At 42.1% G+C, this 72,089-nt stretch overlaps 2 protein-coding genes across 2 annotated transcripts; one reads left to right on the forward strand and one right to left on the reverse strand.

Annotated features, from left to right (window-relative positions):
* Nucleotides 1-8,378: 8,378 nt before the first annotated feature.
* LOC121865943 (uncharacterized protein DDB_G0290685-like) lies at nucleotides 8,379-14,828 on the forward strand. The gene is made up of 3 exons (XM_042365511.1): nucleotides 8,379-8,404; nucleotides 14,179-14,479; nucleotides 14,526-14,828. The coding sequence occupies exons 1-3, from the start codon at nucleotides 8,379-8,381 to the stop codon at nucleotides 14,826-14,828; spliced, it is 630 nt and encodes a 209-aa protein (XP_042221445.1).
* A 26,614-nt stretch (nucleotides 14,829-41,442) lies between these two features.
* On the reverse strand, nucleotides 41,443-45,199 carry LOC121865945 (keratin-associated protein 16-1-like). Its single transcript, XM_042365512.1, has 5 exons — nucleotides 45,135-45,199; nucleotides 42,985-43,037; nucleotides 42,374-42,466; nucleotides 41,948-42,291; nucleotides 41,443-41,658 (listed from the first exon to the last, which is right to left on the reverse strand). The coding sequence occupies exons 1-5, from the start codon at nucleotides 45,197-45,199 to the stop codon at nucleotides 41,443-41,445; spliced, it is 771 nt and encodes a 256-aa protein (XP_042221446.1).
* Nucleotides 45,200-72,089: the final 26,890 nt, after the last annotated feature.

Raw genomic sequence — 72,089 nt, forward strand, 5'->3', positions numbered from 1 at the left:
GAGAAAGAGAGCCATCTGAAGGTGGCATATGAGCCTATGATCATGTGGGAAACTTAAGCCACCAGCAAATATCAAGATAACATTTAATAGCTGCCGTAGAGATTATCACCTTATGTTACAGCAGTAGGCTTCTCTTCCATCCTAAGACGTGTCATGTAGGTCTTATATCACTATCTTGTCGCCGGTGGTATAAAGTCTCGTATTAGGTAATCCCGAAGCCAATCTTTGGCAAAGAGAAAAAAATCCTTTTGATCGCAACGAATTCGGAGGAATGATTAAGGCAGTGAACGACAACAAGTCTTAAGATTACGGCGACAACACGACTCACAGCCTCTTGGATATTTAACGCCAGCCCTAGGATTCTCATATGTTTGTAAAATGAGTTTAGCTCGTAAATGGAGATGTGTAGAATGCTAAAAGTATTCCTTATAATAACAGCCTCTGAGTATGGCTTCAGCACTACACCAAGATTAACAACGGTCACACGGCACTAGTTCAGTGACTAAACCTACGTACAGAGAGTTGATCCCAAGACCCAGATCAGAAGCTTCAGAGGTTTCCAAGTTAAATTCTCTTAATTTTTCAAAGATAAGAACCACTTTAACTGGCTCACTACGGCTCTACCGCATAAAACAGCGTACAAACTGGCGTCAGCATTACACTGAGAGTCTTCCATAACTTAGCATCACTTAGGGGAGAAATACGTACAGGGTCATTATAAGACGTTTCTCATAAGTTTATAAACATTAGTATACGGTTTTGATGATACCAGGAGTCAGGTATTAGGTGTCAGGTGTTGATGGTGGCAGGTGTTGGGTGTTGATGGTGTCAGATGTCGATGGTGTCTGGTATTGATGGTGTCAGATGTCGATGGTGTTTGGTGTTGATGGTGTCAGGTGTCGGTGTTATCAGGTGTTGATGGTGTCAGATGTCGATGGTGTCAGGTGTTGATGGTGTCAGGTGTCGTTGAGAACTTCCAACTTTTGTAACTTTTGGTTGTTGAAACTCTGGGCAAGATATAATGTCACCGTAATTGCCTCTCTCCTTCACGTTCGTCGTCACCACACCGTCACCACAACTACACCATCACTCTAAGCTTTCCTTCAACACACAAGTTTCTCCATCGCTACCACACTATTTTCGTTGTCACTACACACACACACACACACACAAACGAAGCTCATTACGAGGCTGAATACTATCTAATAAGGGATCCAATCAAGACCTGATGTTGAGGTGTGAAAGAGCCTCAGCCTCCAGCATAACTTATTACTGTACCTCCACCTCACCAAGATCACCATGACCACCAACACACTCTTACAGGTACAAGGTCACCAGGTAGACTCCCTCACCATGACCACCAACACACTCTTACAGATACAAGGTCACCAGGTAGACTCCCTCACCATGACCAACAACACACTCTTACAGATTCAAGATCACCAAACACTATGCCTTCCTCTCACCCCTCACCAGAATGCATATCCCCTCCCCCCCCAAAAAAAAAATCGTCCACGAACCGGTCATTGTAAATCGAATTAAAAAAAATCAAACATCCCTCATTTACTAAGAAAAAAAATCAATCTATTCAGATCAGTAAAGGACATACGTTAGGCTGAGTAACAGGAGCCAAAAACGTCTAATTAAATGCACTTCTTTGAGCTAAAAGATTAAATCCCTTTACAGTTCGTCCATAAGCTTTCTAAATTACACTTAGATCAAAGGAGACTGAAGTACCTTGATGACAGTAAAAGCTTAAATGAATCTTGACTGAAAATCTTATACAGAACGGAAAAAAAATGCAGTCATACGAACGAGATTGTTACAGGTACAGCTTCCGTTTCGTTTCAGTTTCAGAGAGGTAACAGTTAGAGGCATAAGTTTCTCTTAGTTTCAGAGAGGCAGTAACTAAGGAAGAACTAGTTTCAGACAGGCAGTAACTAAGGTAGCACCAGTTTCAGAGAGGCAGCAGTGGGAGGAAGCACCAATCTACCTTAGGCAGCTTCAGGTCAGGTGAGTATTATCCTGATTAATCGTCGCCAGAGGGAGGGAGTGTGTGGTGTACCATGCTGTATTCTGACCCATGAACGGGTTGCTGAGTGGGGAATATTAATGGTATCTCACTGATGCATTACCACCACCTCTGATTAATGGCGCTCACTGTTGTAACCCTGTGTTTGGGTCTGATAATAATAATAATAATAATAATAATAATAATAATAATAATAATAATAATAATAATAATAATAATAATAATAATGATGATGATGATGATGATGATGATGATGAAGATGATGATGATGACAGGACGTGATGGCTCGAGGTAGCAATAAACACGATAGGCACCGGTAGCAACAGGACGTAGTGGGTGGCGGTAGCAACAGGAACTAGAAGTCGCCGGTAGCAACAGGAACTAGAAGTCGCCGGTAGCAACAGGAACTAGAAGTCGCCGGTAGCAACAGGAACTAGTAGTCGCCGGTAGCAACAGGAACAAGTTGTCGCCGGTAGCAACAATCCCAGATAATTCGTGTTTGCATGAGAACAACAACATAATATCTCCAAGTCAGGACTCATCCTGCCACAGCGGGGGCTCGAGGACAACTGACCAACTCTTACATCAGCACTGCACCTTTATGGAACACTGGCGGAAGTTTCAATGGCCATAAATGTTTTCTGCCTCGCTGGTCGTGTGGCTCAGTTAACAAGTTAAATGTCTTCCATCGCATTTGGTCTGTAGTTCGGCCTCCACCACTGTTACTTTTGTTTTGTTTTTAATCCACCTGGTACAGTTTGACAACACGAATATTGTCTTATGTATTTAAAGCAGCTTTGACGTGTGTGTAATAATAATAATAATAATAATAATAATAATAATAATAATAATAATAATAAAAATAATAATAATAATAATAATAACAATAATAATAATAATGAATAAATAATAATTAACGGTTTATTGAAAAAGTCGGCAGCCCGAAGGCTGAAAATATACATTAGACAAAAATGACTTATTACATACAAAGACATGGGGTGGGTGGGTCGTTTAACAAAAGCTTTCATTACTGAAAGAAGAAGGAACAATGAGTGAACATACAAATTATTATAGTTTACAGTTGATGGCCCGGGCCTGGGCTGGTCATGGAGACACCAGGTGGTGAGGTGTTCACGTGGTGTACTGTTGTGTGTGTGTGTGTGTGTGTGTGTGCTTCGTTGCTTATGTATAAGTTATTGTTAGTAATCATGTTGTAGTAAATTTTGAGATGATTGAGCTCTTTCTCTCATACTCTTGGTTATTCACCGTACCTCACTGTTCTTAGTGAGACAAGAAGGTGAGGTAGGTGAGAGACGCTGCCATATCAGCCGTGTTCTGGGCCGTTCATTACTCACCCGGAACCTGGATCGTGTTCCGGGTAATGGTTCGCCAGTGCAGTTGGCGAGTTGTCCGGTCTTCTCGGACTATTCCTTGACACTGGGTCATGCAGCTGGTTAACTTTAGGTGTGGTTGTTGTGTTGGCGACAGCTTTACACCTTAAACAAATTCACGCCAAGGTGGCCCTAGGGCCGGCCATCCTCGTTACACGAGGGCAAACCATTATTATATATTGTATATTATATAGGTGGGTGGCGGTGGTGGTATAGGTGGCAGGCGGTGGCGATGGTGATATGCGGGTGGTGGTGGGTGGATGGTGGTGGTAGGTGGGTGGTGGTGGTAGGTGGATGGTGGTGGTGGTGGGTGGTGGACGGTGGTGGTGGTGGGTGGATGGTGGTGGTGGGTGGTGGGTGGATGGTGGTGGTGGGTGGATGGTGGTTGTAGGTGGATGGTGGTGGGTGGTGGGTGGTGGATGGTGGATGGTGGTGGTGGTAGGTGGATGGTGGTGGTGGTGGGTGGATGGTGGTGGTGGTGGATGGTGGTGGTGGTGGATGGTGGTGGTGGTGGGTGGATGGTGGTGGTAGGTGGGTGGTGGTGGTAGGTGGATGGTGGTGGTGGTGGGTGGTGGATGGTGGTGGTGGTGGGTGGATGGTGGTGGTGGGTGGTGGGTGGATGGTGGTGGTGGGTGGATGGTGGTGGTGGGTGGATGGTGGTGGTAGGTAGGCAGAAACACGTATCTTTTATTCATGATAAGCATTACCTCTTGATGGTTGTTCTGTGGCACTCCCCTTCTCTCCCAGTCACCCTTGTACCCTGAGTGTTATGGCACCCTGATTATTATGGCACCTGGTTTTGGCACCCTGAGTTTTATGGCACTCTGAGTGTTAAGGCACCCTGAGTATTATGGCACCCTGAGTGTTATGGCACCCTGAGTATTATGGCACCCTGAGTGTTAAGGCACCCTGAGTGCTATGGCACCCTGAGTATTATGGCACCCTGAGTGTTATGGCACCCTGAGTGTTATGGCACCCTGAGTGTTATGGTACCCTGATTTTTATGGCACCCTGAGTATTATGGCACCCTGAGTATTATGGTGCCACAGCGATTAAATCTACCATAAAAATCTCTTAAAACAGATTTTCCTTAACGCAGTATAACATAACCTTTTGCCATCAACTAGAAGAATAATATATAGAGTGAAGTACAGTAATCTGAAGGCCAATATAAGATTATGACGTCTGTCCTTCGTAAATATATTCTGTGTGGAAACTGTGAGAGACACATGAAGCGTTGCTGTGGATATTTTTCTTCCTCTTCAGTTTTGATATTTAAGCAGGTGGTGACATTGAGCCCGAGGACACACACACACACACACACACACACACACACACACACACACACACACACACACACACACACACACAGACACACGAACAAAATGTTTTCCACTACACAGATTGTTCCCTTGATAGAGCCAGGAAGATATATTACTCTCTCTCTCTCTCTCTCTCTCTCTCTCTCTCTCTCGAAAAAATAGCTTTCATCCTCAGTTCCTTTGATCCGTGTCGAGAGGCGCAGTGAGCATTAATTAAAGTTTGATTTTTCTCAGCCTTCCTGACATTGAATCCTAGAAGCGAATGAAGGGCAGATAATCACCGGGTGCCACAATCAGGTGGGTGCCATGATAACTGTGCCATATTCTGATTGTTATCACAGTCTGGTGGGTGCCATGATAACTGTGCCACACTCTGGATGTTATAAGACGATAGCGCCAAAAGAAAAAATGTGTTTTGTAAGCAATACGAGTGTGACATTATCTACATTCTTAACACGGCAGCCAATCAAAACAAAGGATAAAATAACGTAAAAACCCAAATAACACAATGAAGATGATAATAATAAACATAATAATAATAATAATAATAATAATAATAATAATAATAATAATAATAATAATAATAATAATAATAATAATAATAATAATCTTTGGTATAAATCTCACGTCTATTCTTTACCTCTCATGTTTATATACCGGGCCACTAAGGTAGGCTCACCCTAATGGCGTAATTAAGTTATATTCTAACGAGGATGTTCTTGTCATATTTTAATTAAGAGAGGTAATTAGGCTGTAGCTGGAGATCTTACGGGAGTTAATTTTGCTGGAAGTACACCTGGCAATACTAACATAAACTAGGCGTACAAGTTGACACATTTAGCGAGGCCCAAAAAAAAAATCAGGGGCACTATTTTTGGAAAGGTTCGAGAGGATAAATTTTAATGAACTGTTAAAGACTGGAGACTGGTTATAGTGAAGTGTTAAGGGCTGAAGACTGGTTATAGTGAACTGTTACGGACTGGAGACTGGTTATAATGAAGTGTTAAGGACTGAAGACTGGTTATAGTGAAGTGTTAAGGGCTGAAGACTGGTTATAGTGAACTGTTACGGACTGGAGACTGGTTATAGTGAAGTGTTAAGGGTTGAAGACTGGTTATAGTGAACTGCTGAAAATAGAATACACAGCACTTCAACACTATATTATGCAACACTATACATTATACAACACTATACACTATACCATATACAACGATATACATTATACAATACCTTACACTTTACACCATCCGTTATGTAACATTACACTATTTAACACTATATATATTATACAATACTCTCCACTATACAACACTATACACAAACCCCTGACACTATGCACACACATAATCACATAATGGATTGAAGGAAGCTGGACATAAGTACCTCTCATTATCCCCGTAAGATTATGCATATTTCAAGGTGTTTACAGTGTGGGTTTATAACCGCTCAAAGAAGACGAAAAAAAAAACCCCGCCTTCATTACGTTGCTGAGACTTGACTCAATTGGCACACATAATTACGTCCTTTATGTAGAGTTCAACAAGCGTCTCTTTGTCTGTCTTTGATCCGGGGAGCAACACGGGTTCACACGGTTCCTTGACGGTGATACGGGGAGAGTGTAAATAAGTCTACGTCATCGAGAGTCTTGAGACAGGTATAGTTACGAGCTAAAGGTGGGATAAGGATACAGGTAATATAATTATGCTGTGTTTCAGGTGAGTTTATTGTATTTACTCGCTATTTTCGTGAACGGTGGACCACTGGAGCAACACGAGGAAGAACTTTAAGAAATGGAAGGGAATGAAGGAAGGGAGACAGGGTTAAGACAACAATTACACAGGTACACTTAACTCACATTCTCACCTTAGCTAAGCAATATACAGTGGGATTCATCAACATATTTATTGATTCATAATGTTCCATACCAGTTCACTCTGTATTGTGTATATTAACTTGAGTCATTAGGTTTTATTACCGTCGCCACGTATGAGACACCTCCGCCGCCCCGTATGACAGATCTACATCACGTATGACACACTTCCGCCCCGAATGACACACCTCCGCCGCCCAGTATGACAGATCTTCATCACGTATGACACACTTCCGCCCCGAATGACACACCTCCTCCCCGTATGACACACCTCCGCCTCGTATGACACACCTCCGCCTCGTATGACACACCGCCCCGTATGACACACCTCCGCTTCGTATAACACTTCCACCTCGTATGACATTTCCGCCCAGTATGACATACCTCTATGATACAATGTAAAACTGAGAATCGACAAGACACAAGCAACTCTCTCTACATCAGTTACTCCAAACCCCAAAGAGCATTCCCAGCGCCTTACCAAGCCAGGAAACTCTTCCCTAAAGCCACTCTATAGTCTTTAAGCCACCACCTAATGCTTACTTCATCATATCATATCATATCACGAACAAATCTATCGTGACACTAAATTAAGAAGGATACAGTCAATCCTTTTTAGCTGAACTTGTTTTGTTAATTTAGGGTGTATTTAGAAATGAGTTAACGTTAAATGCATCTCTCAGCGACAGACACGAAACACCTGTTAGGGGTCACACTTACCTGACACAGTACTAACTGGTCGTCTTGTTTACCCCGTCGTCCGACGTACTGGCTGGATGTGTTCAAATACACAAGTTACAACAGTGTATTTGTGTTGCACATCTGACAACAGTGTACTCTTGAAATACACATGACAGCGGTGTTGTCTGATGCAAGTGACAAAGGTGGACTTTGAAAACACACACACACACACACACACACACACACGTCCTCAAATACACCCAGATAGAGGGAATACAAGCATACAAACACACGTCACTGAAAACATAGAATGACTTCAACACTTCTCTCTGTTATAGTTGTGAACAGATAGCATGAGTGGCACACTCATGCTATCTGGTAGACCCGTGACAACAAGTTACTAATTACAAAGACAAACACAAGGAACTTCTACGACTAACAAGACTCTCCCAGCAGCCCCTGGAGACTGTCCTGGTATTGACTGGAAATTGTCCGAGTAACCCTCAGAGACTACCCCGGCAACTCCTAGAGACTTTCCTAGCAGCCCCTGGGAACTGCCCCGGCCGCCCCGCGGGGCGTGCCTCTGTTAACAGGTACCGGGATGAAGACAGATTGGTTGAGACAGCAGCGGACTGTGGAGCTCCGCCACTCATGAAGATGAACCACGAAATATCACGAATTTTGGCTTGAGGGATTGTGTGGTGTGGGCGGGGAGGATGATGATGGTGGTGGGCGGGGCGGGAGAAGGTGGAAGGCGGGGATGGGGCGGGGAAGGGCGGGGAGAGTGGTGGTGGTGGTGGTGAGCAGTGTGGGTGTTTGCTGTTTTAGGTAATAGTGGTGCACCTCACAACCTCGTCCTAACCTACACCCCCTTTACTCGTTACTCGTTATTCATCAAGAAGAATAATTAAGGCACCCGAGATATTGTGAAGCTGTGGGAAGGATAAAAAAGAAGCATCTAGTAGAGTCTCCCCTCCACGCAGTTCTTTTTTTCTATTGTTACTTATTCTTCACTCCCCAGGATTAAAGTAAGTAAAGTATCGTCATTTTCCATTTATCTTTTCGCAGTTCCTAGTAAAATAATGCCTTTTGACACTGGCCTCGTCAGGTAAGAACATCGACAATATCAGGTCCGTCTTTTACAATCTAGGTATTTAGGACTTTTAAATACAGTAATTACTTGCCCTCGACTCAACTCTTCACCACTAAGCTACCTCTCTGCTGCTCCTTCATGAGTACCTCGTTAGGACTGGATTATGATGGTCGAGTCACCATAATCAGTCACATTCCACTTATAAACTACAATTGTTTGATCGTCTGGAGGTAATTAGCGGGTAGGTCACAAACCAAGAAATATCACCATGAATTAACCTCCCCTTTAGTACAGTGACTTAGTATCCTTGAATGTAATATCTCATCGTACTCAAGAGAACTGATTGTTGAAATTAACGTAGCCTCATCTTCTCACTGTAGCCTCTGTGTGGACAAGCATAAATCACCCGGGAAACTCTGCCGCTTAACCGTAAACAAAAAAACAACGAGACTTTTTGGAGTTGTGAATAATTTATGGATACGTAAGATGCTGTTGAGTTATCAGGGTAAGTTGAACCATTACCGCACACCACGTATTGTTCTCCTCGTGTAAGTGTAAATGTATGTATTTCTGCTAACCTAAATCTCTACACGTTCCTTGTTTCTTTCCTCGCTATGTTTACCTTCCACCTCCTGCTTATCGAGGTAGGCAACACACAAACACTGCCTTTGTAAAATTAGGATTCCACCACGAGCGAAGGGCTGGTCGAGGGAGAGTAAAAGAAGGGTGATGGAGAGGAAGGGCGAGAAGAAGGGAGACATGAAGAAATTTATAGAGGGAGAAGTATAAAGGAGAGAGGAAGGGAGTGAGGTAGTGAGAAAGGGAGGGAGAAATGGAAGGGAGAGGAGGAAGAAAAGTAGATAGAAGAAAAACAAGGAAGAAGGGGAGGGAGAAAGGGAGAGGGAATCGGAGAGAGGGATGGATAAAGGGAGAGAAGGAGTGAGAGAGGGAGGTTTAAACGGAGAGAAGGAGGGAGATAAGGAAAAGACTAGGGAGAAATGGAGGGAGAGGAAAGGGCGGAGGGAGGAAGGGAGAGATGATGGTGTGTCAGGAATAAACAAGGAAAGGTTATAATCGATAAATGTGGAACAGAAGGGAGAGGGGTAAAGGAAGGAGAGTGGGGAGAGAGATACAGGGGTGAGAGGGGTGGTATGAGCCCTACTTACAATATAGAAGGGAGGGAACAAACAGAGAGAGAGAGAGAGAGAGAGAGAGAGAGAGAGAGAGAGGAATAAATGAAGGTGTAGAGGGAAAGTGAGGAGCAGGAAGGGATAATAGGAGACGAATGAATCATCATCATCATCATCATTATCATCATCATCATCATCATCATCATCATCATCATCATCATCATCATTATCATCATCATCATCATCATCATCATCATCATCATCAGCATCATTATTACTATTATCATTACAAATACTATTATCATTAATCCCAAAACTATCTTACAATGTCATCGTATCAACAAACTATAAATGACAAAATAACATGAAACACGAATGACCAAGAACCGCCTCAGTCAGATCAGAAACGGCAGGCAGTAAATTAGTACATTTTTCAATTATTTTCTTCTAAAAAAACAACGATAAAGCGACAAACAAGAGGATAATTTCTGGCACACAGTCGAATCCCAGTTGAGTCTCGACGTGAGGGAAATTTGCATGATTTTCAAGTTGTATTCGAAAAAATGCAAATTGCTTCAATTCGGTTCCTCACATAATGGCCATTTAATCTCGTTTCTTCTCTTTTCCCTCCACCAATCCTTATCTAACCTTTTTCTCTATTTCTCTTCGTCGTTCTTCTTGCCGTCATTCTCGCTCATATTCTCATACAATCGCCCCTTGAATTCTTCCCTGTTTATTGTGTTGTTGCAAGTGTGTATTAGAGGGCTAGACCAGTTTAAAACCAAACCATAATAATAATAATAATAATAATAATAATAATAATAATAATAATAATAATAATAATAACAATAACAATAATAATAATAATAATAATAATAATAATAATAATAATAATAATAATAATAATAATAATAATAATAATAATAATAAAGTTAAGAATCTGCCAGCTTATTAATAATACTGTATCTTTAAAGTCCATTTTGGAAGAGGTGGCTTGAGGCCGAGCGATATTAAGCAAGTGTTACCAAGAGCTGGTCTGGCCTGGGGGGGGGGCAATCAGGAGTCGGGGTTGCAATCAGGAGTTTAGTGTGTGAGTGGGCCTGGCCGGGGAGTGCAGGCCTGGCCGGGGAGTGCAGGCCTGGCCGGAGGGAGTGCAGGCCTGGCCAGGGAGTGCAGGCCTGGCCAGGCCTGGGGGAGTGCAGGCCTGGCCGAGGCCTGGCCGGGGAGTGCAGGCCTGGCCGGGCGAGTGCAGGCCTGGCCGGGAGTGCAGGCCTGGCCGGAGGTGAGGAGGGCCTGCTGCCCTGGCCGGGGAGTGCAGGCCTGGCCAGGAGTGCAGGCCTGGCAGAGGTGAGCGGGCCTGGCAGGAGGTGAGCGGGCCTGGCCAGGGGAGTGCAGGCCTGGCCGGAGGTGAGTGGGCCTGGCAGGAGGTAAGCGGGCCTGGCCGGGGGAGTGCAGGCCTGGCCGGGGGAGTGCAGGCCTGGCCGGGGGAGTGCAGGCCTGGCCGGAGGTGAGCGGGCCTGGCCGGGGGAGTGCAAGCCTGGCCGGGGGAGTGCAGGCCTGGCCGGGGGAGTGCAGGCCTGGCCGGGGGAGTGCAGGCCTGGCCGGAGGTGAGTGGGCCTGGCAGGAGGTAAGCGGGCCTGGCCGGGGGAGTGCAGGCCTGGCCGGGGGAGTGCAGGCCTGGCCGGGGGTTGAGCCGGCCTGGCCGGAGGTGAGCGGGCTGGGATTGAGGTAGAAAACAAAAAATTCAGTACGCGAGTGAATCATTTACACCGGAGAGCCGTTCGTGAGGCTTTACAATGATAAATAGTAATTCTTTCTCTCCCCTGTTTCGAAATGTTTGAATGATATACAGTATATTTTTAACTCTGTGGGTTATTTATTTTGCTATGGTCATATTCCATCTACAATTGAAAAAAATATATATAATTGATGAGAGAAACAAGACCTTCCTGCTAATATTAATTAGTTAATTAAAATTTGTAATGGAAATATTTTCCTATAGTTCATGGCTCATATTTATATATATGTATACAGTATGTATGAAAGCTTGCATGAATATATGTAAGCATGCAAATGTATCTAGAACGTATGGATGTACGGAGCGCACACACACACACACACACACACACACACACACACACACACACACACACATATACATATACCGGTTTCATGCATGTACTCCCCAGAAACAATGTACTGTACAGTAGGTTAGTATCTTTATGTGTAGATAGATGTGTAAGACGTGTTGTTATAACCATGTGTGTTCTCAGGAGTGAGGTGAGGATCTACAGTGTGACGCCGCCTCACCCTTCCTGATGATGACCTAATGACCACCTGTTTAGAACACCTCCTTCCCTCTTCCTCTCTAATTACCTCTCTACTCCTCCTCCTCCTCTTCTGCCTTCCCCACTTCTCTTTCTCACAAACTTCCTCACTCAAATTCTTCTTCTTCCTTTCCTTCTCATTTCTTCCTTGTTCCTGTTGCCCTCTTTCGTCATTACCCATCTCTCTCCTCCCACTCACTGTTTATTTCTTTATCTCTCTCTTCCCTCCTCTTTCTTCCCACTCATCCAACACCTCCAGCTTGACCGTCATCATCAAGAGTGTGAGGGGAGACTAGAGGATTTTATTTATCCTCCTTATCCATTACTTCCTGAATCAATAACTACTTCCTGCATTATCCACTACTCCCTGCATCATCCACTACTCCTTGCATCATCCACTACTCCCTGCATCATCCACTACTCCCTGCATCGTCTAGAGCACCCTGTCATCCACTCAAGGACTTCGCCCCCTGGACTCAGAGCTGCCACCGCCAGGAGGTGAAATATACAACTGAGGCACAGGAAAAAACGTCACCCCTTTAAAATGTTTATGTTCACTGAAAGCAAGACATGCCAGCTCAATATAAACATGTTGCTGCCTCCTGGATGTTTAAATTTTTCCCCTGCTAACATTTCATATTCCCAGCAGATACAGCTAGATGCTCTCTTGTCGAATTTATAAATATTTTGTGAGTACATTAGTTATGAACTGTTGGCGTAGTGTACCACCTACTGGAGGCTACTGTTTACATTTAATCTCAAGGAGGCTCTCAAGGCCTTAACAAGACTCCAGTAGATTCTTACGGTCTTGAAAAACTGGTGGAAAGTAGCAGCATATGTAAACAGAGTCGTTTTATCTTGAGTGTAAAGAAGGGGGGCAGAATGTAAGAGGATATCTATATGTAATGATGTTAGTGGCGGTAAATATTGTACAGCAACGAGAGACCATATACTGTGTACAAGGAGCATCACGTATATTATTATTATTATTATTATTATTATTATTATTATTATTATTATTATTATTATCATCAATCTCGTTTCTCTTAATACACGGCTGAAGTATACCTCTGTAGCTATCACCTGTTAGTTCTGTCATCCTGTCATGCACACCTCCCCTAGACCAACACAAAACTCCAAAATACTAAGAGAATTATAGATTGCATTTCACATATTCATTTACATTTCAAAAGCTAAATAAACTGGTCCTACATAAAAGTTTATTCTGCCGTTACCTGCTGTTACATATTAATAAAATAAATATGTATCACATGTTACATATTTATATATCAGAAAAGATGATATTTGTGTATGAATTTCTTATGTATTTCTGCCACACGATATCGTTAAATATTCTCAAATCTACATAATACAAAATTACATACCTAAATATTTGCCATGTTACATATTACTGCACTAACACATAACATATCGAACTTAAAGCAAACACAAACTACATATCACAGACCTCTCTAGCATCACATATTAAAAATGTATGCACTACTTACAAGAAAAGACTAGATTACACGGTTACAGCACTACTGTACTGTATTACTGTACTAACTTTATATATATCAAACGTTAAGTAAACAGCTACTACACACAATAGACCTCGCTACAGTCACGATATAAAGTCAAAGAAAATTTTAATTAAACTCCCAGAGTACAAATATCAATGAATACTTTACTTACTACACCCAAGGGATGTGTTTCAGGAATTATAGCGTAACTTATTAATTAAAGGCGAACCTCAGTGTAGAATTTTAATGAGTCCACCCCCCCACACACACACACACGCACACACACACACACACACACACACACACACACACACACACACACACACACACACACACACACACGCGCACACACACACACACACACACACACCCAATTTACATTTTCGATATAGCATTACGTAACCAAGCGGGAGACCAAGGGGTGTGTGTGTGTGTGTGGAGGATTGAGAGAGAGAGAGAGAGAGAGAGAGAGAGAGAAGGTAATGTTTGTCAGCCTGTGTTTGTGTGCTGTTCATTTTCCCCTTGCATGTGTGCGTGTGTATGTGTGTCCGTGTATGTATGAGATAGCTAGTGTATGTGTTTTTTTGTCTTCCGTGTTTGACTTTGTATGTAATTAGTATGCGCTTTTGTATATGTGTACTGTATGTATGCATGCGTATGTGCATATATGCAATAATGTGTGTGTGTGTGTGTGTGTGTGTGTGTGTGTGTGTGTGTGTGTGTGTGTGTGTGTGTGTGTGTGTGGACTTAGGCAAAATCGAGGAGTTAGGCAGCAGTGAGGACTCAGTCAACAGTGAGGACTCAGTCAACAGCGAGGACTCAGTCAACAGTGAGGACTCAGGCAACAATGAGGACTCAGTCAACAGTGAGGACTCAGTCAACAGTGAGGACTCAGGCAACAGTGAGGACTCAGTCAACAGTGAGGACTCAGGCAACAGTGAGGACTTAGTCAACAGTGAGGACTCAGTCAACAGTGAGGACTCAGGCAACAGTGAGGACTTAGTCAACAGTGAGGACTCAGTCAACAGTGAGGACTCAGGCAACAGTGAGGACTCAGGCAACAGTGAGGACTCAGGCAACAGTGAGGACTCAGGCAACAGTGAGGACTCAACAGTGAGACTCAGGCAACAGTGAGAATCAGTCAACAGTGAGGACTCAGGCAGTCAACAGTGAGGACTCAGGCAACAGTGAGGAATCAGTCAACAGTGAAGAATCAGTCAACAGTGAGGACTCAGTCAACAGTGAGGACTCAGGCAACAGTGAGGACTCAGTCAACAGTGAGGACTCAGGCAACAGTGAGGACTCAGTCAACAGTGAGGAATCAGTCAACAGTAAGGAATCAGTCAACAGTGAGGACTCAGTCAACAGTGAGGACTCGGTCAACAGTGAGGACTCAGGCAACAGTGAGGACTCGTGCAGCAGCGTCCAAGAAGCACAACTTTTACACCTTACTGGTTATTGATCAACACGTGTACATAAACAATGAGACCAAAATTTCTCTGTAATTTGAATAACACCAGATATAGGAAATCGATATGTGTGTGTGTGTGTGTGTGTGTGTGTGTGTGTGTGTGTGTGTGTGTGTGTGTGTGTGTGTGTGTGTGTGTGTGTGTGTGTGTGTGTGTGTGTGTGTGACTTTCTCCACCTTATTTAATTTGTCTTTTTTTCCTCTATCTCTTGTTCTGATTCCTTTTTTTTTCCATTGCTCTTATTATCTTTGTCTGTCTGTTTCTCTCATTTTTCCAGCTCTTGTTCCATCTCGTTTTTCCTCCTCGCTAATCCCCGCCTTGTTATCTACAGTGTCTCCTTTCTCTCTCTCTCTCTCTCTCTCTCACGCGTCTCTAAGTTTGATTTACGCAGTGGTTGTATTTGATTAGGGATCGTTGGGTTAGTTTAGTGTTGGTTAGATTAGGTGAGATTAAGTTAGGGTAAACTAAGTTAGCTTAGATTAAATTTAGAATTTTTTTTATTAATGAAAAGCACACACACACACACACACACACAAGCACACACACACACACACCTGTCCTTTTCTCCATCCAAACAGTCACCATACCTGTCCTTCTCTCCGTTCCAACAATCACCACTTCTGTCCTTCCCTCCGTCGCAATAATCACTTTTGCTAATGTTTCCACAAATTCACTTTGTCAGCCCAGCACAGCGGGCCTCCCCCACACACGCCAGAGCTCCGTATAGTAAATATTAATGATTGGCGTTGTTTGGAAATCGGTGTTGGAGGGTTCATTCACCAAGCTGGACAGGGGATCGTTCAGATTTGTGAAGGGGGAAGAGGGAGGCGAGGCAGGGAAGCGAGGCAGGGAGGGAAGCCAGGGAGGGAGAGAGAGGCTGGAAGAAAAGTCAGGGTGGAATGGCGATGGAAGGGGGAAGAGAAGGGGCAGGTAGGGAAAGGGAGGCAGGGAGGAGGAGGGAGACAGCGACGGGGAGGGAGGCAAGGAGGGGGAAAGGAGACAGGATATGAGAGGGAAGGCATAGAGGAGAAAGATATATAATGAGGGGGAGAAAATGAAGGGAAGGGAAGTAAGGGGATGGGGAGATTCTGACGGGAGGGAGGGAAGAGGAAAACAGGGAGGGGAAGGAAAGCCAGGGTAGGGATTTAACTTCAGTGTGGTTCAGACTAAAAGCATAAAAACTCCCGAGAGAAGCGACTAGGGAGAGTGAATCATGAACATGTCCAAAACCCTCTGGAACTTTTGGGGAATAACAAGTTGGAGTCTGTTTAATTTATCTTGTGTGGGTTTTCTGTTTTTCGAGGGACGGTGTACCCTCTCCCCTCCTCCCCTCCCCGCTCACCTGATAATCCCCTTCCTTAAACAGGTAATAAGATCAGGAAGGCACAATGTCCTCCTGTCGCCTAGTTGGTGATGCTTCCTGAGGTGTGTAGTTTTGTGTTAGTATTTCACATATTACTGGAGGTAAGTAGTTCTTTATAAGCAAGCAATATGTCACATTACATAACGAGTCATTAATTCATTTGGTAAAGGTGGAGGAAACGGTAATCATCAGAAGGAACTTATGGAATTGGGCCAAACTTACCAGAGATGTTTGTTCCATGACACAAAATAGGAAAATCGATACGACAATGCACAGAACCTAACCTAACCTAACCTAATCGAGGAACAGAAGGAACTAACTTTAATACTGAGGTCGCGAGTAACACTGAAACAAATAATGTCGGTTGAATGTCACTCCCAACCCGCATTTTAGACACTTGTGCGTCCTTCCAGTAAGTCCAGGCTCACATATTACGACAGTTTGAGATAACTTATGGATTTACCAGTAGACGAGGCCATAATTGCCTACATAAAACATAAGAGGCAAAGCGTCTCCTCCAGGAAGAACAATAACAATGGTAAAATACAGTTGACTTCAAATCCAATGCTACTCCAAATTCAAACGTAAGGTATTCAAAACCCCATTATGGAATTCAATCTTAACCATATGATTCTTATCCTACATACGTAGAAGAGGGTTGGAAACCTTTTGCGCAGTAAGGACAAAATAATAAAGGATTTGCACACACATCAACTCTAAACATATGAGACTGAATCCTCAAAAAACAAAAACAATAAGTTATTAATAAGGGAATAAAACATCCGATCAGATCCTCCATCGTTTCTTTTACATGTTGACAAATACAGGACTTACTACTTTATATCTGTAGCCGCCATATTTATAGTAAATCGTTTATTTCTTCGCCTATAAAGCACGTTAATATGTTAAATTACTGCCATATGATCAGTGTTCGCCAGTTTTTTACCTCTTAATTTCCCTCTTCTCTCATGCCCTCCCCACTAACAACTAATTAATGTTCGAGGGGCGGAGGAAAACGAAAAAAAAAACATTATAGGAAAAATTTGTTATATCGTTTTTATTACTTACTATCATCCAAACATATATGGAAAAAATTAACCAGTTCTCAAGACTTGTGGTGAAAACTGTCTCCTCTATTATTACCGTTCACTTTAATAACAACTATTGTTTACCTGTTTTCTTATTATCGATAAATATTAGTTTTGTTACTGATTCTATTTTCTATGTTCCTGTTTAGACATGCAAGATTTTTTATAAATAAAAAAAAATAGTATTTTTATTATAATTTTAACATTAGCAATGAATGCATTTTTATTATTAACATTAAAACTAACGCTATGAATAGTACTATGATTGCTAATATCATTATTATCAGTTATTATTATTATTATCATTATTATTATTATTAAAATCATATGGTTGAATTATTTCTACGATTATTATAAACACCATTAATACCACTATAACCGTTAACGTTATTAATAAACCACATGGCTTAAAATGTTCGTCATTATTGTTACTCAATTAATTTCATCGTGAAGCAATGAGCGTCTAAAGGGATTACGACCCTCTCCCTGCCATACTTTTATCAGTGGATTTTTAAAACACGGAAACAGGAGAGAAAAATACGCAATTAGGATCAGCATCATTAAGAGGGGCGATAGGGAAGTGGGGCAATCAAGGAGAAAACGGGGAGGAGAAATAATAGCAGAGAAAGATTAGAGTTCCGGAAATAGAGAGGGAGGGAGAGAGGGAGACATACCCAGGCGCGCGCTGCCTCGTCGCCCCTGGCCATTATCTCCAGTGGTCAATTAAGGAATCACCCGCTTTAAGGCTTTTAATTAAGACACGGGGAGATGTGAGGCAGCTCCTGCTCGGGGACGGAGGTAAAACACGATAGAGAGATGAAGATGGAGAGGAAATAGGGAGGAGAACGGAGAGAAAAGCGTAAGAGATAAAAAGAGAATTGGTATTACAGAATGATTCCTTATTAGTCTCCTTAGCTTAATTTAACCTTGACTAAATGGACCAAACTTATACTATCGTCAGTTTATTTAACCTAACCTAAGGTAACCTAACGTAATGTAACCTAGCTTAATCTAATTTAACCTGACTTAACTTGACTTATTTTAACCTAACCTAACCTAACCTAACGTAATGTAACCTAGCTTAATCTAATTTAACCTGACTTAAATTGACTTATTTTAACCTAACCTTACCTAATCTAACCTGACCTAATTTCTTAACCTAACTTAACTACTCATAAGTTAACCCTAAAACGTAACTTAACCTAACCTAACCTAGCTGCTGAGTGAAAGACGCTACCATTCTTATCTATGAACATTTTCTCTGCCTTAAGCCTCTTCACTGTTCACACTCATTGTCTAAGAACGTTTCCAATCTTCATTAAATCTTTCACCCCAGTGGCTAGTCTTTAACCTGGGCCCTTTTCTTATGCCGTGGGATCTAGTAGAGAGAGAGAGAGAGAGAGAGAGAGAGAGCTTGATGTCACCCCCTCACCTCTCACTCATAAAGAGGTTGTCATCCATCACTAAACGGGGGAGGTCATCCAGGAAGGTCGCTCGTTAATTAAGGGAGACGGAGACCGACGAGGGAGATAATAAACGATAAAGAGGAGTCAAGGTTGATGGAGATAAAGAAGAGAGATGGATCACAAGGGAGAATTAATATAAAGACAAGAAAATGTGGTTAAGATAGAATGTTATAAGGTAGATAATAAAGTGAAAAGAGATTAATAACAAAATGTAGAATGAGAAAGAGAGAGATAAGAAAGAGAATCACATTTAATATAAAGATTCGAATCCAGTACTGATCCTTGATAGTAAAGGGTTCAAATCCCAATACAGGAGGATACGTATCACTTACTTCCAAAGATGACGTCGTGAGGTAAACAACATCATTTTTTTAGTTCACGAGTTCGTCATCCAGCCAGGTTAATAACGAAACCTGAGAAAATAACAGCAATATTTTACTTAATTTATGGGAGTGTTTGTCACGTGTAGAATTGAAATAAATAAAAACATGGTTAATGACACTTAATGAATCTGGCCACTGCAACAATTGAAGTCTAATATAAAAACAAATGAAAGATTAAACGCCCTTTAGTCAATGCAACAAGTTGATGTATTAAAAACAACAACAAAATACAACGTCCCTGATAATTGTCTCCTCCAAGGCACGGACCTCAGCTGTGACGACCCAACACTGTTCTCCTGAGATAATTCGCCTCCGTTATCTCTCACATCACCCCAAAGGAACACCGTCCACAGCCAATCAAAACTGCGATGCAGAACGAGAATTATATATCTAAAATCTCTACTCAATCAGCATCAGCACCGAGTATTGAAAAAAGTCACGCGGAGGCTGAGGTTCAATTCGTGCTGTTGACAGGCGATAGTGTTTTATGCTTGGTAGTGTTCCTGTAAGTGACAGACGCTAATGGTTTATGCAGCGGGTCCCTGGCGCCTGACGCAAGACCACCAGCTTCGTCTTGTGTGTGTGTGTGTGTGTGTGTGTGTGTGTGTGTGTGTGTGTGTGTGTGTGTGTGTGTGTGTGTGTGTGTGTGTTGGTGTGTGTGTGTGTGTGTGTGTGTGTGTGTGTGGGTGTGTGTGTGTGTGTGTGTGTGTGTGTGTGTGTGTGTGTGTGTGTGTGAGCTGCTGAAGCACACGCCAATGTTTCTGCCAATAAAAATATTCCACCTCCCCTTTCAGAGACAAGTGTCAATATGTCATCGTGCGTGTATTTGTCGGTTATGTGAATATTGCAAAGGTTTATCCACTAAGTCTGTGCATGGCGGATAATTATATCAGTCTCCACGTGCAATTAGTTCACAAGGTGTGTGTAATAATAATAATAATAATAATAATAATAATAATAATAATAATAATAATAATAATAATAATAATAATAATAATTAACGGTGTATTGAAAAAATTCTGCAGCCCGAAGGCTGAATATATACATTGGACAAATATGACTTATTACATACAATGATTTTGATTTTGATTTTGCCGCTTGCAGCGGCTACTTTATTGTGCACCCCACACTCATCCTGTGAGCGGTAGCGCAAAAGGATTACAGAGTAGGGTTTACAAAGGGTCATAATAATTAACCCCGGTTGTCAGGATATTATGGCACTGAAAGTTACACAGTATTTAATTTACATTATTTGTTTAGTTCTATACATAAAGGGTAACTTATTCACAAATGCGTGAGAACAGGCGTGGGGTGGGTGGGTCGTTTAACAAAAGCTTTCATTGCTGGAGGGAGAAGGAACATGAATTGAACATACAAATTATTATAGTGTGTGTGTGTGTGTGTGTGTGTGTTGTGTGCATGACGAGAGTAATGTCGTATATAATGCACACGGGGTTTAATTTCATTCTAGCTCACGTTTAATCCCAAGATAAGGTGGTAGTGTACTGTGTTAATGTTAGGTCTCTCTCTCTCGCTCGCTCTTTCCTTCTCTTCCTCTCTTTATCTTTCTCTCTCCCACGTGTGCACATCACTTTTCCAATACTTACTGTCTACAATCATCATCGCAGTGTACCCTGTGTTGAGTGTGGGCGTGGGCGTGTGGGTGGCTTATTATCAAGTATGGAAGATGACAATAATTCAGCCAATAACCACCGCCTCCAGCAAGTAAGGCGAGAATATCTACCTCACATGCGCTCTCCGCCCGTCCATGCATGTATAAATTGTAATCAGAATAGCTGAAACGTATAGCGACTGATTTTAATCAAAGTTGGCCTGTAGAAAGATCAGAGAGAAGTTTTAATAATCAAGATGTTGTGACATAGTTGACAAGGCTCCGGTTTATCATATGTTCGTAGATTAAAATTTTCTTCCAAATAGGAGATGCAGGAATGTACCAAACTGGTTCATTTAACGGTACAGTACGGAAATATAAGTTAAAATTGGCGCTAAAATTACACTGAGAGTTTACTTTAGCTAGATAAGTCCTGCAGCACCAGGTAAGAGGACAAAAGCAACGTCTAAAATCTTTGTAAATCCGTACCCAGAGTGGCGGCCTTTTGAGTGTGTATTGTCTTGACAGGTGAGTCGAGCTGAGAATTGTGACCTTCACCCATTTCTATATTTATTAGAATTAATGATTTATGACATCAAATATCCGGTTATATTACAGGACAACAAAATACAAAAAATATATGATCAATCTTACATAGGAACATAAAATGAATGGGATTGTAAATCTAAATCTAATGAAATTCTCAAACAAGGCAAAAGCGTCACGTTAAAACATATCCAGATATTAGCTATGATTTATAGTGATTTATAATGTGATGCCAATACAGATAACGTTACTCGTGGGAGATCATTAAAATAGCCAACGAACAAGAAACAATGTTGTTGTCGACAACTGACACAATAATAAAATACCCGTCAAAATTTTCCATGGATGAAAATATGTCAAGGTGCTGTACAGCAGGATAACGGGAAGGGGGGGGTAGGAGGGTGTTACTCCAGATGCAAATTTGTTTTTTCAACGTCCAGACGCCCTGTTGAGGCAGCCTGGACCTCACAAGTCTTGTGTATAACCTAACATATTTACAGACGGGGCGAGCGAGCGACAAAAGGCCACCGGGTGTGATACTGGCGGTGAATCTCCAGCTTGAACTGGCCAGATATTGTGGTGGTGGCCGCCGTGCTGCCTCTTTACGACCTGGGTGCCTCGTTGACGTAATGCCTGTGTTGTCCCCACCATATTTACTCTCCTCGGGAATTGCTGCCATGAATCGTGAATCTTAATGGTGGACTAAAATTGTTGTGGTATGGAGCAGCTCGAGTTGACTCAGCCGCTATGAACCTACAATAACAGCTCAGTAAATCTCGCAACTGTGTCGTCTCGGACGCTGTTACCAGCACAGCGCCCAGCTCACAGCAGACATCCTAACCCAGGATTCTCGACATACAGTAAATTTTCTCCCCAGGCTGAAAAAAGCGTATATAACTGACTCAACTACGACACCTAAGTTAGGCTAGGGTAAGTTAGAGTAGGTTAGATTAGATAAGCTTAAATTAGGTTAGGTTAGGCCAGGTTAGGTTGGGTTGCGATAGGTGAATTTTGGTTAGGCTAGGTTAGGTTCAGTTTGGTTTGGTTATGTTGAGATAGAATATGTTAGGTTAGGTTCTCACATAATATTTTCTACCCAGCCTGAAGGTATGAGAACACATCTTAACTCTCATGAGCTCCGGCACAAAGACCTCTAAGAATCTGCACATTAAATTTTCCATAAATTGCTGCTTTAAGGAGATATCTAACTGGCTCACCTTAGCTGCAACACAGAAGAATTCACTGATATTAGTATAAGTCATTCCCTCCTTCCTCCACTTCTTTCCTCCCTTTACTTCATCCTCTCCTCCAACTTTTCCTCTTCCACTTTTTTCCTCACCATCTCCTCCTCCTCCTACTTCCGTTCCCCCACCACTTTCCCTTCTTCCTATCTCTCTTATTCGCTTCCCCCAACATTTCGTTCCACTTCCCATCTACCTTATTTTACCCTTCACCACATTCTTCTCCTCCCTGTCCTCCCTCCACACGCCGCCACCCTTCCTCCTCCTTCTCTTCCATCTCCCCCTCTCTACCTCTTTCTCTTCACCACCTCCTCCTAATCTATACCTCCTTCCCCTCCACCTCTTTTCTTATCCTTTCTTTCCCCCTCCCTCTACCTCCTTCCTATCTCTTCCTCCTCCTCCTCCTCCTGCGGTAAGCCCTATCGTTGGATTATTTACAAGAGAGCTGTTCCGCCTTGCCTTAGTATATCGCCCCCAGCTGCCTCAGAATCATGAGACAAGTACGGCCGATTTATTTCATCTTCACGTCGAAAATGAGAAGCATCTTCGTAAGTAAACGCGTGAGATCGTTCATTCTGCTTCAACGGCGAAAAGAGAAAATAGGCGATCTTATGTCAACGGTACGGTTAGGTTGCCATATTTCATCGGTAAATAACGGAAATATTTTTTCAACGGTAAATAACGGTAAACTTATTTCATCGGTAAATAACGGTTATCTAATCTAATCGGTAAATAGCGGTAATCTTATTTCAACGGTAAATAACGGTAATTTTATCTCAACGGTAAATAACGGAAATCAAATTTCAAAATAACCGAAACGCTCAATATCTTTTCTCGTCTAGATATTATTCATTGTGTACAATCAATAACTGTTTTTTCCTAACCTAACCTAACCCCCCATTAACCTATATAATCTAGGAAGGTTAATCTTCAGGTGATTCACTCTAAACCCTAACTTGAGATTAAGAATTATTCACTGAATTCTTTTAAGCCGAATCTGACCAAATTTATCCCTCAAGAAAAAGGGATCCGTCAGATTGGTCAGGAAACACAAGGTAACTATATGGTTAATTAATTATGTAAACAAGAACTAAGATATAATGTTATTGTGTTTACTAACTTAACTTCTTGAATGAGGAGGACAAATTGTGTTTATATTAACCTTAATTCCTTATATACGATGACTTAACTATTTGAGTACGATGACTTAACCCCCTTGAGAATTACGACTTAACCCTTTGAATACGATGATAACCCCTTGAGTACAGTGAAAAATTACAACTACGATTACAATTATTACTCTTATTATAAATTCACGGAATCTTTGTATGATTTAGCTGCTAATTTACGGATAAAATAATTACATTTTTAATTCATAACCAACAACAAGGGACGTTTATAATAGGCTCATTGATCATTCATAATGGAGCTTCATGATTTGTGTTAATGGCTTAGCTATTTTCAAGGACCTTTTTCAACAGGAATGTGTAGAGTTGAAGCGGCTCTATGATCTATTACTTTTGTTATTGTTAGTTATTGTTAGCTGTTGTTGTTGTTACTATGTTAACTAATCAACTGAAACGTATAAATAAACATATGTTAATAAGTAAAACATAACCACTCTAACTTAAAACTAACCTAACCTAACCTAACCTAACCTAACCTAACCTATGCTAACCTAACCAGACTTAAGGTATGGTAACCCCCCCCCCCTCACCTAAATAGCGTTAGGATGGATAATCTTCCGGTGATCCCAAAACTCTTCCTACTGGTTAAGACATGTCAACAAGCCAAGCCAAGCCATATAACAGTTCAGTCTATCATCACTACGCTCACTAGTCTCGATGTCAAGAGTAGAGGATTGAACTTGGGTGTCAGGTAAGACTTACAGGTGGCATGACTCTCCTTACAGGTGGCATGACTCTCCTTTCAGGTGGCATGACTCTCCTGACAGGTGGCATGACTCTCCTTACAGGTGGCATAACTTTCCTTACAGGTGGCCTCTCCTTACAGGTGGCATGACTCTCCTTACAGGTGGCATGACTCTCCTTTCAGGTGGCATGACTCTCCTGACAGGTGGCATGACTCTCCTTACAGGTGGCATAACTTTCCTTACAGGTGCCAAGATCACAGCGTATGTTTTCGTTGCCTCACGATATAAAACAATAGATATGGAAGACAGCCAACTAGCTAACAATACTTCTTATTAAATTAAAATGCCGTAATGAAGAGTCTGTTGATACATACTTCAGGTAAAGGTGAATGAGTCGCTCTATGTATGAGTGTGGCGAGAAGCACTAGAGTCTAGACGGACAGTGAAAGGAACCTGTGAATTAGACTCAATGGTTGTTTCTGTTGACCAAAATAATCCTAAAAGACGAGACAGAAAGAAAAGCTCACACAAGGATACACCGACATAAAATAAGTGTAAAAGTTACTTGGTAAACTCCGGATTATTACTGGCAGCTCGAGACTGTAATTATGTTACAAGTGTTGGATGTAAACTTACTATTACAGTCACTGAGAATTCCTGGCATTAATCGTCCCCACGTAATACATTATGCAGTCTCTCCAGTTGTTATTAATTAACAGCTACCAAGAAATTGCAGAAATTATAAGTTATAAACCCGCGCCAGTAATAAACGATGCAACACGAGCAACAAACATTGCAATAAGTTTACACCACGTTAATATTTCTCCAAGATTTTGCAAAATAAAAGAAAGTGAGTTGTGTTGGTGATACAAAACTAAGTAATTCATGATGTGTCTCAGATGTTTACTACAGAAACACACACTCACGCTGGCCCAGTGGAGAACAATAAAGCGAGTGTTGTGTAGTGAGAAACAACACACACCCTGCTGTTTGGTATGACGTGAATAGCGCAACACACCGCCTTGCCTGGAGTGTTTGGATGACACCGTCTGGTATACTGTACATATTCCAAGGTGGGATATACTTGCCTTTTATTTAGTTTCAACACTGTGATTGACGAATGGAGGTACAGTACGCATGATGGCGTGGCCTCTGAGGAACAACACCAAGTTAGACTTACCTAATGCACAGTGAATAAAATAGATGGAAATATTTGTCTACTTGTGTGGTATAAAAGGTGGGTATAAGACCTACACTTGAGGAGCTGTAGATTATAAGTTGAGGTAAGAGTCTATCACCATCCTGCCTTGGGGATATAATGACGACTAATCTAGTATACTGGGTTTAGGTTGGTATATTATGACGTGTGGTAAAATATGGTACCATCCTTTAATCATATAGGAAACCATATACTCACCCTATCAAAATATTCTAGAAAAACATTATTACATATGGAGAATATAACAAGATACACCCTTTAACATGTTACGGTTTAATAATATCTTGTGATCTGAGGATAACCAAATTACGATGTTATTATAGTATCCGTCAAGCTGTAAGCCTTAGTAATGAGGATGGCACAGATATGACACACGGTTGGTACTTCATTAATACCAGAACTAACAGATTCTAAGGTTCAAAGCGTAAGTTATAGTTAGTTATTATCAACTTTTTGTAATAACTGAATGTAAGAGAATTTGGTTGAGTTATATAATATCAAAGGGTAATTAACCAAGGCAATAGACAATGGAATATAGAGTGGTCGTATATTTCATCTCTTCTAAGTCGACGCACTGGACAAGGTAATATTAATTTTTGTGTACACTGTTCTATTCTCTGGCTGCTGTGTTAATGAGGCTTTTACGCCATTAATGTAACCAATTAACGTCACCTCTAAATTTAGGGGGTTCCATCTTTTTGGGGTTGGTAGGGGGAGGAAGGGGGGGAGGGTGGGTCATCAATTTCACCTTGTTATTTTTCCCCTCTTACTTCCTGCACAGACACCACCTCCCTTCCTCCCTCTCTACCTGTCTATCCCCTCCATCATCCACCTATCCCTCCATTTCTCTCCTCAACTCAGTCCCCCCTTCTTCCTCACCCTCCTCGGGACCCCTGCTACCCTACCACCCTGCCTGTATCTGGAGGCACGATTAAGCCAACAATATTTACTCTAATATCAAATTAATTTTTATTCGAGGTAATATAACTCTGACTGGCTGTCTGATACCATAAACGACGCTCGTGTCACACATATCCATAAATTATATACATTCTGAGGTGTATATAAATATTGCCACCTACCTTTGTTATAATCAAAAAGGAACATTTAATCTGAGATAATTTTATTTAATCAAAGACTGGAGGCGTAAGATTCCAAACCGAAAATAAAACGTGGAAGATACATTACATAATGAAACCAAATATAAAGGCGTTATATTTTTTATTACAACGTCGTAATGCATAACACAGGGAGAGTTATGATTCGACTTTAATTCAGGTACAGAATCATGATCCTAAAATAAGGTTCTCGGTGATGTTAACATTTATAGAGACTTAAAAAAATATGATTGCAGGAGACAGAAGTGATGTATGTCATGTGAATATCTCTGAAACATGACATGTAAAGGTTGAGACAAGCATACAACCTCAATTAAAAAATCAGATGCAAAAAATAAAACAATAAAGTGATACACTGTCCCCTGAACTAGCCGGCTGGATGCTAACGTGAATGTAGACTAAGGTGCTTGTTAGTGAGGATGGTCTGGTCTCCATCGTCGTCTTCAGGGACCATAACTCTGGGCGGTGGGGTGACGGATGGTACTGGTTACGAAACTCCTCGCGGGAGATCCAGTTACATACCTGCCACAGTTTGGTTAAAATCCATTGCTATTTGATTGAGTTATCGTGTTGATGAAGTCGGACACACACACACACACACACACACACACACACACACGCTCACACTGTGTCCCTCTCCAGCGAAGTGGCGAAAAGGAATAAACAACAAACTTAGTTTACCAGACACATTGGAAATATGCAACCTCACACGTATACACACGGGAGCACAAATACATACACGATACACACACAACCACAAGCAAATACACACACACACAACCACAAACGCATACACGCACACACTCAACCACAAACATATACACGCAACCACAAACATATAAACGATACACACACAACCACAAACGCATACACGTACACACGCAACCACAAACGCATATACGTACACACACAACCACACATGCAACTATTAGGTCACCTTCCCCTCCCCAGACAGGAAGAGCGGCAAAAAGGAAGAAAATATCGACCACCTTGTGTACTGTCCTTGTCTCAGCGGCTAAGGAAAGAGGCAATCGACTCAGATAATAAAGAACGTCTGATATAAAAGAGAACTAACCAGTCATCCTAATACAGACATATGATTTATGTCTTCCTTGAGTGTGTTTTGCTAGATGGTCTTTGTCACTTTTTGTGGAGAGCGTACAGACGAAATATGACCCAACAGGTACAGTACTTTGGGCGGGAGCGGACTCATATTCCCACAGTGCTGTTTATTTATTTTTTGTTGACGTCAAGGCATCTCAATGTGAGTCTTTCTTGGCCTGACTGATGGATGTTTATTATCCTTGAGGAATATTTTATCTTTCAAGAGATACTTAAAGCAGCTACTGATAAATTCTTTACCACCATTATCTAGGTAAATTATGGGCTGTAAGATTAAATTAACAATAGGAACGCTCATTAGATTGATATTCCATCCTGTTGTTATGTATATAATTTCCCGACTGAGAGCGCCACAGATGAGAGCAGCAGGTGCTTGGACCGGCACCCTCACGTGTGGTCTTCTCCCTCGGGTTTGTTCCTGCGTCTTGCTGGTGACTTCCTTGCCTTCATTTTTCTTCTCCGGAGAGTGCCGCCTTTTGTCCTGGAATCCAACTTTCTTTATGGCTTTTCCTCTTTGTCTTCAGTGGTCTCACTTTTTTTGTTTACAAGCTTTTATTGTTCACTGCGTCCTACTCTCATCTTCCTGAACTTTTAAGCTCTGAGTGTCTGAACCAAAACAAAAGACTGTCATTGTGGCCGGAGTGAAATATTGCTGCTCTTAGAATTGAACAGCGTGTACGATGTTTACAAACAAAAACATCGCGGTGTAAGGAAAGAATAAGACGATAGGAAGAGAAGCAGCACAGTAAGTTAGTAAGGGCCTCAACCATCACCAATAATTAATTTAATGAAAATACCAAAAAGACTATAATCCACCCACACACACACACACACACACACACACACACACACATTTCTATTACAGTATTTCCTCGAATATGTTGAAGCTATTTATAGTGTTGCCAGATGCGTCACTATTGTTATTACGGTATTGTTGTTCAGTTCTTGGCTTTGTTGCTTTTGTTTATTGATTCAAGCTGTGTTTAGCTCACCAAGGCGTGGGGGAGACAGCAATACACACTCGGGTCAGCTGGTAGATGGAAACACGTTCTTGATGCGTTATACAAATCGATGACACGTAAAACAAATCAAATATGTAAATTGGAATAGAACTTTTACATAAGATTGACCGAATTTACTTTATGTACTAAAAATGCGCACATACATATCAGATGATTATGTATTTTATGTATATGTGATTATGTAGTATACTCTAATTATACTAATGCGATTAAACACCAATAGTAACTCAACTCTTTTTGATTAATTAGTTTGTCCAGTGAGTGTGTTTCAATGTTACACAGAATTAATTACCTTGTATTTTTGTTTATTGAAAGAGAGGAGGTGTCTATGGTTAGGTTAGGTTAGGTTAGGCTAGGGTGAGATAAAATTAACAGCTGATTCTCTATTGTTAATATTACCTAACTTATTCTAAATCAATTTAATTTTAATAGTAACTAAGGTAATATAACCTAATTTAACCTAACATACCTTAACTTAAAGCACCCCAACCCAACCCAATCTAACCTTACCTAACCAAGAGACTAGGATCAGCTGAGTGTGAGTATTGGACACGTTTGGTTACACCCTCTCCTCCTCCTCTCCTTTCCTCTCCTCCTCCACCACCTTCTTCACCGTTTCCTCGTCAGTACATTCATCCATCCATCCGTCCGTCTGTCAGTCTGTCTGTCCTTCCATTCATCCATTCACCCATCTTTTATTATCTCTTATTATTATTTATTCTATTTACTGTGGGTGTGTTTCTTGCCGTGGGTTAGAAATATTACCATGGTAAAATATTAAAGAGTATTTCAATGTTATCAATGCGTCTGGTATCACTGGGTGGTCCTGTTATTATTATTATTATTATTATTATTATTATTATTATTATTATTATTATTATTATTGTTTTTATTATCATTATTGTTATTATTATTATTATTATTATTGTTATTATTATTATTATTATTATTATTATTATTATTATTATTATTGTTTTTATTATTATTACCATTAATTTTAATATCTAAATATCACAATGAGTTTACGCCAATTATTGTTATTATTATCACTAATATTATTAATCAACTCACCTGGAGTTATTAAACTATAATACCACCTGAGCTAATAACAGTAATAACTCTGTATTAACGAGGACCAAACGGATGAACTGTTTTTTTTAAATATCTCCGGTTCTTTATCAGTATTTGTTTGGTAATAAATCATCCGTGTGATGCCATTTAAATTTCCTCTGATGTCACATAAATATTCAGGCATTTGAATAATGTGTGTGAAAGGGAAGTGAAAACCTACTGTCGATATCTAAATGGTGCGTTTGAAAAATAAATTAGAACTTTCTGTGAAGCAATTTAATTCTAGCGTGCTGGAATATCGCTGGTATAATATATATGAATATATGTATATGTGGGTGTGGGTGTGTGTGTGTGTGTGTGTGTGTGTGTGTGTGTGTGTGTGTGTGTGTGTCTCAGTGTAATGGCTAAGTAATTATTAGACGTATCATGTTTTAGCTGACGTCAATCAATTATAACACATAGGCCTATTCATCATAACGACATTTTTCGCATCTGAACCCTGATTATCATGTCAGACAGATCATCTATCAATATTATTCTCATTTCCATTGAGTTTGTGTCACTGAATTATCTAAACTTCCTCCCAAAACAATGTAAAATAAATAAATAAATAAAATAAACACTACAATATCTATCACCTGACCATAATAAATTCCTTGGGATGTATCGCTTTCAGGTTAATTAAGGTGAAAGGTGGTGGTGTTGTTACCGGAGTGAAGCATCAAGACCGAGTGAACTATACTCTAAACACTGAAAAGCAAAATAACAAAAACAGCGACAATATATGAGAGAATCTTGTAACAAAACCGGTTGCCTGAGTTAAGGTGAGAGGCGTGTGATAACAGCTCTTGTGACAGGCGAGTTTAATATACGTCACAAACTCGGCCCTGGTGGTAACATGAATGTATTTTAATATTAACATTGTTCTTGATGTTTATGATTTGGATATTCCAGTAAACATTATTTTAACATCATTATTCCTGGTGCCGTTTACTACAGTTCATAGGATATTTTCTAGACTCTTGAAGATATAGTCATGATGCTGCTGGTTAGGTTAGGTTATGTTATTTTGAGTTAAGTTAGGTGGACCAAGAAGAAAGAGTTTGAACCTCAGACCTCCATCAGAGAAGTAAACAGAGCCATAACTTTAGCTGACAATGATTTATCGGAGAGAGAGAGAGAGAGAGAGAGAGAGAGAGAGAGAGAGAGAGAGAGAGAGCCAACCAAAAACCATTAATGAAATAATAGGACCCAGTGAAACAATTTACGCGACAACCAAACTTATATTTTTCCCCCTCTAGAAACAGCCAATAATATATAGGTCAGAACACTATTTATGGTTTCCAGGGAACGAGATAAATTACACTGTATAGTTCCCAAATTGTAAACAAAACTGAATTCTTAATAATATATCACGATGTCCATTTTCGTCGGATGATAAAAAAAAAATAACATTCAATTAAAATTCCTATATTACAGTGACATACAGGTATTATGCTTGTTATTATAATGTCTCAGTAAATGGCTACTTATCAGGAATATAATTATATAAACAAAGCCATTTACCTCCTACACAGTTATTATTTCCTTTCTCTTGTTCCAACTTAGATCACAAATGGACACTTGATGGTTTACTGTCGTTCACTCTCCTGTAAAAAGTAAAGGAAGATAGAAGTTGAATAGTTCCCTCGATTGACTACAGTACTCTCATAAATTACCTGGTTATGGTGTGTGCTAGGGAGGGTGTAGGCCTAGAGATAGACCAGAAGCAAGGTTGTGATTGGTTGTTTTAGGTGATGTTATATTTATGCTTTAGAAGTTTAGACTATGCATTGTATCAGCTAGACCTAACCTAACCTAACCTAACCTAACCAAATCTGCCTTAGGGCCATTTTTGTTTGGGTAAGATAGGTTAAGATAGGTCAGGTTAGGTTACGTTAGGTTACAGTAGGCTAGGTTAGGTTAGATGAGATTTTACCAAGAACAAGTACAGGGTGATCAATAACTTTGCTTGATATTAGTGTTTACAGAGTACCTGATATGGACATTAAATAACACAACACCAGTATGACACACGTTGAGTCTCCTCGTCTACAACCACAACTACCCCATCTGTGCCCCAACCACAACTACCACATGCCTCTCAACCACAACTACCACCTGCCTCTCAACCACAACTACCACCTGCCTCACAACCACAACTACCACCTGCCTCACAACCACAACTACCTGCCTCCCAACCACAACTACCACATGCCTCTCAACTACAACTACCACATGCCTCTCAACCACAACTACCACATGCCTCTCAACCACAACTACCCCTGTCTCTCAACCACAACTACCACATGCCTCTCAACCACAACTACCACATGCCTCTCAACCATAACTACCACCTGCCTCTCAACCACAACTACCACATGCCTCTCAACCACAACTACCACCTGTCTCTCAACCACAACTACCACCTGCCTCACAACCACAACTACCACCTGCCTCTCAACCACAACTACCATGCCTCTCAACCACAACTACCACATGCCTCTCAACCACAACCACCACCTGCCTCTCAACCACAACTACCACCTGCCTCCCAACCACAAACCTGTCTCTCAACCACAACTACCACATGCCTCTCAACCACAACTACCACCTGCCACCACAACTACCACCTGCCTCACATACCACATGCCTCTCAACCACAACTACCACACAACTACCACATGCCTCTCAACCATAACTACCACCACCTCCCAACCTACCACCTGCCTCTCAACCACAACTACACCTGCCTCTCAACCACAACTACCAGATGCCTCTCAACCACAACTACCACATGCCTTACCACATGCCTCACAACCACAACTACCACATGCCTCACAACCACAACTACCACATGCCTCACAACCACAACTACCACATGCCTCTCAACCACAACTACCACATGCCTCTCAACCACAACTACCACCTGTCTCATCATGTATTACAAACACACGTAAATTACCTTTTCCTCCGGTCTTTATTTGTGAGTCATTGAGAACTAATGACTCAAAGTTAAAACAGCAGACGACGTACTCTGAAATTGGAGCAGTAATTCTACAAAACCTCTAACAACTGTTCCATCTGCTTTGTATTACGAGATAATTTGGAACAACTGTACCCACACGGTCTGATACTGTTTGTTCCCTTCTATGTTATGGGAATGGGAATAAGTGAGGAGTTTTAGCTGTGTTTTGTCAGCCGTAAATTTCCGTCTTCATTCGCCTGACTGATGGATGTTTTATTTTTTGCCGCGTGATGGATGTTTTGTTTACGTGTTCGGTAAGGCAGCCACTGAACAATTCTAGGTCACAGTCCATCTAAGGAAATTCTATTATTAAAGTTGTCTGATATATTCTATTCATTATGCGTAAAGAGGATTAACTTCACATGTATAATTGGCTTTCAGGCTGCTTTTAGTGAAACATAACAGCTCTCTCTCTCACTTTTTATTTTAGAATTTTTATTTCTCACACAATACATATTAAACAAAATAGCATCACAACGAAGCCAACAAATAAAAAAAAAAGAAGCCGACATTAAACAAAAAGTCTTCAAGAATATGTTCCTCATTAAACTTTTCTCCTTCTCAGGCTCAGTAAGAAAACTTGGGAGGCGTTGGAGGTAAACTTAAAGAAACGATTACGTAAATATCCCCGGCGTCGCCACTGGCATTATACAGGTCTATCCAACAGGTAGTTATCAAGGAGCTGGGGTTAATGTTTGTCCGTATTAATAGCTGTGTCGTAGAACTGTGCTTCCTGGGGTTGTACACGCGATGATTCAGAAGCACATTGGTGAATTTTAACCAACTTATGTGGATAAAACAACAAAATATCTTGAAGGTAGTTCGATCAGCTCTGTCTTCCCTCGCTGTCTAGAGTGATGGCCGCCTGGTCTTTGTTGTGGCCAGGCGTGTGTGTGGGGGGGGGGGGGGAGAGGGAAGAACACACATACACACAACCATTCATCCCACTTTCACCCACAAACACTAAACTGTTATTACTCTTAAACTTAATGAAGGCAGCGTCTCGAGGCCATTATACTTCCCAATACCAATAAAACACGATGGCTCACTGACGTCTCTCGCTTCAGTAGCCCACAAATATGACTTTTATTCCCGGCCGGATCTTTATGAGAGTCTTTATCCCTGTTGTAAATGACGTATTTCTTAAGCCAGGTAGACGAGTTCTCTTCCATGTCTTTAGATCTCTGCTATTTGGGTCTCGTTAACTAGATGTCTGCCCATCCTGACAAAACTAATGGATTTTTTTTGGTCAAGCTTGAGGGATATTTATGTCTTACGTTTTGTCAGCCCAATTTCTGCCGCTTGATATGGTTGATGGATGATTTTAGCTCGTGAGGATGTTTTTATTTGGATTTAGTTAAGTCTAGTGCCCACCTATCCTGCGTGAGAGATATTTTTGTCATAAGATTATTAATGATAGATATTTTTTGTGCATGTGATATGATTTTGTTTTCTTTCAACTGCGATTTAACGTAACTTATACACATTTCTCAGTTGCTGTTGTTTATATACGATCTCAGACTCCATGTTGGCGTCTGGGGGTAAACTTTCTTCAAACACATAACTTCACACAAGTACTTTTTCTTTTCATCTCAACTCTCTCTCCCTCTCTCCCTCTCTCTCTCTCTCTCTCTCTCTCTCTCTCTCTCGGTGCGGTTGTACAGTATATTCTCAACACCATCTGCCGAGCTGTTGTTTTTTCTTGGGCTGACGAGACTATACTATATATCTCTCTAATAGAACTCTTTGTCTTTATAAAGCATTTTGGGGTCTTTTTTTTATCAAATTTTTGTGTCATTTGGAAAACTTTTATGCCTTTTATAAACTTTTTGTATGTTTCTAATAAAAGTTTTGAGAGTTTGTAAAATATTTGTGTTTTTTGTAAGACTTTGGTGTATGTTTCTGTGTTTGGTGTTAGTTCATATTTATCCAGTTTTCTCTATCTAATAATTTTTCCTTCATCAATTAATTCACGTTTATTCTATGTTCCTTATCTCTCTCATTCCTCTTTTTTGTCTCAGTTATCTTTTATGCTAACTCCATATTCTCTTGTATGGTTTCCTTCTCTTCTTTAAATTACTATCACAACATAATCATCACACCTATACTGTATACCTAAAACTGTACCTGTATGATATATGACAACATAAGCATAACGAAAACTGATTATTACTCTATCTGTCACTGTACTTTACTGTATTAAACCTTTGACTTAATATACTAATGACAGTGAATATACAGATTGAAGATAAATGCCAACCTACCATTCCCTACCGTTTCATCTTGATGCTAAATAACCAATCGATTTTGCTCCACTCACTCTCTTCTTTCCCTAGCAACCACGAAGCCTTAGACAAACATACTCGTTGCTTGGGTTAAATAAACTTTTTAACTCATATTTGTATGAAATTAAATATAGTTCGGGAGATGAAAAATATATCTCTAATTATAAATCTATATGTCAGAGTAAGTTGCGTGATGATATAAGACTTGAGGAGACATCTTTAAGGTCGAGGATATATATATAGAGTGCGCGCGCAAGAGTGATTTCATTGGTTGATTAGCGAGAAGTGGGCTTGGCTACTGATTGGTCAGTTCCCCTCTACTCCTCTGCCAGCCTCTTTTGTTATATAATCCTCGACTTTTGTTTACATTTTTCTTCCAGTGTTATAAATCCTTCCTTCGTGTCTGTCAGTTTGTTCTTTCTCTCTTAATTAATTCTCATCTTACTCCTCTCCTTAAGCTCTCCTTCCTTACACAATTTCTTCTCACATTCCCCTTTCATTCTTCCTCCACCTCGTCCTACACTCTCATACACTCTTCACCTCTACTCACTTCCCTCCACTCTCCCTCACTTTCTCTCCCATTCTCTCCCTCACTCTCACAGTCATGGCGGCGCTCGTAACTCAGGTCAGTTAAAAGACTCACGGACAAGAAAGTTTTCATACCTAATTAATTATATGAATAACAGACGTTTTGAGAGGCGCGGCAGGCAGGGAAGGGAAGGGAGAAGGTGGTAGACGTAAGCGTTTACCACCTTCCCTACCCCCCATAGCCCATCCTGTCTCACAGTCTGGTCACGTCCGGGAAAAACTTACACAAATATCTATGATCCCACGCAGTGTGTGTGTGGGCGACCATCACCACGCCCTCCAGTGGTCGCTACCCTGATTATCTCCCTCTGAGCCACCGTGAGCCCTGGACTGTCCTTCTCTCACGCTCTTTTCTGGCTCCTTCAACATCTCCTTTCCTGCGTTACTGAATCCTTTCAGTACGATTATTCAACACACCTGAGTACAACACCTGAGTACTCCAGGGAACAGAATCTCCTACTTATAGAGTTAAGTCAATGTACTCGTGAGATTAAATTATTATACTCAAGGGGTTAAAATGCCAGTTCCTTTTTACACACACACTGAACTCCCTCAACTAGCTTCTTACAAGAGCGCGGCGAAGTCATTTTCCCCAAGTCGAGTCCTCCTCCGTCACTCGCTCCCCCCCCCCCTCCACTCTCAGTCTCTCACTCCTCACGAGGACCTCATTATTCCTCCTCCTCTTCCTCTTCCTCCTCGTGCCTGTTATGAGGTGCAGCAGCAGGTGGCAGCAATAACTTCTTCCTCACTCCCGCCAGGGGGATAAAACTCCTTTTATGAACGTTATTAGAATCTCTCCGTTACTCGTGGACACGTGGACTCGCTCATGGACAAAGGCGGCCATTCAAGTGTGGTGTTATTATGTGTGTGTGTGGGGAGGCTGACGTCCTGAGCACCAGGAAGGAGTGCACTAATTTACCGCTCCACGAGTAATTAAAGTATTAGGAGTAGTAAGTGGATGGTGAGATAGGCTCTACTAAATGAAAAGATTAATTGACATATGTTTTGTTATCAGTTAATTGGTAACGCGCAACACACACCCACTCTCTTCTTACTCAAGGTATTTCTAATTAAAGCCAAGGCTACTCTCAAAGCCAAATCTGGTCGTTTATCTAATTTTTAATACTTCAGCTTTCAACCATGTTTCAGCCTTTCCTTGATTTGACTGGATTATAATTCCCGCCGGGGAGACATACATGTTCAACTGCAGCTCAACGCAGACAGTGATCAATGTTTACGTCAACTACATCCAGAATACAGACACTCAGAGTAGAGGTGACAACAGCACTAATGGTAACACAGGTGAGGCGTAATGGTCACCTGCAGGAGGCATTAAAGACTATACCCGACGAATGATAACACAAGAGAGAAATATAACTCTAACGTCCCATCTTTAATTCAACACATCGATGATAAATATACGTGTACTGACCCAAGGTTTAGTCCCAACGTTACCTGCTGACCAATATTGTGTTGACCACGGGGGAGTCTTATCACTAAACCTCCCTAAACCACTATATAAACCTCCCTCTGGTCAAGAGTCTTATCTGTAGGCAGACATAAACCATGTTAAGGATCTTCCATTGACGTTTATCATCGTCTTACCTGATAAAGTCGAGCTGATCCGCGCAGTGTTCCCTCGCCTCCATAAACCTCCGACCTCTACCTCCCTCCATCCTTCATATACCTCCTACCTCCCTCCCTCCTCTATAAACCTCCTACCTCCCTCCCCCTCTATAAACCTCCTACCTCCCTCCCCTATAAACTCCTACCTCCTCCCTCCTCTAAAACCTCCTACCTCCTTCCCTCTATAAACCTCCTCCTCCCTCCCTCTCCCTCCCTCTATAAACCTCCTCCCTCCCTCCCTCTATAAACCTCCTCCCTCCTCCTCCCTCCTCCCCTCCTCCCTCTATAAACCTCCTACCTCCCTCCCTCCTCTATAAACCTCCTACCTCCCTCCCCCTCTATAAACCCCCTACCTCCACCGTAGCTAAAACGTCATAGATCACAGCTAAAACACCAGACAACACAGCTAAGTATACCGCAGCTAAAACTTAACTAAATACCACAGCTAAAAGACAGAGATCGCAGTAAGGCACAAGAGGGTTGTTTTCACCATAAGAATCCGGAAAATCATCTTTGGAGGAGGAGGAGGAGGAGGAGATTGTCATATTACCCTCCAAAAGACAATGAATGAGAGAAAGAGGAGGGGGAAGTAAGAGAGAAGGGAGGAGAAAGAGTAGCAGAGAGAGGTTAAGTGAGAAGAGGGAGAACTGAATGGAAGTGGAAAGTGGTTAGAAAGAAGGGAACGGCTGGTAAAAGGAGGGAGACAGAGAGAAGAGGGGAAGGGGAATAGCTGGTAAGGGTAAGGAAGGAGAGGGAGCAGGTAGGTAGAGAAGGGAAGGGAAGGGGGACAGCTAGTAGAGGGAGGGAAGGAGGGGGAAAGGAAGGAGAAGCCAGCTCGATGAAGAGGTCACATGAGGTCACTACAGGTCAGAGTTAACATATGACTTGACGTGCTTACTGTCCATTGATTCTTAGCCCTCCCTCCTTCCTTCCCTTCTGCTGTTCCCTCCCTCCTTCCTTCCCTTCTGCTGCTCCTCCCTCCCTCTTTCCTTCCCTTCTGCTGTTCCCTCCCTCCTTCCTTCCCTTCTGCTGCCCCTCCCTCCCTCCTACCCTTCTGCTATCCCTCCCTCCTTCCCTTCTGCTGTTCCCTCCCTCTTTCCTTCCTTCTGCTGCTCCCTCCCTCCCCTTCTGCTGCCCCTCCTTCCTCCTTCCTTCTGCTGCCTCCTCCTCCTTCCTTCTGTGCCCCTCCCTCCCTCCTTCCCTTCTGGTGCCCCTCCTCCCTCCTCCTCCCCTTCTGCTGCCCTCCCTCCCTACCCTTCTGCTGCCCCTCCTCCCCTTCCCTTCGGCTACCCCTCACCCCAACCCTTCTAGTGTCCCTTCCTCCCCATTTTTCAATCTATATTTCCTTCGCCCTTTATCTCACCTTCCCTCCCTACCTCCCTCTCTACATCCTTTCCTTTATTTTATGCTCCCTCTTTCCTCACTTTCCTTTATTCTATGCTCCCTTCCTCCCTTCATTTCACGCTTCCTCACTCCTTCCTTTCTTTCCAGACTCCCTTATTTCCTTCGTCTTTCTCTGCCTTCCCTCGTTCACTCTATCTCACACTAAATTCCTCTTTCTTGATCCCTTACCAATATCTTCCATTTCCTCACTCACTCATTCCAGCTTCTCTTGCTCACTTTCTCTATTTCTCTTTCTTCTTCAATTTATCTCGTTTTCTCCCTCTATGTATTATTTCTCTGCCCTTCCACTACCTCACTCATACAACACACGACTTGTTAAAAATAACACGAAAGTTGTATGAAAGTTTCCGTCGCTTTGGCCAGAGGGGTGTCGCCGAGTTTCGTAAACAATTAAAAACAAACTTCTTTGAAAATACATTTAGGAAGCGTGTTAAGTTGCCCCCTGTGTTTTCAGCCACTCTGTAACACAAACAAATGTTCAAGAACACAAAAATACATCCATGAGACGTGTTGAAGTATTCTTTTTTGTTTTTCATCTACTCAGGAACACAAGCAATAAATTATCCAAAAAACACAAATTATAATCAGATAATGTATTAAGTTGCCCCACCCCTTGTTTTGAGCCACTCGGGAACACAACAATTCATTCAGGAGACGTCGAAAGTGTTCCTCTCTGATTCCCAGCCACTCAGGAACACAAACAATCGTTAGTTTCTATACACACTAAACGGCGGCGCTGTAAGTCTGTCTCATTTGATATTCACAGATGACTAGAATAAACAGTGGGACGATCAGCTTGTGTGGGACGACCAGCCTGTGTGGGACGACCAGCCTGTGTGGGACGACCAGCTCTTCTTCCTCCTTCCTCCTTCCTCTCCTCCTCCTATCTTCCCTCACCAGCTCCCCATCTTTCCGCGATTTTTATCATTCCTTCCCTCCTCTTCTCTCTCCCCTGTTCCTAGGTTCCCTCGCTACCAAGGGAAAGGTTTTTTCATCTCTACTGGCAACTCCGTCAATAACAACTCACGCTCTTAACACAACTTGGCCAACATATCGTCACTAGCAGCTCACAACCTCGCCAACATACCGTCACTAACACCTCACACACTCACTTGATCTCACCAACATACCGTGACTAACAGCTCACAACCTCGCCAACATACCGTCACTAACAGCTCACAACCTCGCCAACATACCGTCACTAACAGTTCACAACCTCGCCAACATACCGTCACTAACAGTTCACAACCCGCCAACATACCGTCACAACAGTTCACAACCTCGCCAACATACCGTCACTAACAGTTCACAACCTCGCCAACATACCGTCACTAACAGTTCACAACCTCGTCACTCACACAACCTCGCCAACATACCGTCACTAACAGTTCACAACCTCGCCAACATACCATCACTAACAGTTCACAACCTCGCCAACATACCGTCACTAACAGTTCACAACCTCGCCAACATCGCCAACATACCGTCACAACCTCGCCAACATACCATCACTAACAGCTCACAACCTCGCCAACATACCATCACTAACAGCCACAACCTCGCCAACATACCATCACTAACAGTTCACAACCTCGCCAACATACCATCACTAACAGCTCACAACCTCGCCAACATACCATCACTAACAGCTCACAACCTCGCCAACATACCATCACTAACACCTCACACACTCACCAAATATAACCACATAGACACCCTGACACATTAATTCATTTCACTATCGTCAAGGAAAATATTCGCACAGACTTGACAGGTAGGACTACAATCATAAATAATTGACAGACACTCGCTTGACAGGTTCGTCCAATATATCCCGTCTAAATTATTTTTATTTCTGTTAGTTTTGTGTCTCTCAGCTCAAGTCATAATCACTTAATCTTACTCGATCCTTGACAGTGTTGTAACAGAACCTTTATATCACTTGAAAATTAGACCCATCAGCTAGGTTAGGTTGAGTTAGGTTAGGGTAGGTTACGTTAGATCTGATTGGGCTAGGTTAAGTTAGGTTAGATTTGGTTAGGTTAGGTTAAGTTAGGTCTGATTGGGCTAGATTAAGTTAGGTTAGATTTGGTTAGGTTAGGTTTAGTTAGGTCTGATTGGGCTAGGTTAAGTTAGGTTAGATTTGGTTAGGTTAGGTTAAGTTAGGTCTGATTGGGTTAGGTTAGGCTGTTTAATCAAGTGAAATAAGATATGGTGTCTAATTTTCAAGTGATTCGTTTCTCGTTTGTTCTCTTTACTGTGGCACAAACTTCATCCGTAATGACTTGGGGTAGACATAGGTGGGCCAAGTGTCACTCTGGCTCTCTGGCTCATTATATATTATTCATTTGGCTGTTTGTTGTTGTATCCTTACTGATTATTCTCTTTTATGTGACAGGTCTTTTCATCATGGTGGCTCTAACAAGTTGGCACTCTGACACGCTGGCACTCTGACACGCTGGCACTCTGACACGCTGGCACTCTGACACGCTGGCACTCAGACACGCTGGTACTCAGACATGCTGGGACACGCTGGCACTTCTGACACGCTGGCACTCTGACACGCTGGCACCTTGGATACGCTGGCACTCTGACACGCTAGCACTCTGACACGCTGGGACACGCTGGCACTCTGGCACGCTGGCACGCTGACACGCTGGCACTCTGATACGCTGGCACTCTGACACGCTGGCACTGATACGCTGGCACTCTGACACGCTAGCAGCACTCTGACACGCTGGCACTCTGACACGCTAGCACTCTGACACGCTGGCACTCTGACACGCTGGCACTGGATGCTGACACTCTGACACGCTGGCACTCTGACACGCTGGCACTCAGACATGCTAGCACTCTGACATGCTAGCACTCTGACACGCTAGCACTCTGATACGCTGGCACTCTTGACAGGCTGGCCTGACATGCTTGCACTCTGACACGCTGGCATTCTGACACGCTGGCACCCAGACACGCTGGTATTCAGACACGGTGGCACTCCAGACACGCTGGTACTCAGACATGCTGGCATTCTGACACGCTGGCACTCTGACACGCTGGCATTCTGACACGCTGGTATTCAGACATGGTGGCACTCAGACATGCTGGCATTCTGACACGCTGGCACTCTGACACGCTGGCACTCAGACACTCTGGCACTTCGACACGCTGGCACTCTGACACGCTGGCACTCGCACGCTGGCACTCTGACACGCCACTCTGACGCTGGCACTCTTGACAGGCTGGCCTGACATGCTTGCACTCTGACACGCTGGCATTCTGACACGCTGGCACCCAGACACGCTGGTATTCAGACACGGTGGCACTCAGACGCTGGTACTCAGACATGCTGGCATTCTGACACGCTGGTATTCAGACATGGTGGCACTCCTGACACGCTGGCATTCTGACACGCTGGTATTCAGACATGGTGGCACTCAGACATGCTGGCATTCTGACACGCTGGCACTCGCTGGCACCTGGACACGCTACACGCACTCTGGACACGCTGGCACTCAGACACGCTGGTACTCTGACACGCTGGCACTCAGACACCACGCTGGGTCAGTACGCTACTCTGACACGCTGGTACTCTGACGCTGGCATTCTGTCACACTAACTCGGTGGCATTCTTTCAGCATTCTTGTAATATTTCGGCTTATTGTTGTTGTTTCCGGAACAGCGACACAAGCCGATGACGTGCCAACATTTCCTCTGGCTGAATTATTTACTGCTCCTCGTGTGTGTGTGTGTGTGTGTGTGTGTGTGTGTGTGTGTGTGTGTGTGTGTGTGTGTGTGTGTTCAGAAAGCCAGAAAAGCCTGGTAAATATCCACGAGCACTGTCAGTGATTCTGAAATATAACCAAAGGGCCTTAGATAGAAAAAAAAGAGCCTTAGCTACAATTAGGGAGCCTTAGATACAGCCAGCGAGCCATAGATACAGCCAGAGAGTCTTAGGTACAAACAAGAGAGCCCCAGATGCAGCCAGGGAGCCTGAGATACAGCCAGACAGGAGGAGAGACAGCCACTACCACAAGTGGTGGGGGACTGAATATCACGGTCCGTCGGGTTGCCATTGTTCCCGTTACCAGGGTCGAGGCGACACTGCAAGCTATAACCAATCTTACGTCATAGTTCACAGAGAACAGAGTGCCTTGACCTCACCTCCCGATGCTTACCTTGGTTGGTTCCTCCAGTAGAAGTTCTCAGTATGTGGTAGGTCACAAGGCAGGACAAATGAAGAGGTCACAAAGTTCATTTTTCATCACAGTGAAGGGAAATATGAGGTGTATAACATGAACAAGCTGACTTAATTAGCTATTGTTATGATGAGGATAATATTTTATGACTCGACCTCAAGATACTAACTCGAAAAAATTTAGTAGAGGAATTACATGCAGGTGGTGTACATCAGTATGGTGTCGGTCTGAGGCTTCTAACAGAATGGTGACGAAATGTACGTCAAGCCATCAACTCAATTATGATCCAGATTATGTTTTTCCCATAATGGCAAACTCCACCCACTCCGACAAGTTCCGCCCAGTCCGACATTTACAGTATGCTAACGAAATCAGCAATCTATACGGGAAAATTTAAGTTTCTATGAGGCAGAAGAGCCAAATTTACTGAAAAATCAACGAGTCTACCACACCACAGTCTGGCTCAACCTTAGGGGCGGAGAGCGAAGGTTTGTCAATTTCAAGTACTTTTGATTGGCTGGTGGCTCAGTAGGCGGGGCCTGGGGATCCCTCAATTAACATGGTGAAACAAGACCGTGTTAGGTTCACAGTCAACATCCAGCAATAAAGGTGGGAAACGTTACCCTGAGTGCGGTAGTTGGAGCTGTAAAGTGGACGCCTGACACCCCGGTATGTGTGAGAATTTCATTAACGGAGGACAAGGAGGAGAGACCCACGTGTTCTACTAGAGGGGCTTTGTACACACACACACACACACACACACACACACATGGAGAGAGAGAGAGACATCGTGGAAAACAGCCTCATCAACACCTCCAATATTTACACCATCCACCTCGGGGTCGACCCTCGCTCATGACAGCTCAATATTCCTTCATTACTTTGTTAATTATTTTTGAAGGTTATTAACGATGATGATCTGCCCAGGGATCGGCGGCACGGAAGACTAATGACACGGGGAGGGAGGCACCATCAACACCAATATCAAATTTAATGGAAATCGGTATGATAATTAACGAGGTGGGGGTACATACCTAGTGTTAAATATTACTGGTTTTTTTTTACTGTATCCCTGAGTACAGTATCAAGTGTTAATATCCTCGGTTTACAGAGGATATTAAATCAGTATTGAGATAAGTGCCAGAGAATTGTAAACACTGAGAGATAAACAGAAATGAGCGTTATAGATGTGGATAAGTAAAAAAAAAAATAACAGAAACAAATGAGATAATCGTAAGAATAAATACAAAATATAATGAGAAACTCTCGAATATAAACACCAAAAATAGGATATACAATAAAGTTCTTTCGGTAATTATAGATAATAAACTCTATAGAGGCGGGATACTCGTGAAAATAACACAAAATAAAATGGAAACCTAAACAAAAAATATAAATATGGGCACAATAGATAATAAAAAAGATGTGAAGTTAAATATAAAATGGAAAAAGTGAATATACGCAACAAGGAAATAAAAGTGGCGAATATAAATACACAAATGAAGAACAAGGAACTGAATATAAGATTCATCACCTTCAACCATTAGTTATATCTGCCACTCGCCATCTCTTTGGGGAATATTACCTGCATTAGTCAGTTTTGTAAAAAAAATTCTTGCCGGAATGAGTATCTTACCGAGATAAGATTTCTCTTGCACCCCAGGACAGTTCACACAATTGTTTCTTTACTGTGAATCTGGTTTACATCGCCAAGAATTCTTCACTGTACAGTTTATAACATATTCTCGGTTATTTTTTATTTTCTTCTTCACGTGAGAGGAGCAGAGGATGGGTGACTCCCTGCACGTTGCTTGGGAGTGTGTCAACGCCAGGCGGAGCAGGGAAGGCTCGGTTCGTCAGGCTGGCGAATCTTAGCTTGCATCGGTGTTTCACAACAGTGATATTACCTCCGCTGGGAATTTCTAAACCTCCTCCTTGACGGTATGAAAAGATGATGATGACTTTTTACGAGCTGGCAAATGTATTAACGCCAGGCAGAGGAGACACACCGGAGCTCCCACGGCAGCATCACACGCTGATAAATCTTCCACGGAGCGAACGTGAGGCGCTGCATCCTGTCACTTGAGAAACTTATGAGAGTTGGTGGGTGGAGGCAGCGCGAGATGAATAAATCTGGACGGAGTGTAACACACTCGCACCAGCTGCCTCTTGTATCACAAACACAAACTCGCGAGTTGCTGACTAAATACTTTATGAAAATCACGAGTTTTGGCCAGTCTAAGAGGTGTTTACAAAGTATCTTGATGTTTGTGTTTACAGTGGAAGCTACACGTAAGTAGTACTCCACATTGCTTCAACATACAACTGCGTTTCTTCATAATTTCGGTTGACTTATACTTGCAAACAAGAGGAATAACAAACAACGTCTGGTGATACACCTTTATGGTCATCCTGGGAGTCGAAGTCATATGGTGAAGAAAATGTTGAAGTACATTCTGACGTTTTAGGTGAGTAACTCCCCTCCCAGGACTCGGTAAACACAAACATCAAGAGAATATACACAAGCCCTGTAGGTTGCCGTCATTATCATGAGTTTATTATGAGTAACAATATCTCGAAGAAAAGTGAGAGTACAGCTTCAACGCAATATTCCACTTTGATGGATATCGAAGATTATATTAATTAATTTCAGAGTTGTGGTATATCCGGAAGCAAAGTTTGGTTAAATTACGTTGATCGTTGTTAGAATGATCATGTTCATTACTCCTGAACCGACTCACTGACGCACGGATGGACTCGCTGACGAATAGGAAGCCAGAAGAATGCACAAATTGAAAGATTATAATGAATGTTTATCTCCTACTCACAAGATGGTGGGGAACAATTTATTTAAAACATCAACCTTACAATACTCTCACGACGTGGGATATACAGTGACACACCTCGACCTATGTCTGTATTTATATTCCTGAATAAATATATAAACCTGAATAAAAAAAATCATACAAGACACAGGCTGAAACCCAAGAGAATTTTCAATATTAATAGAGGAGTGTGTGAAGCCTGAGGATACACGAGGCGGTGCCACATATTAAAGCGAGTCTCGTTGTCCCAGAGAGACAAGACAATGTTGTTGTCGGCAGCAGCACAACAAAACGTAAAACAACAGATACATTTTTTTGGCCGCCACAGGAAAATCACGAGTAAGCGGAACTATCATGGAGAAAAACGAGAGCCTCTTGTTATTGTATCTCATTCTTCTTTACTTCCTTCTTTCCCATTCGCGATAGGGTCTACGTCACACGCTGATTTCCGCCCTCTCTACAATCCTCCTCCAACTGGGCCTCCTCCCCTCTACCTGTCATCCATCATCGCCTAACTCCTCCAGCTCTCTTCTCACTGTATCTCTCCACTCTCTTCCTGATCTTAATTAACTGTTTATGAATCTTCTAACAGATGGGTCTCCTCTCACTTCAAACGGAACCAATAGAATAGAATATTATTTGGACAGTAATCAACTACGTGTATTAGAGCAGATAAACTGAATGTATTGTGCTAAAGGTTTATGAGAATGGGTCACCAGCTGCACCTTATAGCGTAGCCTCTCATTATTTGCACACGATGCTGATGGGTAACACAACATAAATGACCCAAATTATCATACAGGCGATGTTTTGTACCTTATATAAGAACACGAGTACAGGTGAATAAACATATAAACAAAAGCCTTAATATTATATAAATCACTATTCTTCTTCAATTCTTTTTTTGGCTTTAAATTCATAACCCAAAGTGGGAATATCATTTTTGTTGTTGTTATACTGTGAGACTGGCAACACACACACACCAAAAAATATTCGTGTTGACTGGATCTGAATCACATAGGGCACTTCATTCCTCTAACGCAGCCCAAAACATGCAAATGCACTTGACATTATTCTTTTTTTCTGTAGCGTAGACTGAAACAATGCAAATATTACACTTCAGAATCTTACCTGTGTATATCAAGGTTTTCGTTTAAGAATTTAATCTAATAAACAGGAAGAGACGAACCCAGGATATCATAGAAGATATCAATAATCAGACCTGATACTGCGAGCTCAGCTACACCCTCTGCAGGAAGTCATTTTCCACTCTGTTATTATCAGAGGCACGCGACACCACATCACACACAAGTCTATAGAGGACAATGCAAATGTATCATACCACTTCACTGCCGCAGCAAACCAGTTATCTTGACTTTACGGTAAACATCATTTGGTGTAAAACCTACAGTGACCTGTTAACGTACGTAATAATATCATGATTTTTTGCTTCACTGGTTAATTTAAAGGACCAACATTAAATACTTGAGGATTAAATTTTCAGAAGTTGTTTTTGCGTCAGCCTAGACCCAGTTTGGTGGTGAACTATGTTTGAACAACCAGTATCTGGGACCTGCTACATGAGAGAGAGAGAGAGAGAGTGTGTGTGTAAAGCTGCCTCAGGGAGCATCACTAAGTAACTTCACTCAGTTGTATTAGCTGTAGTCCTGGGCTTAGTCCTCTAGAGGGCTCTAGTGAGTTCCTGGCCTTGGCTGAAGCTTCTCTTTCTCTCTCTATCTCTCTCTATGTTTATCTCTGTGTCTCTCTATCTTCCTCCTCTCTCTCTTTATCTCTGTGTCTCTCTATCTCCCCCCTCTCTCGCCTTGTCCCTTGTCTCTCTATCCCCCCCTCTCTCGCCTTGCCTCTGTGTCTCTCTATCTCCCCCCTCTCTCGCCTTGCCTCTGTGTCTCTCTATCTCCCCCTCTCTCCTCCTTGCCTCTGTGTCTCTCTATCTCCCCCTCTCTCTCGCCTTGTCTCCGCCTGTCTCTCTATCTCCCCCCTCTCTCGCCTTGTCTCCGTGTCTCTCTATCTCCCCCCTCTCTCTCCTTGCCTCTGTGTCTCTCTATCTCCCCCCTCTCTCGCCTTGTCTCCGTGTCTATCTCCCTTTATCTCTCTCTGTACGCATTGTTCACGGACATGGGCCACAACAATAAAGCAAGCAACACTGACAGACATCAAGAACACACTATCACACCTGTTGGAGGTAATATATACGAGTTTATACCATGAGGGCCACAGTTTACTGGTGTCTCCTGCATGAGTGACGAGAGACACAGAGCGGCTGTAAGTAACTGGTGATGATGGATAAGAGGACGAGGAACTCACGATCAAAGTTTTTACTGTCTTTAAAAATCTGATGCGGGAGGTGTGGGTGTAGCTCACCTTATAAAGCTTCTCCTGAGGCTGGGGTGAACCTTACAGGCATTGTAATGAGATATGATGGAACGACAATTGGTTCATGGCTGGAAATTTGTCAGAGATTCAACTCTCTCTCTCTCTCTCTCTCTCTCTCTCTCTCTCTCTCTCTCTCTCGTTTTTATTTCGTGGGGAAGTTCCTGCCTTCCCCCCACACCTTTGTTGTGCTCTTACGTGTATTACATGACAATGTTTGTTCCTCACCCCTCATCCTCCTTCACCACCTCCTCTCCTCCCTCAGCACCCCCCTCTCTCCTTCTTCCTCACTACTCACTCTCTTCTTCTTCCCTCTCCTCCCCCTTCCCCAGTATCCCCCTCCCCCCTCTCATCATCCCTTCTCTTCCCCCTCTCTCAATATCCCCTCCCCCACCTCTCTCTCACCACCCTCTCTTCTCCCTCACTACCTGGGTCGCCTTAGGGGGGTCTTACCATAAATCAACTTTAGTATAGATTTTCTCCTCTCTCCTTTCTCCATCTTGCTCCCTCCTTCCCTCCCTCCCTCCCTCGCTCACTCTCTCACTCACTCCTCCTCCATTTTGCTTCCTCTCTCCTTTCCCTCCGTCCCTCCCTGACTACCCCTTCAACTTGCTCCTTCCCTCTTTACCTCCCCTAATCATCCACTTCTTCTTCGTGATCTCTCCCTCCTACACAACCCACTCACTCTATTCTCATCTTCCTCACCTTCCCTTCATTCCCATCTGTCACCTTCCTCTCTCCCATCACCCGACCTTCACTCCTCACTCTATCTTGCATTCATTTCCTGCCTCCCTACATCCCATTCCCTATTCCTTCTTCCTATTCCCTCCTTCCTAGTTCCCATTACTACACTTCCTTCACTCCTATTCTCCTCCTCCCCCCCTTTCCTCCCTCCCATTCCCCCTCCTTCTCTCCCATTCCCCTCTCTCCTTCCCATTCCTCACCCTCCCCCTACAACCCTCGTCCGTTCACACTCTCCAGCAAAAAACATATTATCGTATTTTGAAAATATTGTGGCCCCGACACTTCTCTTTCCCTAACGTAATAAATACGCTTGAGTTTCGAGTTAGTTTTTCAGCGAGACAGAAATGTGGAAATGTGAAAAAAAAATTACAAGACGGAAATGTATGTAAATTTTCTATAGATGTGAAATGTTAAAGAAATGTTCTATAAAAGACGTGAAAAGTTAAAAAAAATGTTCTATAGATGACGTGAAATGTTTAAAGATGTTATATAGATGACGTGGGATATTAAAAAATGTTCTACAGATGACGTGAAATGTTAAAAAATGTTCTATAGATGACGTGAAAAAAAAAAAAATTATATAAATGACGTGAACATAAAAACTATTGACGTGGTGAGAATTTTAAAATAACTCCTGACGTCAACGAGGAAATGTTCACAAATGTTCTACAGATGATGTGGATATATTCTAAAAAAAATTCTAATGACAAGGTGAGCACAGTACCCATTTGAATACCGACGACGTGGGAATATCCATAACTATTCCAACATGACAATAATTCACTAAAGATAAAATGATCTCCAGTGCCCCATTTTTTTCTCTTACGATAAAAAAATTCTAACTGTATCACTGTTGCCATAGATTATAAATATATCCCAATATCTATTTATTTTACCCAACAGTAAATAACTCTATAAGTTCTATAATTGAGTTGGGTTAGGTTAGGTTAGGTTAGGTGATAAATATAATTGAGTGTCCCATTATTTCCTCGGAAGGCAAAAATATGTAAACATTCATTGCTAGTCGCGGGAATTCTCAAGTATTGGTGCGGGAGAGGTTTACCAGGAACAAGAAGAGGCAAGCTGCTTCAATTGGATTCCTCTTAGTTACGACAGATGTGATGGGTTTTCCTCCTAACTAGTATACATTTTCTCCTCTTTCCCGTCTGCATCTTGCTCCTTTCCTCCCTCCTTCTCTCATGCCACTCCCTCACTCCTTCTCTCACTCACTGACTCCCTCACTCACTCACTCACTCACTCACTCACTTCTTCTCAATGATTCGATTTACCGTACAAAAGTCTTAACTTATTCCTGTAAGAATTAAGAGAAAGAGTAAGGCAAAATATAGTTCAGTGGGTGGTTCAGTGGGTGGTTCAGTGGACCGTTCAGTGGACCGTTCAGTGGCAGGTTCAGTAGGCCTGTACTATCGAGGCTTCACCAAAGTTTAGGTTAAAATACATGACCCAGTTAACAGACATTCTAAATCCCCGCCCACTAAGTCAACAACCAATCTAATCGCTTGAAATCCACACAGACCCCTGAGCTCCACCCACACAGGATTTAGGCTGACCACATCTAACGCAGATATGAACCAATGAAAATCGCTACGTTTTTCTATGTTATATTCACCTGTGATTCCATTGGCCTTGTGTTGATTTAAAGTACAGAAACGAACAATAATTCGTCTAGCCAGCTGTAAAGGGCACTGTTTTTTGTTTACACACCTGTCAGGGTGGGCGGAGGGAAGGGGCCCCTTAGCAGAGAGATGACCAGCCTGGCCAAAATGACTCGTACACTACAGCCACATACATACTGTACAAACACGCCACCTACAAAAAAGGGGGATATTTACACGCGTCTGGTGACATAACAGTAGTGGCAAGAACCACCGAGATCTATTTCACAGAAACTTTCGACACACACACACACACACACACACACACACACACACACACACACACACCAAAAAGGATGGGAACTTTTCCTTCCCCGGCTGTGTGCTCCTGAACGCTTCAATTCAGATTTCGACAAAAAAGGCAAAATAAAAATGTTTTTGGCAATAAAGAGACCCTCGCCCTTCCCCTCACTGAGAAATGTGTCTATAGAATATATATATATATATATATATATATATATATATATATATATATATATATATATATATATATATATATATATATATATATATATATATATATATATATATATATATATATATATATATATGGTGTTTTTGCTGTGACGGCCACAAAGAGAATATTTTATTCTTTAACACACAGTTCCTGCCTCACACGGTGAACCTTTCAATACATCGACGAATACCTGTTCAGGGGTCACCACCGTGTACAGGTTAGGTTACTTTAATTTGCAATCAGAATTTTACAGCATTGAGGTTGATAAACCAATAGCTATTGACGCAAAGTGCAGGAACACAGCAATAACTACATTAAAAGACATCAGCTACCAAGGGTCGGTGTGTTCACCCTGTACATAAGAATCACTCAGGTACCTGCTGTTTGGCGTATTAACCCCTAGAGTCCCCCCCAAAAAAAAATAAATAAATAAATAATAATAATAATAATAATAATAATAATAATAATAATAATAATAAAAAGTATCCAAGGTGATGCCATCTAGTAAGACTCATAAGGTATAATAACACGAGGGGTTATGTAAACAGCCTAACATAATAACGCTCATGTTTATTTCTCGCTCATATGGACATGATGGACGACGTGAAGAATAAACACCCCAGTTTATTTCGCGTGATGATTAAATACCCTGAAGTTAGTTAGGCCAGGGGGTATGTTATGTTATGTTGTTATGTTATGTTAACTTAGGTAATGTTTGTTTAATTTAGGTTAGGTTAGATAAGGTTAAGTTAGATTATGTTATGTTACGATAGTTTGATTTAGGTAAAGTTGGGTAGGTTAAGTTTTATTTTAAATTAGATTAAGTTACGTTACATTAGGATATTTAATTACCAGGTGAAATAAGCTCTGGGCCACCTGTCTTTAAAGGGATCGAACATGACAGCTGAACATCCAATAATTCCGAGAGTAATGAAAATTAATCATCGTTCCTTATTACCAATTATTCTACAAAATACAACAAACACAAAGTTTCTGAATATTTTAGGAATTTCAACCAAGGCGTGGCGAGATTAAGCACAGAAAGACTTCAGTTTATAATTCTTGTGTATGTTGGTTTTGCGTGTCATTCAACATCCCTAAAAACTTTGTCCCACACCATACTCTCAGCTTTTGGTTTCATCACACCAGAAAAAAAATAACCTGCCCAAGAAACACCATCCATCAGTTTGAACGGGTAAGGCGTCCGCTGGGCCAAAACTAATTCACAACTATATTTTTTCTTCTATTATTGTTTTCCACATAAACGTTCTCACGATAGAGATTCAGTCCACAGAACTATATTATCGTCTACAGTATTACGTTGTCTATTAAATTTCCAAGGAGTACTTTGTTGTGATCTACTGTTTATGTTTCTGAAGTCCCTCATCTACAGCCAAATCTCGGTTGGATAAAAATAACAAGGAATTAGAACAATGACTGAGTTAAATATCAAAGCCCAATGATCGCTTATTCGATAAACAAACATCTGTAATTTTCAAGAATGGTGAGCAATGGGGTGACCAATTGTAGCCAGACACCTGCAACACTAAACCCACTGATCCTCGCCTTTTCACACACAGTAATCATTCGCGGGTGTATCTATACCTTGAATATTAAGCAATAGTTTGTGTAAGAGAATACCAGTGTTTCCGATCCCATTGTCTCCTCCCTTACAACCCCCACCCCATCAATCTGCTGATAATGGGCGACGTAAATGGGCGCAGAGCAAACACAGAAAATGGAGGACCTCTGGACACAAACGGGGGAACTATTACAAAGTTGCGGGTCAAGGACGACTTCTCCTCCGCCCAGATTACAGAGCTAATTTGTCAGTCGTTTGCGGGACAACGACCATAAAGGAGAGTTTATGATAGGCGGAGAGAGAGAGAGAGAGAGAGAGAGAGAGAGAGAGAGAGAGAGAGAGAGAGAGAGAGAGAGTTTTATGAGGGGACGAGGTCGCTGTGGCACAAAGATATATTAAAAATGATTACATGGGGCAGAGAATACGTGGAAAAAAGAGGTGACCATAAGAGGAGGACGAGAAGGAGAAGGCCAGGGGGAAAGATAAGGAGGAGGTGGAGGAGGAGAAAGTAGAGGGCGGGTGGGGAGGGAGGGAGGGAGGGAAAGTTCGTCGCTAGGAGATTACGTTGAGGGAGGAACAGAGGCTAATGGACAAAGTTGTACATGTGAGAAGCTCTCGTGGCCTTCCTCGACTCGTGTCCTGATGAAACTCCCTTCCAAGATTTTTTCTTTTGTACGCTTCGGGTCTGGCAAACAGCCCTTTACAAGGAGTCTGCTTCACGTCGCTCGTACTATTGGCTTACATTAAAGTTTCTCTATTTAACTCATCCGTAACAAATCGATATATATATTTTCTCTCTCTTATTTTGGCTCTAAGATCAGCCTACCCATTTGTCTTTGTTTTAAATGTGGTGAATAGGTTTTGGGGAGTTATTGGATGTGAAAGGATCGATGCTGTTTTGTTTTTAAATGTTGTGAATTTATTCGTTTTGGGGGTGATAATACGGGGAATTTACAGGTATAAGGGATGGATAATGAAGATAATAATGAGAAGAAAAATGAGAGAGAAAGAGAGAGTAAGAGAGATGGGAGGTATCAGAGGTATAATGTTTTAAGAGGCACTGTCGTTATCCCCGCTGGTGACAGAGTGGAGCTATTAATATTAGAGTGTCAGTTTCCTCTCTCTCTCTCTCTCTCTCTCTCTCTCTCACACTCTCTCTCTTTCTTTCTTTCTCCCTCTCTCTCTTTCTGTTTCTTGCGTTGTTCCCTATAAGCCACAGATTTGCTGACAGTAGAGAGAGAGAGAGAGAGAGAGAGAGAGAGAGAGAGAGAGAGAGAGAGAGAGAGAGAATAAAATAAATCACTCCCTCACATTCTTTCGACACCACCACCCGTCTTCCAAGAACTTCCTCAACGGGATCCCCTATTAAGTAATTCGTCACTGGGCCAGAAAACAGATTCATCCTTTTTGAAGATCTAAAGAAAATTTACTCTGCCGTGAGACACCAAGATAGGATTTTCATTCGGGAGAAAACAACGGGTTTGTAGGATTAAAACGTTGTGTCTTAAAAGGGGAACTTCCGAAGCTGTGAGAGAGAGAGAGAGAGAGAGAGAGAGAGAGAGAGAGAGAGATTAGCACGCCGCATAAAAACGATAAGGAGTTAAAATGAATGTTTAAGAATACCATGCAAAATATCGTTGTCCTGTTGGTCAGAACTGCGCAGTGTCTCTTAATCTAGTTAGGAATTATTCAGTGGTTGTCTATCTCGAGTTGGGCATTATCCAGCTAAAAACTTTTCTGTTATTATACGTCTCCGCACTCATGACTGATGACGCCATAAAAAGTGTATAAACACGAATGTTATCGTTTTTGTCTTAGTTATTATGGTCACCTGCCAGGCAACTTATGTCGAGTTCGTGTAAACATAAATAACAAAAACTTCTTATTCCATTATTTGTTTCTGTTTCCTGGGAGCTCCCGGGTGACTTAAGCCTCCAGATACAGCCAGATGGTGGACAATAACAGTCGGCAGCGTTGTCGGTATCAGCCACAGCACATAGCATTGACAGATAAATTATTACGATACATTAGATGGCAGCATCACGCTCAACACACAGCACCATGAGATCGATTACCAGGATACATAAAGTGGCAGTATCAGCCTCAACACACCACGAGATAAATTATTATGATACATAAAGAGGCAGTATTACTCAGGGACTCAGAGAACCTCACCCTGACGCCACAGGTGTCGCCACTGTAGCACCTCATCAGCGCCCCGCTCACTTGCCCTCAACAAGGTAGTCCAATATTTGGGAGAGTCGTCTGAGGACCCACGATGGCGTTTGCTTACATCTGCTTATTCCCAACAGCCATCCAAGCAGTCATTGATACAAATCTTGTCGCCTCAGAGGGGACACGGCTCCGGGAGCAATTTGCATATATACCTGATGCATCTCCGAGGTGGTGATCCGGGTAATCGTTTATAATGAGGTGGTTGAGTATCCGAGGTCCTGGTGAAGAATAAGGCGACGACGACGACAGCCCCCGACAGTAATGGGTTATATTGTGAATGATACTAACAGAAGTACAAGGTCGTTACGCTATAAACCACTTGGACTTGAAGCTCTCCTGATGGACCAAATTGGCTTCCCTCTTAAACTTTTCCTGGAGGACAAAATAATTGTCTTTGCTCTTGAAGCTCTCTAAAAAAACAGATGGTTTCCTTCGTGGGGCTCTCTTGAACGACTAGTTGGAATCTCTTGAAGCTCTCTTGAGGGATTAGTTGGCTTCCCTCTTGAAGCTTTCCTGAAGGACCTGCTGGCTTTTATCCTTTCCTTTAATATTTTTAGATATTTTGACAGCCAGAGAGAAATATTGGTGAGAAAATAAAGTTCACACCAACCTCTCCGCCGGGAGGGAGACATGAGGTGCTGCTCTTCTCTAGGGTAATTGGGAGAAAGCCTTTCCGAAATTCACATCTTCCTCTCCTCTCCACAGACGTCTGAGTCACCTCTGACATTTTCACACAGCTCGGCCATGCCACAATTTAAAGAATACAATATCAGTCGAGCAGATATCGGTGAAAACTGTGCCGGGAAATTCCTCAGTCCCCTTACTCACTCACTCACTCACTCCAGGGTACACAACACCGTCAGTCAGGATGTCACTTACCAACAACCAATCACAGTGTTCCTTTCGTCTTCCATATTACAATTGGCGGCGTTTAGTCAGCTCAATGCACGCCTATTCTGACCTAACAAAGGAAGTCTTCATATGCACGAGGAATGTTTATTAAAGTAACTTAACGTAACCAATGGGCAGAAAATCAGATCAGCAACCTGGGACTTGGTCACAATTTTCGTGATGCCATATGGCAGCAGGGTCTACCATTAGACAATAAATTAATCTTCCTGTGTCTTCCCAGGCGGTAGTACCTCCCTGATTGGTAGCTACTACCTGCGTTTTCTGTACTCTGATCCGATGTTATGTAATCATGGCTGCTCTAGGATTACAAATTTCGTCGACGTGTAGGAACAGGATGGCGCACGTCAAGATGTCTGTCTCCCCAGTTGACACTTTTCTACTCGCCTGCACCCTGCAAGCTCGTCACACCGCTAGGTTCTGGTGTTCCCTGTCGTGGCCTCTGATGTTAACACTTCAGGTTTTCGTGTTCCCTGTTATGTTCCCTGTAGTGTTCCTTTTCGTGGTCCCTGTCGTGTCCTCTGGTGTTAACACTTCAGGTTTTCGTGTTCCCTGCTATGTTCCCTGTCGTATTTCATGTCGTGTTCCTTGCCTTGTTCCCTAGAATGTTCCCTGTCGTCTTCCCTGTAGTGTCCTCTGCCGTGTTCTGTGCTGTGTTCCCTGTCGTGCCCTCAGGTCATCACACTACCAGGTCGTCGTGCTCGTTGCCGTGTTCAGTGGTCATCACATCTCCAGGCTGCCGTGTTCTTAGATCATCACACTCACCAGGTCGTCAGGGATGGTGAACACTCACAACACTCTGCTGCGTGTCATAATACTGCCTCTTGTTATGCTCATGCGTCACAACACGCTATCTGTGGAGCGAGTGGCGTGTCTTGCCCGGGTTCTTCGTTCCTATGATACACCTGCTACTGACGTCACTACTTCACGGGGACCGATAAAGTGTTGTGTAACATATGTGTCTCCTGGTTGGCTTCATCCTGTTTCTAGTGTGTATGTCTCAGTAGACATTAGGCCTAAATTGTAACGAAAAGACTTGAAAACGCACAAAAACGAATGAAAATATATGAAAACACATAAAAACCCGAAAACGCGAAAATAAAATAAAAAAAATATCGAGTAAACAGGACCCCCCCCCACTTCCCCAAGAAGAAAGCGAGGAAAACGAAAGTACAGTACACGAAAACACGCATACATATTTAAAAACACACGCACGACCTAAAAATAACGCAAGGTCTAGTCATATTGTTTTTACCATATTGCAAAATTCTTCACGCCACACTAATATAATCTATTCCCCCACTCCTAGCAACACTGTCTCCCATGGTCGGAAAAACAAAACTGCGGTACTGTAAGCTATTCATTCTCTCAACATAACAACAGCAATGGTAACCAAAACCTGGGTTAGTTACAGGCTGTGTTGACAAAAAGTTGATAAGTGTTAATATTCGTGTTGGTTTAGTCAAATGAAGATCCGAGTTGAGAATAAGACACTAATATGACTTGAGTATACGTTCATTGGTCTTAATTTTCGTTGTCTCACCCACTCTTCAACAAAAGTCCTGTCGCCTCACTCACTCGCCAACAAAAGTCATGTCGCCTCACCCACTCGTCAACAAAAGTCCTGTCGCCTAACACACTCGTCAACAAAAGTCCTGTCGCCTCACTCACTCGTCAACAAAAGTCCTGTCGCCTAACCCACTCGTCAACAAAAATCCTGTCTCCTCACTCACTCGTCAACAAAAGTCCTGTCTCCTCACTCACTCGTCAACAAAAGTCCTGTCGCATCAACCATTCGTCAACAAAAATCCCGTCTCCTCACCTGCCTCTTCATAACCTTACAGAGGCAGGTGAGGCGACGGGACTTTTGTTGACGAGTGTACGTTAGTTATTTTAAGTGACGGAGAAAAATATCGTTCCCAGTGAAGTTACAGACGAGACAGAGAATCATTTATCCAAGCGACTGTTTGTTGGTCTACCGTGGGTGGTGACGGGAATAGACCATTTTGTCTTTCTTTCTACTGTCGATATTAACATTGTTTCTTATTAACAATAGACCACTTATAAAGGAATTTGCGTTGTTACAAAGACACACGCCAGTCTCTCTGTGGCAGTTGCGTGAATAAGGCGATGACTGACCAGGGAAACTGAAGACGACATGACGAAGGGAACTCTGCATATATCACCACCTCAGTCACCTGACCTAATCTAACCTAACCTAACCTGGCCTATCCTGACCGTCATCATCATCATTATTATTCGGAGGCAAAAGATAGATAGATGTTTATTGACGGCACACTGTACGCCGTGCTGGGCTAACTTATCCCCTGACTGGACAAGTCAAGAACACTTGTAATTTCCTCAATTCTTCAATAATGCCACAAAAAGAAATAGCACCGAAAATCTTCTGTAACTAGCATACATTCACACATCTCAAGCTGCGGGGAAAAAGGGTAAGCCTGTAAGTCCAGAACGTGATCTCCATCATAGAAGACGTAGGAGACCTGTATCAGTGCGTGATGGCGGTGAGAGGCACTTTACCTGGCTCAGCTGGAGACGATACACAGGATATTAACTTCACCACCAGCAGCCTCCATCCCACACAAAATCCTGGCACTGTTCTACTCCGTGACGACCTGATATTTCTGCCTCAAAGCTGGCGGCAATATCCTGTGGTGGAGGTTACTGAAGGCCGCTCAACACATTATATATATATATATATATATATATATATATATATATATATATATATATATATATATATATATATATATATATATATATATATATATATATATATATATATATATATATGTGTGTATGTGTGTGTGCGTGTGTAAAGGTTGCCAATACGAAACAGAAACAAGAAAAGACCTCAGAAAGCTCTATCGCATTACTCTCATCTTCAGAGAGAACTCCCAGTGTGCTCCTCAAGATGTAAATAAACCCGGAAATATTTAGATAATTTTGTATTTCTGTTTCATAGTGTTTACTCTCTCTCTCTCTCTCTCATTCACACACTCCTGTCACTCACTCTCTCTCACAACAAAGCACCAGCCGCAACCCAGAACGCTTCACTCCGTTGTTCCCTTCAAGATGAAACAATATTTGGGGCCGCGGCTGTGTTGTGTTGCTTGCTGGTAACGACTCAGGAGGTCGTTCAGCTGCATCTGGTTGGTCCTGGCGACGATGATCCAGCCAGCCACTTATACAGAGGCGGTGGATGCTGGGAGGTAAGAGGAGGGAGGAGGGGATGGGAGGGGAGGGGAGGGGAGGGGAGGGCCACACTTCACAGTCGGACTCGCCAAAATTCCATACATTGAATTTTCTTAGTAACTGGAGGAGTAAGAACGTATTCAATAAGTTAACGTAGGATGTAACACATAACTAACTTTCAAGATAACAGATAAACTCCACCGAGACTCTACCTCACTTATAAACATTCACTTGATATCCAGGAAACCAGTTAGGATATTCATTAGAGATTCAACACCTTAACTTCATCTCCATTAACTAGTGCTAAGTATATGTTTGAGGTAGAGTCTCGGTGTAAATTTAACCCCCATCTTTGAATATTATTTTTGTGTCTTAGTTTAACTCAACCTCTTAATTATATTCTTACACGTTCACTTAGGAGGAATATTCATCGTGTGAGCCTTTATTAACATGTACTCAAGGTCGTCCCAGAGGGATCACACGTGTATGCTAGGTCCCCAATTAAGGCATCAGGTAAATACAATTAACTCTACCTGAGAGACAAAGAGAGACACACACGCACACACAGAGAGAGAGAGAGAGAGAGAGAGAGAGAGAGAGAGAGAGAGAGAGAGAGAGAGAGAGAGAGAGAGAGAGAGAACGTTTTTCAGTGTGGCTCTCTAGAGAAAATCATCGTGCCTTTTCACCGTTATTAGTTTTATAAAGCAATACGCGTATGTATGTGTGTATGTGTCATAAAAATAAACCATCTTCGTGTCCTAATATGTTTCATACCTGTAAGTGTTTGTCTATCTGAGTGTACATGTTGGGTACTAAGGCAAAATAATTCAGCAGATTCTAACAACCGTAATTCTATCCAAGCAAGAAAGAAATTGGTGTATAGAGCGAAGGAGAGAGATAGAGAGTGTAGAGTGTGTGAGGTAGAGCGAAGGAGAGAGATAGAGAGTGTAGAGTGTGTGAGGTAGAGCGAAGGAGAAAGATAGAGAGTGTAGAGTGTGTGAGGTAGAGCGAAGGAGAAAGATAGAGAGTGTAGAGTGTGTGAGGTAGAGCGAAGGAGAGAGATAGAGAGTGTAGAGTGTGTGAGGTAGAGCGAAGGAGAAAGATAGAGAGTGTAGAGTGTGTGAGGTAGAGCGAAGGAGAGAGATAGAGATTAGAGATAGAGTGTGTGAGGGGTGGGAATGAAACTCGGAAAGGACGAACAAATTGCCAGATGCATTGGGAGAGGGAGAGATAAATCTAGTGGTGAGATTGATTGAGACTAAATAGAATGAAAAGGACGAGAAGGGGGAGAGAAAGAGGCGATAACCGTGTAGTAAGGGATGGATGATAAATCATGAAGTGGGTGATTGATGAAATGAGAGGTAGTGCTAGGTCTCTGGTCATCACACACATACGGACACTGAGATTTCACCTTTTTTTTGTATATTATCATCTTGTGGTAGGACTCAGTCTGTGTGGTGATGGATAACCTTTCTCTAGTTGAATTTTGTGATGACTGACTGGGAGAACATGTCCTAGTGTTCTTTGTGACTGACTGACTGACTGACTTGACTGACTGACTGATTGGTTCCTTTCATTCTCCCACTTGAGTGACTTGGGGTTAAATGGGGGACAATACAGTCGTTTTATAACCGATTCTTCATTAAGCGAAGTGTGTATTTCATCTAGGAATTGGAATCCGAAGTAATCGTAATTTTGCATCGTAAGTGACTCGTGACAGGTACCAGTGTCATAGCGTTACTGACTCATCAGCATAAAGCAGCACTGTCACCCGGCGCGCGTGTCTCCTGGTGAGATGTCCACCTCCGCCACCCATTACCTGCGGCCCATCTTGTTTCATGAAGGACGTCGTTGTCGGAGCAAAACTTTCTGCTGTTCCATCCCGGCTAACGATGTCTGCCTCTTTCCCTCCTCCTCGTTATTACTGCTTTTTTTCCTCCCCGTCTTTATTATTACTGTTTATCACGCCTACACACACACACACACACATACACATATACACACACGACTAACTCTAATCTTAACTAATCTGGCGCAGACCTCTTATCTGAGTGTTCCCTGGGCCACCTGCAGCAGGAACTCGCTGCCGGTAATCCCCTTCAACTTTGCTCAACTTGACTAGGTAAGGGTTGGACCTGAATGGTCAAGGATTAGAATTGACTGGCCGTGGACGTAAGATACGAGATTGCATTTATATTTTATATACACGGAATCCAAATAGAAATTAAACAGCTTTGAAGCCTTCTTGAAGCCCTCACCCTCACCACCTAGAAGCTCTCAACACAACCACCGTTGTCCGTGACTACACCATCAGCTCCTGTACATTAACTTCTGGGTCTTAACCGTTTCAGTCTCAGCTATCACCGGGCCCATATGCAGGGCTGACACTAAGTCTCCCCGAGCTCCTGAACACCTCGCTACCACTTTTTCTTTCTTAACTTGAGACTGTACCTACGGTCGTTACTTGATAATTTAATATAATAAATACCCCGAGGTATAAAGTTTTTCTTTCTGCAGTCTAACGTAGAATGGTATTTTCCGAGGAAATCTTTTCCTGTGACGACATCACATGACTCCCACTTACGTACATTTGGCAGAAGTAAAAAATTATCTTCGTCTGTGTGCATTCTCAAGCCCTCTGTTTCTTTTACTCCTTGACACACTCATACTTCCTCAGACACTGCGGAGGGACTCCTGTAGTTTGGTTCCCTGTAACTAAATTAATCTTTATCCCCGCATTAGTGTGTTTTATTCATGTAGGCAAGAAACTCGACAGATTCCTTATCTTTCAGGCCTGGTCTGAAAAACACCCACCCAGTCTCTGTTTTCCCTGGCCCTCCTACCTTCATCTTTGCCCATTAATATTTCTGTTATTATCTTCTCATCCCTATATGACCAAAGTATTTCTCATCATCATCATCATCATCATCATCATCATCATCAGTAACATTAAATTATTAACATTATTATTGTTAGCATTATTATCGTTAAAACTATCATCATTAAACATCATTATAATTAACATTATTAATATTATTATCATTAACAATATTATCATTAACATCATCATTATCATCAGTATTATTACTGATATTATTATTATTACCAGGAGAACAAGATAAAAAAGTAGGGAGAGAAAACATCAGAAAATACCGGAAATTGAGACACAACGAACGTAAGAGAAACAAACAGACAGAAAAGGAGAAAGAAGAGAACTGGTACAAAAGAGTTCAGGGAGCATTTAACAACAGAGAAATAAACTTTGAAATATTGAACAAAATGGAATAAAAAGAAAGCTTTACGAGGATTTCATATTTGTGTTACATGATGGACGGAGCCACAAATATTTTCAGCGAGTTTCTCCGTACTTTACTAAAAAAAAAAAATCGACCCCAAAAATCTGTAGTTTCAGAGTGAGGGTTTAGTGGTGTACGAAGAGGTGTACACTGGAACTTAAAACAAAAAACTGACCAGTGTTGTGTTGTTCTAGAGTGTTTGACGTCGTATGTACTAAACCTATATATATGTAATGAAAGTATTATAAAAGTTGTGGAAAAATAATTACAATTCTCTAATGTACTGTAGCTTAGAAATAAAAAAAATATAGTATGCGAATATAAAAGACGAAAAATGAAGACCATGTGTGTGAAGTGATGTATTTATGGGGAGGGAGGGGCAATGAGCTGTAACTGGGGCGCCGACTCACCACCCAACCTCGCCCTCACACACACACCCATATAAACCCAACACACACACATAAACACGAACGTCCACACGTACGCACCTCCTCCCTCCCCCTCACACACACACTCCTTTAGTTTTCCTCGTGTCAGTTACAAGTCGAATATCCCCAGCTTTTGTGATCGCCATAATTCTGACTGGTTACGCTAAAATAAGATCTCACACACAAATACCTTAAGAAAAATAAGGATTCGTATCAACATTGCACTAAAAAAAAAACATTTTCAAAATTTCGTCCATGAATTCGCCAAATTTACTCCGATGGGGGAGTTGAAGTTCGTATTAATTACAAGGGAAGAGTCCTGAACGCTCGACGATCGCCAGACGCGTCAGTTTACGACCGTGAGATGCATCGTCAGGCGGCAAAGAGCTGCCCCTAAAAGGCTGCTGCGATGAGACCGGCAGCAATACCCTGACTCACTGGGGCATTATGGTGTGTAGCGGGCGTCGTGAGCAGACTAAATGAAGAACCAACTATTTTGTGTGTGTATTTTGTCGGCTGGGAACCTTTGTCAGTGTTGAGAGAGAGAGAGGTGTGTGTGTGTGTAAGAATGGGTCTTTTCCTGCTGAAGAAGGTCGGTTAAGAGGAGCACCAACACCACAGACAGACTATCAGCTCAAGAGGAGGTCAGGAAGATAGCCTCCTGACTCTTCGTTAGTGTTAGACCTCAACTTTAGTGACCCCACGTTCAAGAGTTTCTCTGCCAAGGTTTCGCGTCTGTCACTGCAGGAGTTTGCTCGAGCTGTTCGGATACGGTTCACTGTCAAAAACTCTCATTGCTGGTTTCCGAATGCTTCACTGTCATTTCCATTAGTTTAGTGACGTAAAATAAAGAGTTTTTTTAGTTCGTTACTGATATTTTTTTGAGTCCGTTACTGCTGTATTACTGAGTCCGTCACTGGTGTGTTTCTGAGTCCACCATCACTGTGTTTCTGAGTCCGTCACTGCTTTTGTAAGAGTACTTCCTGGGTTAGTTTAGTATACTCTGACGACCACAGTTAAGAAAGTGGCAGTCAAAAAAAAAAAAACACAATGAGAACTCGATCATAACTACTCAGTAATTACGGCAAGTGAAATAACAAAAACAAACAGCAACGGCAACAAAAAGAGAAAAACAAAAACAACAGAAGTAACAAACACAACCAGAGAACAAACACATGTCTGTCTGTCTGTCTGTCTGTCTGTTTCTATTACCCATCTCGCTATTTTGTGATCAGGAATTAATCTCGCTTCCGACGTCCAACTAACTAACTAATTATTTGTTCCATTAAACTCAGCATGTATAAAATAATGTATTCTTTATCCTTCTCGTACTGGAATACATTTGTCAAAAAAAAATACAATAAATAGGTTTTGTATATAACAATGGCAGGGGATTTACGCTATATATTTTTATGTATAAGAGAAAGGAATACACGGGACTTTTATTTTCATGTGTGTGTGTGTGTGTGTGTGTGTGTGTGTGTGTGTGTGTGTGTGTGTGTGTGTGTGTATTTGCATTTTTTTTATTTAGCGTTTTGTGGGTCTCTGAGTGTCTGTCTGTCGGTCGGTCTTCCTCTTCATCTGTAACTCTCTCTCTGTGTGTGTGCATCGGTGATTTACCTTCATATTCACCTCTCTCACTGTCTCCCCTCTTCCATTTTCTTTCACATAATATCTCTCACTTCCCTCTTCCAAAGTCTCCAGCATTAACCAAAACGTCTATTCCCCCTTCCTCCCTCCTTCCCTCCCCGGACCCTCGCTCAGAGCGTATGCAAATTATATGTAATTTCGTTTGTACGAGGCAGACATATCCAGCTCCCTTGTGATCAATGGACACAACCCATTTCCATACGCTGCTTTTACCGAACTCGGAGGTGTGTACAGTGATTGCAGGTCAGGTATGGCTCCCCAGTCATGACCTAACCGGTAGAATGTAACCTAACCTAACCTAACCTAATTCTAACCCAACCTACCCTAATTCTAACCAATTTAATCTAATGTACTTCATCTTAACCTAACTAAATCAAACCAAACCTAACTAACGAAATCTAACCTAAACTACCTTAACCTAACCTACTATAACCTATAATAACCTACCATACCATAATTTAATCTAGCTCAACCTTATCTAATCTGCCCAAACTGTCCTTCCTAACTTAACCCCTTAGAAATGATTCGGTCACCTTGTCGCCTCAGTTACAGGTGGCGTAAGACCCTAGCACAAGTTCCCATAAGCCAGGACGCGACACAGAGCAGTTCAAAGTCTAATATAAGGTCAACCTCCAGAGAACGGGTCTCTCCATTCATTACCAACAGCTTACGTCCACCTCCTGTTGAGTTTAAGTACACTATGAATGGTCACTTATGGTGGTGGGTCTCTGTGTTGCCGTGTATACGTAACTGAATAATGTTAAATAAATAAATAAATAAATGTAAATTGGTATATTTCCCTTGATATGAGCAATATTGTGATAAAATATATAAATCAATATAAATATTCCTCTCCCTATTCATTCCTTCCTTCCTTCCTTCCTTCCTTCCTTCTTCTTTCACCAGCTACTCCAAAAGGTTAGGGGTCAGCTTCTCGAATCCGTCTCCACCAAGTTCAATTGTGTGTCTGATCTTCCCGTTATGTCATTCAGGGTCAATAAGTCTCTGGTCTCTTTGTGTTATACAGGTGTGTTATACAGGTGTGTTATGCAGGTGTGTTTTTACGAGTCATAGGTGTTACGTTACAGTATATACGAGTAACAGGTGATCTTATGATGATGATGATGATGATGATGATGATGATGGGAAAGACACAGCAACTGGGGGGAGAGACAGACTTCCTAATTCCTGTTTAGCCTCACCACAGCAACTTCACAGCCTCACCACACCAACACCACAGCAGCTTTTCTGGTACCCGGCTCATTTCCCTAATGGGTCAAATTTTCAAGAAAAGTCGCTTCAACATTGTTCTAAAGAATATTGCTACGTCTTATAGTCTCTAACTTCTTCTTAACTGTGGAAATACTGCCAAGAACCCAGGCGAAATCTGTGGCCGTCCGGGTGTTTGTCAAGAGACCTAAGTTACTGAGGGAGAGAGAGAGAGAGAGAGAGAGAGAGAGAGAGAGAGAGAGAGCGGGAGAGAGAGAGAGAGAGAGAGAGAGAGAGAGAGAGAGAGAGAGTAGGGTATTAAGAACGGCTACATTCCTATAGCAGGGGAAAGATCATATCACCAGCAGGAGGATAAATGAGGGGAGATGAGGTAAGGATAAGGAAGTGAAGAAGAAGGAAGTGAAGAAGAAGGGTGTGAAGGAGGAGAAAGGAGGATATGTGATGAAGGAAGAGGAGTAGGAGGAGTAGGAAATAGAAGGAGGAAGTGGAAGTAGAGGATGTGAAGGAGAAGAAGGGGAGAAGAAAGTAGAGGTAGTCGAAGGAGAAAGGGGATGAGGGTGAGGAGGAGGAGGCGATGGAAGATGAAGAGGAGGGGGAAGAGGAGAAGATAAGTGTAAATGCAAATCATTTGTCTAGAGCTGAGGTAATTGAGCCGCACTAACACTATTCCACGAGAAGAAGAAGAAAACGAAGGAGAACAATGGGGAAAAAGACGAAGAAAAATAATAAAAGAGAAGAAAAATGGGAAGGAAGGAGAGAAGAAAATGCACCCAGGACTGAGGTAGTGCAGCAAGGCCAAGATTCTGCCACATGGAACTAGTAAGATACATTTCGCCTCCCTGGTAAGATTAAACTCCACCACACTCTCTACTTAAGCTCTATATATATATATATATATATATATATATATATATATATATATATATATATACAGGGTATATACTGTATACCCTCCCTTAGAGGATAATGTTGCCAGCTCAGCGTGAGGACCCCCGCTTTTAACAAATAGTGTAATATCCTCAACATTTACTCTTGTGCAGGTCATTACCTCAGTGTGCCAGCGTTTAGGACAAGTGGCGGCAATGCTCTGAAACGCTCCTATATTTTGGTGTCATTTCACCTTGAATAATTATGGCCGCAGGGAGCTTAGTGGGACGGCTGTGTGTGTGTGTGTGTGTGTGTGTTTTCCCTTGGCCAAACACCAGCCTCAACAGAATGCATCAATGTTCATAATGTCACCTGGCAATCCAAGATCATCTCTCACTTATTGTATACAAAAGCATCAATTAATATTAACACCTTTACTTTGTTGTTGTATATAATTACCCATCTATACATGGTCAACAATAGCAACATCAACAACAGCAAGAACAACAACAATGGTGGTGATGATGATGATGATGATGATGATGATGATGATGATGCGAGGATGATGATGATGATGATGATGATGATGATGATGATGATGATGACGATGATGATGACGATGATGATGATGATGATGATGATGACGACGGATGATGATGATGATGATGATGATGATGATGACGATGATGATGATGATGATGATGATGATGATGATGATGACGATGACGATGATGATGATGATGATGATGATGATGATGATGATGATGATGATGATGATGATGATGACGATGATGATGATGATGATGATGATGACAACGATGATGATGATGATGATGATGATGACGATGATGATGATGACGATCATGATGACGATCATGATGACGGATATAACAACAATAATATAGTGAGGAAAATCACAAAATCATACAAAACTCTCGCTCAGAACTTTTACTTACATCATTTATGCAATACTTTTAAGACACTAAATACAGTAATTATCTTCGTATAACACATCAATATATATCTACCTACTTAATGTCAACCATTAATCAGCAACATTGGTGAAGATATTATTGAAAGCAAACTGTAACTAAGAGGACGGACGGACGGACGGACGGACTGTAAAAGAAACTATTTTTTTAATCCTCTCCGTTTTCAATGTCTTGGGGATACAAATAAAAGTTACGAGGAAATTCATCCTCAAGGAAGCTAATAACTCGCGTGGAGGAGTTCTGGGACCCACGAGAGACACAAACAATAGCCCATGGTTCCTCCTTTACCACACGGACGGACACACACACACACACACACACACACACACACACACACACACACACACAACTTGACGGATATGAGTGAATGCTTTATTGTTCCTGCCACTGGTCGTGAAAGGACCACATAAAATCTTTCTACACGGTGATCGTTGCCGCTGTTCAATACACGATACACGAACCATTAACCAGACGTGTTGCTGAGGCGTCCACACTGTAATTATCATCCACAGAGACACTGGAGTCGCTCGTTTAGTGTTATTAAAAATTCCAGAAATGATCGACTGACTAATTAATGTAATGTACCTCAGCTAGATGATGTACCTCCCCTGCTTCATATTATGTGAGGTAAAGATATTTAAGTGAAGAAAAAAAAGATAACAATACAGTATAATATTTGCAATAGATACATACTTTGGTTAGCGGAGACGTACCGTGAAGAGTAAAGCCAGCACTTGGTAGAACATCTTGATCTATTGACGCGATGATTTGGGAAAGACTTCCTCCATCATCAGGTAATCTAAAACGAATGAAGCAGAGAATAGAAACACGTACAAACACTGCAGTCAATTAAAATCTGTATATATATGTATAATGTATTCTCAATCTCTCTCCCGCTTACACTCTTCCTTTCATCAACAACAGAAGGACCCAGTAGAACATCGGCCTCCAGGTGGTAGGTTGTTGGAGCTCAGAACTCCGTCGAGCGGGAGTAAAGGCCAGTGGTTCACTTGGCCCTTTTGTTCGCTGACGGAGGAAGGTTCCCGGACACTGGTCAAGGCGCTAAGTCCCTTGACTTTCTTTCCTTTATCTCTCATTTACCATTTTGAAGAAGGAGAGAAGGAAGACTGGCCACGACACTAAGCTTCTCAGCCTGTGTCTTCCTTTACTTACTTATTCTCCATCAAAGGAGGAGAGGAAGGAGTGCCAACAGTGTTTAAGCCTCAGTGCGCTCTAAACTCTGTTCCTTTACCGTAGAAAGGAAGTCCTGGATTGGTGGTGGTGGTAACATGACCCCACAATGACCACAAGACATATAGTAAAGATATGACATGACTGTGGTAGTGAAGCTGTGACATGATGGAGAGTGTCCACACACACACACCACCGGCTCCTACTACCACCTGAGATCACTCGCCCGAGAATTGCTGTTCGACACCACAACCGCATCCAGCCCATACGAGCATGAACTTATGGCTATAAGAACAGCCCAGTCCCAACCACTGTAAAAATTATCAATAACTTGTAATGAACCAGTGAATTCACTCCCAGTCAATCTTACTTTTTGCACTGTCACTATGTTGAAATGCCCTGTAGTTTAAGCTTCTCCCCACCTAGTTATTATATATCATATTTGTATCACTTACAGTATGTTACTTGTATATTATTTGTAAATCAAGAGACCCATTCCCCAATTATGTAACTGTATATTTTCAGCCTCCGCGCTGCCACACACACACAAACACACACATTCTCAATAACCAAGGGCCTAATTAGAAATGTCTAATATTACAACACAAGAAAATTTAGGCAAATAAGACTTGTCCTAAAGGCATCTCGTTCACCTGTGCACTATTAACTATTTAGTAGGCATAATGCAGGAGCTTTCCAGTCTGGTGTGTGGGACATTACTCGATAAACAAACAGAAAGACGGATAGAGACAGGCAGGTGAGAGAGAGAGAGAGATAACAAGGCGACATTAGTTAGTCTGCAGGGCGCCTCATTTCCCCAGCGTGAATATAACTCCCACATATCTAAACTGACTCACGCGTCACCAACCTCGAAATGGCAAATTGTTCTGCTCGTTTAGTAAATGGGCCGAGCCATTTAGGCAAAATTCCAGACAGACGCTCGTAACGAAAATACTTCTTGGCGTTTTTTTTTTCAGCACTAAAAATTCCTTGCGTGAGGAAATTACTGTGCAGTTAAAATCCAGCCCAGGGGTGTGCGTTACGTAATATTCAGTTGGATTGCTTTAATTTAGTCTTAAGAATGTACTACGACCTTGGGGGGATTAGTTGTAACTAGTGATTACTCATAATTCATTCTCATGTCCTTTCATAGTCCACTAGGTCAAGGTAATTTACAGGATATTTATAAAAAACACAAGTAAATTTAATTATCTCTAAGTCGTAAAAAGTAAGAGAAACACTTGTAAAAAAATAATAAGTCAAGCGCTACGTTAACTCACACATCAAATGACGTCAATGAGCCACAGCACACCTAATATGGAGTGAGGAAGACGTACATTGGACGCAGCTGACGTATGAGAGAGGAAAATTTAGTTTAGAGCCGTGTGAGGCGTTGCGAGGGTCACGACCACTAAGCTTGTTTGCTGACTTCAACTTATAAATTACTGTACTGTTCCGGAATGATTTTGGTGTTTACTGTTCAGTTCGTGGAATACGTAGCATACTTGTCAGACAGAGTGACACACACACATAAAATATATAATAAGTCAGGAGGGTTATTTAACAAAGAATTTCATCACAGTTACAGTACGAAAGTGAGATTGACGAGGAGTGAACACACAAGTTATCTACGAGTTGTTGATGATTTTTACAATGGCTGGAATGGGTGCTGTAATTATAGCGACCAGTTGTTGCATAAAACTTAAAAGGAACGTCGAGGAATAAGTTTGATCTCTCCTTACGTTTTATTGAATATAATAAAGTGACTCGTCTCCCTCATTCCTAACTTGATTTCTTTCATGTACAAAACTCTAAAACTTATTAAAATATTCACCGGTCTTGTGTGTTTAGTTGAGCATCACAAGGAAGGACATATTGACAACCTTACTGTGCAGGTATCCACTCGAGGGCCCTCCAGAACTGTAATAATGTATAAAAGTGAATATAAACATCCTAACTTCCGGGTATCGTGCACCGTATCTCAAAATTCAGGGGGAATCTTAAAGGGCTATTAACAGGACTGGCCTTAGGAGGTGGAAGTGAATGATCCGTTCGTAGGAGAGTAGAAAACGACGTCAACCTCGAGTCCCTTTGAATTAAATCTTGCTACTGAGAATTTTATCAAATATTTGGTTGCTATCAAAAGAGAAACCCTGCATTAAACTTGTCAGTGAGGTGCTCAGTGGTTCGAGTGGATAGATGCCACCCCAACCCACCAGACAAGTCAGGTGGGTAGGCTGTAAGACCCTGCACGAGCGAGCGGCTGTGTCTGAGATGTGTACAGGGTGTGTTTTCCTCGTCAGTGGTCGTCATGTTTATTGAACCTTGAAAAGTTCCTGGTTGGATGGGTCGACAGCTCAGAGTTGCTTGAAACGAGCTAACACTAGTGGACTTCAGTCAGATACGTGGCTATCTGTGGCGATTACTTTGATCAGTTGTGCGTGGCTGCTCCTCCATCCTGACGATTACACGCAACTAAACAGTGGGGCGACTAGACTCAGCTGGAGGATGGGGTAGTGGTCGTAGGTAATACAAAAAAGTGATCAACTGGATGACGTATTGGTGTACTCATGAGCTAAAAAGGGCCAATTGTCGGAGATGGATCACGTGGTGTCAGTAAAGCGACTGTGAGTCATCCCGGAAATAGGTCAGTAATGTCATTTGCGTCATTATGGGTAATCTCCTCACCTTTAAAACCCTCCTGTACCGTATCCTTGAATATTTTACATCTTGGTCGTATTGTTGTATCTCACATAATTAAAATCATAATTCAACAATCATTTAATTCATCCCCCTTACCTGACTGATGGATATATTTTCTGGCAAAGGGGATGTTTCTTGGATATCCTTGTTATCTCGTTTATGTGCCCGACCTTACGTGGCCTCTTGCTTCCTCGAAAGCGAAGGTCAGAGTTAAATACACGGCACAGTATATGAGGCCCTATTACTCAGCAGCGACTGTATGACGCCCTCTGACTCACTTGCGACACTCCACTTATTGATGATGGCATACGCACACACGCACACAGCTCATGCACCGCCGCACACCTGTGACCTCTTTCTCCCGGTACAGCGACGCATTTCTTTTGGTAACTCTGAGGTGACAATCAGAAACCAGTGAGACTTTCTATACAGTCAGAATCTTACTGAGATACCCTTGTGAGTATGCAACAGCGGCGGTGAGGTCTCTTTGTCAAGGATGAGAGTGAAGGGGAAGGAGGAGTGGGAGGTTGAGAGGGGAGTCGGGAGGGAAGTGGAGAGGGACGAGGCAAGAC

This window comes from Homarus americanus, unplaced genomic scaffold (assembly GCF_018991925.1).
Source record: "Homarus americanus isolate GMGI-L3 unplaced genomic scaffold, GMGI_Hamer_2.0 scaffold2937, whole genome shotgun sequence".
NCBI lineage: Eukaryota > Metazoa > Arthropoda > Malacostraca > Decapoda > Nephropidae > Homarus > Homarus americanus.

Coding starts and splice junctions, on each gene's coding strand:
- LOC121865943 (XM_042365511.1), top strand. CDS start 8,379: ATGCCTTTTGACACTGGCCTCGTCAG. Junction 8,405..14,178: donor TTTGACACTGGCCTCGTCAG/GTAAGAACATCG, acceptor CTCAGTCAACAG/CGAGGACTCAGTCAACAGTG. Junction 14,480..14,525: donor GCAACAGTGAGGACTCAACA/GTGAGACTCAGG, acceptor GTGAGGACTCAG/GCAGTCAACAGTGAGGACTC.
- LOC121865945 (XM_042365512.1), bottom strand. CDS start 45,199: ATGCAGCGCCTCACGTTCGCTCCGTGGAAGATTTATCAGCGTGTGATG. Junction 43,038..45,134: donor ATGCTGCCGTGGGAGCTCCG/GTGTGTCTCCTC, acceptor GATTGGTTATAG/CTTGCAGTGTCGCCTCGACC. Junction 41,659..41,947: donor GCGTGTCAGAATGCCAGCAT/GTCTGAGTACCA, acceptor CCAGCGTGTCAG/AGTGCTGCTAGCGTGTCAGA.